At 54.2% G+C, this 55,521-nt stretch overlaps 2 protein-coding genes and 1 long non-coding RNA gene across 11 annotated transcripts; 1 reads left to right on the top strand and 2 right to left on the bottom strand.

Moving 5' to 3' along the window:
• Positions 1 to 4,175: 4,175 nt before the first annotated feature.
• Positions 4,176 to 27,461, bottom strand: UCKL1 (uridine-cytidine kinase 1 like 1). 6 transcript variants are annotated; one of them, XM_041396220.1, is made up of 15 exons: positions 26,442 to 27,461; positions 18,577 to 18,770; positions 17,949 to 18,055; positions 17,386 to 17,556; positions 17,072 to 17,143; positions 15,404 to 15,593; positions 14,546 to 14,607; positions 13,259 to 13,275; positions 7,063 to 7,161; positions 6,630 to 6,723; positions 6,284 to 6,346; positions 5,846 to 5,968; positions 5,421 to 5,528; positions 5,097 to 5,253; positions 4,176 to 4,547 (listed from the first exon to the last, which is right to left on the bottom strand). In XM_041396220.1, exons 1-15 carry the CDS (start codon positions 26,651 to 26,653, stop codon positions 4,471 to 4,473), a joined length of 1,746 nt encoding a protein of 581 aa, XP_041252154.1. In that variant the 5' UTR covers positions 26,654 to 27,461; the 3' UTR covers positions 4,176 to 4,470. The 6 variants fall into 6 exon arrangements, with proteins under 6 accessions (XP_041252154.1, XP_041252153.1, XP_041252158.1 ...); XM_041396219.1 differs by lacking the exon at positions 13,259 to 13,275 and adding an exon at positions 9,495 to 9,514; XM_041396224.1 differs by lacking the exon at positions 26,442 to 27,461 and adding an exon at positions 22,680 to 23,018 and having other exon boundaries at positions 18,577 to 18,767.
• On the top strand, positions 23,173 to 24,443 carry LOC121331624. The gene is made up of 2 exons (XR_005952042.1): positions 23,173 to 23,301; positions 24,105 to 24,443. It is a non-coding gene; the product is annotated as an uncharacterized LOC121331624 (long non-coding RNA).
• A 131-nt stretch (positions 27,462 to 27,592) lies between the features above and the next one.
• ZNF512B (zinc finger protein 512B) lies at positions 27,593 to 53,672 on the bottom strand. Of its 4 annotated transcripts, XM_041396215.1 has the most exons (16): positions 53,300 to 53,672; positions 52,222 to 52,301; positions 51,335 to 51,463; positions 50,810 to 50,982; positions 50,392 to 50,645; positions 49,548 to 49,619; positions 47,830 to 47,964; positions 46,384 to 46,508; positions 43,888 to 43,980; positions 42,989 to 43,087; positions 42,028 to 42,315; positions 41,265 to 41,456; positions 34,953 to 35,054; positions 33,904 to 33,966; positions 31,825 to 31,923; positions 27,593 to 31,450 (listed from the first exon to the last, which is right to left on the bottom strand). In XM_041396215.1, the coding sequence occupies exons 1-16, from the start codon at positions 53,418 to 53,420 to the stop codon at positions 31,157 to 31,159; spliced, it is 2,319 nt and encodes a 772-aa protein (XP_041252149.1). In that variant the 5' UTR covers positions 53,421 to 53,672; the 3' UTR covers positions 27,593 to 31,156. The 4 variants fall into 4 exon arrangements, with proteins under 4 accessions (XP_041252149.1, XP_041252150.1, XP_041252151.1 ...); XM_041396216.1 differs by lacking the exon at positions 42,989 to 43,087 and having other exon boundaries at positions 53,300 to 53,420; XM_041396217.1 differs by lacking the exon at positions 53,300 to 53,672 and having other exon boundaries at positions 50,392 to 50,602; positions 52,222 to 52,302.
• Between the last annotated feature and the right edge of the window lie 1,849 nt (positions 53,673 to 55,521).

Below are 55,521 nucleotides of genomic sequence, written 5' to 3'. Positions count from 1 at the left end.
TCAGTTTGGATCCATTCTCACTTGGTATTGTCACCTCATGCCCTTGTTCAAAGGCACTGAGGTCAAATAAAGCCTTTTAAATATCTTTGATGTTTCTGAATGCCTCTGTGAGTTTGGCCAAGGATCACTTTAAGCAGCAGATGGCTTAGATGAGTTTGATTTAAGGTGCTGCTGAACAAGTTTCCAGTGGCACCAGATAAACACTTTCATGTCTGGCCTGTCGGATATATCGGCTGATCGCTGTGCACAGCACTGCTCATTCAACAGCTTCAAAATACCCCATTTTTTACCACTGTTTCGATATCGACTTCTGAAAACCGCCTCTGCTAACGGAGCAGGCTGTTTGATGCCAGCCCTGACAAATCTCCTTGTTTATAATACATGGAAATTCAGCATTTTTTTAACAATTGGTCAAGATTGTGCTCTGCAGAACGATGGGCTGGACACGCCAGGTCTTGAAGGTCTGCAGAGCTGTGACACACTGCTCACCCAGACCCAGGTGCAGGAGGTGACCTTCATGGCACAGCCCACTCCTGCAATGAATTGCCAAGTTCTCAGATGAGTGCTGGGGCCAGCACACAGGTTTCAGCCCACATGATCTGTGCCTTTCTGTACAAATAGGAATCAAGCATGTAACAAGCTCAAAAGGAAATTGAATTTGTCTTCTGACCCATTGTTCCCCTGGCTCCTTTCCAGCCCCGAGAAGCCCACAAGAGGGGCAGCCCCCAGCACTGGAGCTCTGCATGCTATTACCTCAGGCAAGGAGAGATTTCATCTATTTCAGAGAAAACCGAGCCCATCTGCTGCAGAAAGAGAAAACACAACCTGAAAGTCCTTGTCTCAGGTGTTCCTGCCTCGAAATGACTGTGGTTGCTCTTTGATGGTCAAGCAGACATTGTTCTCCTTTTTTCTGTTGGCTTTTTTTTCCTGTTGGCTTTTTTTTTTCTGCTGGCTTTTTTTTTTTTTAACCGCTCGGATCTATTTTTAGTGACGAGGGGATGGTGCTCAAGAGGCTCTGCTGTGGGTCACCTCATTGTGGGTTTGGGTCACTCGGGATGCCAGGCAGGAAGTGAAGCGCAGCTGCTCCTAGTGGTCCTGCCATGGGCAGTGGGACCCCGAAGATGGTGGGGGGCTGCAGGTGCTGCTGAGAGCAGGGGTCCCACATAGGGGCTTTGGGATTGTGAAGATGGCAGGCGGATGAAGACACTGCCAGAAGCGGGGCTCCTGCCATGGGAGGTAGAACCCAGTGATAGCAGGGTGCTGCAGCTGAGCCCACGGGCACCTCGTGATAGCAATAAACCAAATACTCTTTTTTTTTTTTTTGGGTCTGATTTAATGAGACACCTGGAAGTGTGGTTTGCAATGAGAAAAAAGAGTTTTTTTCCTTTTTCAGTCCTTTTCTCCAGTGTCTCCGTGTTATGGAGGAGACATTAGGGAATGTCGCCATGTGCCACACGCTCCTGGCTGGGCTGTCCAACAGCAGGTGGGAGATGGAGCAGTGCATGTCCTAGTCAGGGTCTACACAGCACTGGGCTCAGCCATGCTCAAAACCCACCACTTTTTCAACTTTTTCAGCTTGAAAACGTGGCGTGACCCTGGCGGGGCGGTTTGCACTGGTGCAGAGACCTGCTGCATCCGCCACGCTGCTGTGATGAAGCCTCATGGCCGGAATTGCCCAGAAAGCCTTAGACTGATATTTTGGCAAGAAAAGAGTGGTTTTTGCTGTGTTTCACCACCCCAGCCCGTGGCCAGCATGGCCTCAGAACCTGCGGCTGGGGGGGCAGTGAGGCACAGGCAGAGGGGAGGGAGGGAGCCGCCTGCCGCCCACGCAGTGTTTCCGACGTGGCATTTGCTACCAGCAGCTTGTTACAAACAAAACAAATTCTGTCTTGCAACCCTGAAACTAAATTAGGTCTGATAGTGCTGATAATGGCGGCGTGAGGGAGAGGAACGTGGCGGGCTGACAGGGAGCGCGAGGGATCCAAGATGGCGCCGGGGTGTGAGGGCAATGGCGGCAGCGGGGGCGGAAGTCACCAGAAACGGCGTTTGAGGATGAATCAGCCATGGCTGCCTCAAGCAGGCGCAGTGCGGGAGGACAGAGAATGGCTCCATATATTCCAGTGGTAGCAGCAGCCCACGGGGTGGGAAGGGAGGTGATGGCTCCATGTTTGCCAGAGGCAGGAGCAGTTGCCCAGTGGGAGCTGCTGGCATGGGCACAGGGCTGGTTTACTGAAGCAAAATAATCACAGAAGCATAGAATATGCTGAATTGATCCATGGAATATTCTGAAGGGACCCATTAGGATCATGGAATCCTACTCCTGGCCATGCACAGGACACAAAGCCACACCACGTGCCCAAGAGCCTTATCCAAACCCTTCTCAAACTCAGACTCAGTTGTGCAGATCTGAGTAAAAATGTGGCTCTATATGGGGGAAAATGTAGATCTGAGGTAAAAGAGGGATCTGCTAAGGAAAAATGGTGACTCCACCACTGCTCTGTTCCAATGTCCGGGCATCCTTTCAGTGAATGCATTCTAAACCTCCCCAACACAATTTTTTTCTCTTGCCCTGTTGCATGTTACCTGAAGGCAGACACCAACAATGCTGGGGGAGAGGAGGTGCTTTGCCCCCCAGAGTAAGTGACATGTAGACATCCCATCCCTGGAAGCATTCAAGGCCAGGTTGGATGGGGCTGGGAGCAACCTGGTCTAGTGAAGGTGTCCCTGTCCATACCATGGACCTGGTGACCCACTGCTGCTGACCTGCTGCTCCAGCCTAAACCCCCCCATGCCTGCCTGTCCCCCCGTTTTGTGCTCATGAGCTCTCCTTCCACCCACACAGGGAACTATTTTTAGCAGACACTAATCAAGTGTCAGTGTTGGCTCTGAGAGTGGCTTTCAGCGGAGGGCTCCTTCTTTCACCAAGTGCTGGCAGGAACTCGGGTGTGTTTTCTTTTAAATCTGATTGAGAATTTGCACAGTGTGCCGCAGAACAGGGGCGGTTATTTTGGGCTCGTCACACCCAAGCCCACACTGAGTGATCACCAGGTGACTCTCCATTTTGGTGAGGGCTTGGCAGAGCAGCCCCCTCCCAATCCCATGCTGCCAGCAGCACCTGCTTGCCTTGCCTCACCCCTCAGGAGCTGGCTCCAGGCCAGGGATTCCCAGAGACGAGGTAGCTTTGCTCCTCTTGGGATGCTTATCTCCTGCACAAAGGTGTTGGGTTGGAACTTTGAATCCTGCAGGTAAGGAAAATGCTCCGTGTTCAGCCCTGGAGGTCACAGCCTCCTCTGGCTGAACGCCCCTCATGTGGGGCCAGCTCCCCTTCCACTGAGGTGACCCAACTGTGTGACAGGTCACATCCTGCTCGCTGTGCCTGGGTCAGGTACGGGACCTGCTGCTCTCCATGTCTCGAGCAGCTCTGATTCAGTAAGAGCTGCGGTTGGGGCGAGCTCTGTTTCACTTTGGCTGCTGAACTCACAACAGGCACTTGGTGCTTCTTCATGATCCCAGCTGAACCTCACAGAATCGCCTGAGTTAGAAGAGACCCACAAGGATCATTGAGTCCTGGATCTCCTGATCTCCTGGATCTCCTGGCCCTGCACAGGACACCCCAATAATCCCATCATGTGCCTGAGACTGCTGTCCAAATGCTCCATGAGCTCTGTCAGCCCTGGGACTATGATCACTGCCCTAGGGAGCTTGTTTTAGTGCCTAACCACCCTCTGGGGAGGAAGAACCTTTTCCTAATATCCAACCTAAAACATCCCATGACACAGCTCCAGATGTTCCCTCAGGTCCTGTCCCTGGTCATACACAGAGATCAGTGACTGCCCTCCACCTCCCTCAGGAGGAAACTGCAGACCCTGACAGTTTCTCCCCTCAGTCTCCTCCAGGCTGAACAAACCAAGTGACCTCAGCTGCTCCTCATATGGCTTTCCCTCCAGAACCTTCTTCATCCTTGTGTAGCTCCTTTGGACAGACTATAATAGCTTTGGTTTCCCTTCAGGCAGGAGGAACCGCCTTTACTCTGGCACCATGTCTTCATCTGGATTGAAGGTGTGGCATTCTTTATCTCCCACCACTGCCCACGGCATCTCCCATCCCAGGACTGTAGTCTTGAAGGGTCACAAATCCTTCTAGGCACCCATGGGAAGTGACAAAGAATGGCTCAGTTCAAGAAAACCAGAGAAAAAATTTATTATTGTTCTTTATAAAATATCTCCAATAAGTTATATAGGCAAATATTTAAATTAAAATAAATTAACTCCACTCTATGCTGGGACACGTGACTGCCCAAAAAGTCAAACTAGGATTTACGTTTCTCTGAAAAAATATGCCCTAGATCTCCGATGTAATATTTGAAAAAAATATCTATGCTTGGTGAGAGCAAGGAGAAATCTGCACTGGACAGAGGGGTTAAGGTGCGGTGCTGAAGCTGCCTGGTGCCAGTGGCACCTCCACATCCAGCTAAGTGCTAAGAGCATCCTCATCATCGCTCCAGTCAGGAGGAGCATCCGTCCCGAAGTACCGATCACCAAAATTCCCTGTGGGGAGACAGAGAGTCAGAGTGCAGCACTGTGGGAGCCTAGAGACCCATCCTACTGCCTGTCCTCATCAGAGCAGGCAAGGGGACCAGAGCAGGTTTATCTGACAGCTTGAACAGCAGGAAAACTTGAGTGGCAGCAAAACTGGAGCAGCCTGTAGGCTGGTTTACCACCCGGTGGAAGGTGTTTCCTGGCACAGTAGAGGTGAGGACAGAACACTGCGAGCTTATTTTGGGTGAACTTGTAGAAGGTGGAGAGAAGGAGGTGGGCACAAGGTTGCTCTAGTTGTCCCAGCCTGACTTCTCTGCCTGGGGCTGGAGGAGGCTCATGGCAGAGAATAGCTCCTGCTGCTGACAAGGCGATGGCTGCCCCGCAGCCCCCAGAACCAGCACGGTGATCCTGACACCCGGGGAAGCAGGACCCACGAGGGGCAGTGGGGCTCTGGGTAACGTAAGGCCAGACCTAAAGTGCTGCTGACAACCATGTCCTCTCCCCACCAGAAGCACTAAAAATCCCCTCGCCACAAGTCCTTCCTAGCAGGACACTCACCGATGCCGGGGATTATCCGAAAGAGGTCATTCACCTTCTTGTCCACAGCCGTGGTGATGATCTTCACCCGGGGGAACGCATAGGCCACCGAGTGGACACCCATCTCTGCCATGAGCAGGGAGAGCAGGAAGATCTTATCCTCTGGGACATCATGATCCTACAGGAAATGCACAGGGATAGCTCAGGGTGAGTTACCCTGTGCTGTGCATCCTGACACCCTCCTTCCCGCAGAGGAGCCAGTTCCAGGCACATCCCCTCAGCACGGCTGTGGCTGGTGCTTTGCAGGTTGCTCCAGAGCAATCCCCCTGCCTGACCCGTCCGTACCAGCAGCACCCTCACTGCCATCATGGCCGCAGCGCCCGTGGAGACCGTGCAGTCCATCAGGATGACGTGGTCCTCGCTGATGTCCTTCGGCAGCCGCAGGTAGTGGAGCTGGGTGGAGGAAACAGAAAGCAGCTTAGAGGCTGCAGGAAAATGGAGCGACCTGAGCCCTTCTCTTTGAGGAGTGAAGGATCCCTCCTGCCCCTCTGTCCCTGGACCCTGGCTGTCAGCTCAGAGGAGCCAGCACAAACCAGCCCCTGTGGGCACAAGCCTGCTGGCAAAACCCACTTGAGCAGCTTTCAAAGCACTCAACCCCTGCCAAGACAAACTGCTGGGTCGCTGAAGGGCTGTCAGGAAACACCCGAGCCACGGCCCCACCCTGCACACGGGTTAACACCAGGAGATGCCCTCAGCAGCCCAGGCTTTACCTCTGGCTCGCCCGTGTTGCAGTTGGTCTGGATGAGGATGGTGCCGATGCGGACGTCCTTGCACACCGCGCGCAGCGCCGGCTCCATGGTCTCTCCCGCTCGCAGGATGGACACCCCGGTGATCTGCAGCACATGGCCAGGGTGGGTGCACGGGGTAGGAGCTGCCACCAGCCCACACTGGGTCTCAGCAGCGGGGGACTCTAGTGGGCAACCTAAAAGCACATCCCTTCCAAGAGGGCTGCGCCCCTCCCAGTCCACCCTCAGTGAGAGGGCATGAGTGGCACAGTGACACAGCTGATGGCACCCTTGGTCACCAACCTGCCTTTCCTGGTGGTACAGAGTGTCAATACTCATGATAGCAGGCACCGAACCCAGCCTGATGGCAGCCAGGGCTTCCAGTGCACCCCCACGAGGCAGGTCTCAATGGCTTCCACTTACTTGCTTCCCGCTGTATGTCCTCCCTTCGTAGTCATGTCCCTGAGGGGTCTGGACTGTGCAACTCTACAAAAAACATGTGAGAAGAGTTACCAGGGGCTCTGATGTGGCTCTCATGGGAGCCCTGGAGTCAGCAAGCAAGGGGCTGGACCCTTGGACACCAAGACTCGACAAAGAATTGTCACCCAGGGCCACAGCACTGCTCCATGGCCTTGGGGAGTCCTGGCACTTTTTAATTCAATGGTCCATGGGGAAAGTTGGAGGAGCAGCACCAGGACAGTCCTGGCTCCCCAGCAGTTGAGGGTTAGGAATCAGAGAGGAAATCCAGCACCTACAGCCTTGAACCCACCTGGAATGGGAGCAGGGAGAGCGCGTGCTCAATCAGCAACCGCATCAACCTCTTGGAGTAGAAAATGAACTCGTCTCTGCTGGTCTCCTTGTTTCTAGAGGGGAGGGAAAGGCAACGTCAGCTCTGGATCAAAATGTGTGCCAGGAGATGCTGCCAGAGGTCTGGCAGTCCCTGCCCCTTCCTAGTTCTTGTTTGCACCATCTGAGCCTGAAACTGTGCTGTTTCAAGGTAAAAAGCAGAAAAACTGTTGGCAAGACCACTGAGCAGTAACTGCACAGCTCCTCTATGCAGGGGCCACCACCATCTGCCCCACCTTGTGTCTCCAAGCCATACTGACAGGCAAAAGTGAGATTGGGAAGCCCAAAGACAGGCCAGCCCATCCCATCAGCAGCTGAGCCCCATCCCACCCCAGGAGCCACAGCAGAGGCTTTACCTGATGATGGTGTGCATGCCCCTCACCTGAGGGGTGCTCTTCAGCACACTGAGGGTCTGAGGAAGGGGGTGGCACTGGTGGGCAGAGGCCAGGGCAGCCCTGAAAACCAAACACATGGTCAGAAGGTCTGGGGAAGGCTGCCTGAAGGCTGGAGCACAGCACACGGCCTGAGCCATCCTCCCAGATGCCATCTCACACTGCAAACACACACAGAGGCCATCCAGCTGAGCTGAGTGAGCAGCCAGCCCTGCCTGGTCCCTGCCATGGCAAAGGGACCTGCACCCACAAACCAGGGCCACTGGAGTTAGGGTGACCTTGCAGCCCAAGGACCTGCCCTTCCTGCTGGACAGCTCACTCAGTATCACAGAATGGTTTGGGTTGGAAAGGGCTTTAAAGACCATCTTGTTCCAGCCCTGGGCCATGGGCAGGGACACCTTCCACTAGACCAGGTTAATCCAAGCCTCATCCAACCTGGCCTTAAACACTTCCAGGAATGGGGCAGTCACAGCTTCTCTGCAGGTGGCTGGCCCATTTTGGTTTCCACTGCTTGGGAAGAAAGTAGTAAATAAAATCAAAACCTTCTCTTATTCCAGAATCTTATCTATTGATGGATCTTGGACTCACGGGGTGAGGAGGGGCTGCTGTGGCTGTCTCTGACCTACAAGTGCCAGATGTCACGAGGAATTGGACAGGCAGCCAGGCTGGCACATATCTGGAATGTGACTACTTCAGAGACCACTTGGCCCATTCCAAATTGGGAACAGCTTCAAGACTTTATGGTTGGACAGGACTGGCTCTGTGTGACTCATTCCACATAACGAATAGGGCTGGGAGCTATTCTGGGATCAAGGGAACACCATTCACGGGGAAGCACACAATGCAGCCCCATTAGTCACTTCTCCCTGGGAGAGTGGCAGTAATGAGAAGAAGGTCACATTTGGCTTCCACAAGGCTGGGCAGGATGGACAAGCAGCTCTGTCTGGGAGGAGGGCTGGGGTTGGAAAGCCACACGTCAGATCACACACGTGCCAGCGGCTGCATCCGGCAAAAAACACAGAGATGTCAGGGAGGCAGGGAAGAGAGCAAATGAAAGCACTGCACGATTAAGATTTCAAATCAAGCAGAAACCTGGATTAATGGCACACAGAGGCAGGCAAGCAGAGAGGAAGACAGAGAAGATGGATAGGCATGGAGGAGGGCAGAGCTTGAGGCCTCCATCCACACAGCCATCTCCTGGTCTTGGCCAACCAACACCAAATGAGACATTCCCAAGGCCTGTGGGTACTTAAGGGCTCCTTCTTGCTTTACCAGCTCCACTCCACTGTAGCAGCCAAGAGCCCCATGCAGGGAACACTCCAGGACAGCTAGCAGCCATGCAGAGAGCATGGATGGGTTGTGGTTCCCCTGTGGGCTTGCCTGCTGTGTGCAGACCCCATTGCTGGTTGGGACAAGCAGCCCTCAAGGCCCTGGCCCTGCTGTCAGTGAAGCGAGCTCACTCCGTTAGTTGCTGTCCCATGGGTTAGAAGTCCTTGGAGATGCTCCCTGCTGGCAGCACCCACAGCTCTGCCCCCACAGCCCTCCCTTCCCTGTCCTGCCAGAGCTGGCCTGGGGACAGATCCTGGGGGCACAGCCCTGCCTAAACCCCTCTCAGCCCCTGGGATGCCAATACATGTGGTGGCGAGGGCCTTGGCAGACGCTGGTGCTGGCATGGGGGCTGCCAGCTCATCTGCTTTATGGGGCAGAGACAGGCCCCCAACACAGAGCCACACACCCTCACATGGCCCTGGCTGAGTTTGCCCAGGTGACAAATTGCTGTTGCCTAAACCAGAGGAGCTGTTTGGGTCATCTCCCATCATCACAGCTCACCAAGGAGCACAGGACTGAGCTTGCCACTGGCACTTTTCCCCTCCATCACTGCCAGGTCCGTATCACAGCATCCCACCATGCCAGTGGAATGGGCAGCCATTCTCCAGTCACGGTGTCACCTGACTCCTGCTCCCTGCCACAGGTACCAAGGGTTTTCCAACCTCCACGGGCAGTGGGAACACCTCCCCAGCATCCCAAGCTGCCAAAAGACCCCCAAGAAATGCTGTCAGCATTCTGTCACCAAGTTTTCCACACCTTCCTTTGACACCCATGCAGTGTGGGGACAGGAGGTCTGGATACCACCCTGCTTGGAAGCCGCTCAGTGTTGTGAAGGTCTCCCCATGGTACTTTCTGGGGAAACAGGTCCCATTTTTGGGATAAAGCTTCTCTTTCAAGTGCCCCCACCTCTGTCTGGCCCACACAGCCCCAGCAAAGCAGGACCCCACGAGCTGTCTGCCCCAAGACCCCCTGCCCGGGTTAGTGAGGCAGCTCACCCTGCACAGCCCTCGCCCACTCCCCGCCGTTAGTCACAACCAAAACACTGCCATAAGCATTTGTCTCCTCACATATCCCAGCGCAGCTTCCTCTGGTCACCCGGTGGGAGGGATGTTCAGGGGAGACAAGACAGGAGACACGAGAGTTTAAGAGAAGAGGGACAAACGTGACATGAAACAGAGGAGAAAGCACTGTCGTTAGTCAGAGGGGGGAAAAAATCCCCTAATTGATCAACGGCTCTTGGACCTGCCTGGTGCCTGGGCCATCACCGTGCAGACACAACACTCCTCCCTTGGTGAGCAAGGCATGGCACCACTGCTCTCCACAGCACTGCCTCCACTCCTGGCTCCAAGAGGAGTCTCCTCTCACTGTCCTGGAGCCACAGCAGGGACACTGTCCCACCTGTGTCCCAGGTAGTTCCACACTGCAATGGTGGCTCTTGGAGTTTGGAGGGATGTAGAACCATAGAACACTAGAATGATTTGGAGGAGAAGGAACCTTAAAGATCAGCTCTTTCCACCTTCCCTACCACAGGCAGAGACACCTTCCACTAGACCAGGTTGCTCCAAGCCCCATCCAACCTGGTTCTCCACACTTCCAGGGCTCATGCCAAGTCTCACTGAGGGCTCCAATGCAAGCTCAGAGCAAGCACAGGCACTCAAGGCCAACAACCTTTGTCCAACGTAAAAGTCCTTCATCCAACCTGCCCTGCTCCCAGGCAAAATGGTTGTGGGCTGCCAGGGGTGTTCCCCTCCTGCATGATGATGATCTCCAAGCCTTGGAGAACACTGAAAGCCAAGACACTGGAAATGTGGAGAGAAACCTGGCTCTGAACCTACAGGGATGACTTTCCTTCCCCTGGGCTCACCATGACTGGAGAGAGCCTGCAGGCTGAGGGAAGAGCTCAGTCCTTCCAGCAGCCATCCACTGTGTCACCCCCTGCCCATCCTGGGAGGGAAGGAGGGACTGTGATGCCTCCTGTCCCCCCCTGCCAACACAGGACTGTGACAGAACATCCAGACGGGCAGCCATGAGCACGTCAAGAAAACGTCTTATTTTGGAAACTTATTTTTTCCCCCTGAGAACAAAGGCTTTAAAGGGAAAATAAAATGGAAAGAAGAAGAAAGAGAGAGAGAGAGAGAAAGGGGTGACCATCTCCCAGGAAGGCTTCAGGGAGCATCCTTGGCTCTTTGTGGAACATGCTATCGAGCAGGAAGCAGACAAGAGACATCCAGCTACAAAGGAGATGATGCAGTCAAGGCATTTCAAACACGTACACGGCTGCCTTTCAGGGCTGACATTTCAAACAAGGGCTGTTAAACTGCGCCACGGGTTGATATTTAAAGACACAATTGGCAAAGGGCACGCCAAGCTGATCGGGACCCTGGGGGTGGGGAATATTGATTGGTGAGGGGAATGGGCTGGAAAGAGCCGGCTCCAGGAGCGTGGCAGGAGGGAAGGAGAACAGGCTGGGCTGGGAGCAGTGTGCCTCAGCATGGGCTGGCTGCTCCAGCTCCTGCTGCCAGGTTCCAGGAGGAATACCCACCTGGGAGTGCTGTATGGAACCACATCTCCAGCATGAGCACAGTCAAACAGGGGGGAAGCTGGATAAGAAATGTCCTAAGAATGCTAAGGTCCAAGCTGTGCTCTGAGAGATTAACTGGGAAGGCAAGCATGCTCCTCAGGAGCCAGTGGTTTCAGAATGAAAACAAGCCTTGCATGTCCAAGGAAGGCACCACAGGCTTTAAACCCCCCAGAATTCACCCATGTAAGTGGGGAGAGGCACTCCCTGCCTGTCCCAGCCAGTCACTTGGCCAGGAGATGCAGCCCGGGGCACAAGGACCACAGACACACCTGGGACTGGGGCCAGATCGGAGCATTCAGGTTTTATCCTACCAGCACAAAGCCCACCCTGTGTCCCCAGCACTACCAAACAGCAGTGACTCCAGAACAACTGTGACATTTAGATGAAGCCATTCCAGACAAGAGGATGGGGAACTGTTTGTGAAGAAAAGCCTGTATCTGCCAGGCACATCTCACTCGGTGTGACTCCATCCACCCCACTCCCCTTGCAGAGAGACAGCGGGGCTGGGGGAGACCACAGCAGCAGTAAAGCACTGGGGCTCCAGCAGCAGCAACAGATTTGGGTTTTTGCAGGAATTTTTTTCCAGATTTTCTGTCAAAGGCATAAATGGAAGCTTTAAACAGAAGATAAAACCACCTGTGGGTGTGGTGATCATGGAGGTGTTTTCAGAGGTCACAGTTACCTTTCCGAACTTGCTATCATAAAACTTCTAACACTTTATGGATATATTAAAGACCCAATTTTTAACTACAGAAGATCACCTGTACTGAGCAACTCTTTAATTAAGGAGGAGAAAGATAGATAGATACTTATACACGCATAAAATTTCCTATCTCTATATACACATATATATTTGCACACGTATTAGCCTCCTCTCTAGTGTTATTCCTGCCATTATGAGAGCCACACATTTCTCTTCATACTAAAGAGCACTTTGCCACCTGGACCTCCAGACACAGAGGGAAGCTTACGTGTCTGTATGGAAATATCAGGCCCCAGGGTTTTAAACAAGCAAAGGGAAATAAAATAAAACATCCACTTGTCTAGTCTAGGGAGTGACTGACTGAGGCAGAGATAAGTAAAGCAGAGCCTTTTCCCTGCTCATCTCAGTTATTTTAAAAGCTCATTGTATGTCAAATGTAAATCTTAAGGTTACTTGAGTTGAGTGTCTCCAAGCAATGATGGAGATCTAAATGGAAACCCATCTTCAGTAATGCATTCCCTCTGCTCCCTGAAAGAATACCTGAAAGCCTAGGTGGCTTCTTAATGGAAGCAGAAGAGCTGAAATCCCATCTGGGGCCCCATGCTGAAGAGGTTAAGTAATTCAATATATATGTTATAGCATCCACCTGCAGATACTGAGAATTTAGAAATCCTGCTGGACTTAGGCAGCAGGATTTTCTTAGTCCTCCAGAAAAGGTTCTGCATCCTCCAGAAGCTGAGGGAAAGTTGGTACCTCTGGCCATGTGAAGGTGCTATGCTCCTGTGGGTGCCTCCAGGCAGATCCCTGCGTGCAGTGAGGGGCCCAGGGCTCCCACCACCCTCAAGATCAAATTGGTTTGGGCTGGGAGGGACCTCAAAGACCATCTTATTCCAACCCCTTGCCACAGGCAGGGACACCTTCTACTATGCCAGGCTGCTCCAAGCCCCATCCAACCTGGCCTTGGACACTTCCAGGGATGGGATAGCCACAGCACCACTGGGCAACCTGTGCCAGGGCCTCACCACCCTCACAGGGAAGAATTTATTCCTATTACCCAATCTAAATTTCTCCTCCTTTAGTTTAAAACTGTTCCCCCTCATCCTATCACTATCTACCCATTTAAAAAGTCACTCTCCACCCTTTTTGCAAGATGCTTTGACTAATCTAATAATTGATGTTTAACAATCTTTAATCATCAGGGATGGAGAGCAGCTCTGAAAATCGTTCATTTTAGAGGACGAAGAGAAATAAAAGAGAACCTCAGGATGCAAAGCCTCCCCTCCTGCAGAGACCGGGGATCCCCAGGCACAAACCTGGCCCTGTCCCAGCCTCAGGGGTCTGCACTCAGGCTGGCAGGACCTCCCTGGGGAGCAGCCCTGTCCCTGCCATCCCAAAGCCAAGGCAAGGTGGCCTTTTGCCGCCGTGCAGGTGACAGGGCCGCGCTCCAGGCGAGCTGCCGGTGCCGCCGTGGGTCGGGGTGAGGCCAAGCAGTGCCTGGCATTGGAAATGCCTCGGCTGCACAGACAGGACAGAGTGAGGGCTCTTACCTGACACTGAGTTCACGCTGCGGCAGCAACACAAAGACACAACGCAACCGGTATTAAGCATTGTCAACACCAGGGTCGTTTCAAGACAGAAAAAAAGGAAAAATAGGAGTATTTTCCTGAATTCACATGCAGCCTTTTGCCCTTCTTCCCCTCCCCAGGTCAGGAAAGCCCTCCCCAAGCCAACCCCTTGCCTGGCTCACAGTGGCACCCTGGGGGTGCTGGGTTTGCTGTGGTATTCCCTGGCTGGATCCCAGGAGCTGAGGGAAACAGCCATTCCCCTTTCCTGGGCTCTGCCTCAGCCTGGCACTAGCAGAGATGCTGGATCCTTCCTCCTGTGACCGAGGGTTTAGAAACCACCTTCCCAACCAGAGTTTAGTGCTGGGAATTCAGGCAGCCAGGTACTCCAGGAGGAAGAAACTGCCAAGACACCTTTGAAGAGCAATCCCTCCTGAGCATTCCATCCTGAGCGGGATGCCAAGGCGTGCCAGCTCCCATCCCAGGGCTGAGCAGCTCCTGCCACCTGGGAGCTCCAAAAAAAGACTTGAAAGAATCAAGCCCTTTGTTTTCCAGTGCATCTATATCCAGGTCACACTCCCTGCACTTCCCAGGACATCACTCTGAGCATTTCCACGACTGAAACATCACCAAAGCTACAACCGTGGGGTTGGAGGACACTGTGCTGCTCAGGGACAGCAACACAAAATGCCATCAGTTCATTGTAGGGTCCCAAACCATTGGTCAGAACTGGCCCAGGACCAACAGGAGAAGACTTAAAGCCAGCAGTGGGGAAGTGATGGAGCATGGGCCTGGATTTGGGCTCAAACGTGACAAGACTTTGAGTTTTCAAACCCAGGAGCTGCACGCAGCACAGAAGAGAAGTGGGCTCCTGACTGGAAAGACTGCAGCAGTGTCTGCATGGGAGGGAAGAGGAAAAGACCAGGAGCAGTGGAGAGTTTTGGACAATGCTGGCCCTGGGAGGGCTGCAGACAGGGGGACACATCCCTCAGGTCATGGGAGGGTGGCTGGTTTGTCCCCTCATGACTTGCTGTCCCAGGGAGGGAAGGAAGCTGCAGCTGGACCACAGCTGGCAGAGGAGCCAGGACCCAGCAGGGAGAAGGCAGTTTCCTTCACTGGACTGAGGGAGAGGGCTGGGAGGAGTTCACAGGAACTCCCACACCTGGAGCACAGGAGAAGCCAGGCCATTCCCACCTGGGCACCCAGAGCACAGCTCCCTGCCAAGCAAGGCTGTGAATCCCCCTCAGCACCCACGGACCGGGCAGCTCTCACCTCTTCCAGCTGGCTGTGGACGTGCTGAACAATCAGGTCAATGGCCACAGTGTTTCCACTCCCTGGAGAGACCAAAAGCAAAAGAATCACAGAATCAGGATTGTAAAGGTTGGAAAAGCCCTCTAAGATCATTGAGTCCAACCATTAAATCAGCACTGCCAAGCTCACCACTAAACCACATCCGTTAGCGTTACACCTGGGGTTAGGGCTCAGAAAACCACAAAGCCCAAAGTTCCAGGGACTCTGCAGCTACAAAAGGCATGCCAAGGGGAACACAGGACTGTTACATTTATATTTTCTTAAAAATCCCTTTCCCCAGGATTTTTCTCCTGAGAAGCTGAGAAGCCTCAGAAAAAAAGGAAAACCATTTTATTTCATTTGCCTCTCCTGTGTTTTGCTGCTTTGGAATGTGTTTGGAGATTGTTTATCCAACAGGTTGCTGTAAATTGTTTTAACTTATTGGCCAACCAATGCCAAAGTGTATCAGGACTCTGGAAAGTATTATGAAATAAAACATTATTATCTTTTTAGCCTTCTGTAAGTATCCTTTCTGTATTCTTTAGTATAGTATAGTTTAGCATTCTATAATATAATATCATATCATAATAAATTAACTTTCTGAGAACATGAAATCAGATTCATCATTCCTTCCTGCCAAGAGGGCACCCCGCAAATACAATACAGGACTGCCACACCACGGCTCCCCCCATCCATCTGCTTGGCACCAGCCTTACCCCCACGAGGGTTCCACTGCTCTGCCTAGGGTTATTCCTAGGGTTAAGGTTCAGAACCACAGAGCCCAGAGCTGAGGGCAGAGGGGAGGGTCTCTGAGCGGTGTGGACTGCCCTGGGCAGGTACCTCGGGGCACCACGATGTCTGCCAGCCTCATGGTGGGCTGGATGTACTGGTCGAAGGCGGGCTTGACAAACTTGTTGTACTGCTTGATGACCCCCTCGATGTCCCGGCCTCGCTCGCTGATGTCCCTGCGCAGGCGGCGCACCAAGCGGATGTCCGAGTCCGTGTCCACGAATATCTTCAGATCCAAGAGCTGAAAGGAGAGGGGAGGGGACAAATCCCACCTGGTCAGGTGTGGGACTCAACCCACCTTCCCCTGCTGCCCCAAGCGGGGCTGAGCCCAGCCCAGCACCCGTTTAACAGGCCTGGCTCTGCTCTGCTCCAGCCTCAGCAGAGCTTTTCCCTGGAACCTGCCTGGTGCTGCTGTCAGCCCCCTGCTGCCACCTTATTCCCACATCCCCTGAGACCTGTCCTGCTCCAAACTCTGCCCCTACTGCTAACCAGCTCCAACATTTTGTCTGGATGTCATTTAAGAGCGAGGAGGAGATGAGGAGTTACTGTCCGTGACACACACCAAGCACTGGCTTCCTAATCAAAGAATCCTTGGACAGTTTGAACTGGAAGGGACTTTAAAGATCATCTCATTCCAAGCCTCTCCCACCGGCAGGGAATTAATGCTGGAAAGGAGCCCAGCACAGCAGGGCAGCTCATGACTGTCCTTAACTGCAAGAGGCAGGAGTGGGGACGCTGAGTGGAGTCTCCTGGGGGATTCACCCAGCTGCCCACTGGAGGTCATCCTTGCTCCAGGAAAGTGCAACCCAAGCTCTCACTTGGCAGGGGAGGAAACTTTTCAGACAGAGCTTGGCTAAGTCTGTGTATGGCTCACTGCCTGCTGCAGCATTTGTCAGGGCTGCAAAGATGCTCTGAGGGATGGAGACAGGCTGAGAGAGCTGTACAGCCTGGAGAAGAGAAGGCTCTGGAGAGACCCTAGAGCCCTTCCTGTGTCCAAAGAAGCTCCAAGAGAACTGGAGAGGGACTTTGGACAAGGGCTGGGCGTGACAGAACAAGGGGAAGTGGCTTCACAATGCCAGAGGGAAGGGTTAGATGGGATATTGAGAGGAATTTTGTCCCTGTGAAGGTGCTGAGGCCCTGGCACAGGGTGCTCAGAGAAGCTGTGGCTACCCCATCCCTGGAAGTGTCCAAGGCCAGGTTGGATGGGGCTTGGAGTGGAAAGTGGCTCTGCCCATGGCAGGGGGTGGAACAAGATGAGCTTTAAAGTCCCTTCTAATCCAAAGCATTCTGTGATCCTATGATATATCCAAATAATCCCCAAGAGAGTCTGAAGTGCTGGATGACTCCAGCTAGGAACACCAGACTTTGTGCAGCAGAAGTTCAGCAGACTTTGCCTCTGGCTGTGCAAACTGCAGCATGCAGTGTGGAGGTGGGCTATTTCTAGTTGTGTTTATGCACCAGCACTGCCAGGAACCAGGTTACTGCTCAGCTCCTGTTTCCTGGGCACGAATGGCTGAGATTGAGGTATTTGTTGAAATACTTGACCTTTGCCAGGGGCTTTTCCCTGGCTGCTGAGTCAAAGCCTATTTCTCCTACTCGGGGAAGTGCTGCAGCATCTGGTGTAACCTGGAAGAAAAAGTAACCTCCCTGCTGCAGGACCTCAGGAGAGAACATCCTCCCACCATCTCTCCCTGGAACTGCTTCAAAACCTTTCCTCACCTTCAGGAGCTCCTTGTCTGCAAATGCCATGATGCCTTCAAAGATAATCACATTGGCGCCATACAGGGTTTTCTGTGGAGTCAAAATGGATGTGGTTAGGCACAGAACATCTGTTCAGAGGTGCCCTGTCCCAGGGAATCTCTCTGGGCTGTGACTGTGACAGCTCACCCAAAAAACACACCCTGAGCCAGGCACAGAGCAGAGGGTGACAGCACCAATCTGCAAGGGCCAGGGGCTGGAGGGGTGCAGTTGGCTCCCCCTCTGTCCTGCCCTGGCCATCCCCCAGCTTGTCCCACACCCTCAGGGTGCCATACCCATTCCTTCTTCCGGCTGTGGGTGGTGAAGTCGTAGATGGGGATCTTGACACTCTTGCCTTGCTTCAGCTTCTTCAGCGTGGCGATGATGAGGTCGAAGTCAAAGGCGTCGGGGTGGTCAAAGTTGAAGTCATTGCTGGCTGCCTGCTCCTGCTGCTGCTTGGTCAGCACCTGCCACAGAGCAGAGCTTAGGGCACGTGGCTGGGCAGTTCCCTCCCCACTGCTGAGCCCAGTCACTCTTCCCTGCCCCACAAGAGCCACTGGAAGGGAAAACCACATGGCTGTCCCTAAATCTATAACGTTTCCTTACCAGGAGTTACCACATAATCCCAGATTGGTATGGGTTGGAAGGGACCTTAAAACTCATCTCATTCCAACGCCCTGCCATAGGCAGGGACACCTTCCACTAGACCAGGTTGCTTGAGGCCCTGTCCAACCTGGCCTTGAATGTTTCCAGGGATGGGGAAACCACAGCTTCTCTGGGCAACAGCAAATTGAGGAGCCTGGCCAGGCCAACAGGGTATTTGTTGAAACACTTGTTGAAACACAGCTACAAGCCTCACCTTGTAGAAGGAGTCCATGGACAGCAGAACCACCCACGGAACATCAAGAGCTTCAATGATCATGGTGGCCACCGTGGTCTTCCCAGAGGCACTGCCTCCTCCCAGGCCTGCCAGGGAAAAGGTGATGAAGCCACCAAGCCCAGGCACAGCCCTTCCCACCACAGGCTGGAGCCCAGGTCCTGCGCTGTTGCACTAAGCTGGAGTGGCCTCCAAAGAGGGAAGTCACAGGCACTCCAAGAGATTATCCTGGAAAATGTCAAATGGCATGTACTGGAACTGCCAGCAACATGCCCAGCAAAAGCTGGGAAACCCATTGTTAGATGGTTATGTAACATGGGAAGTGCTGGCACAGGAACCAGTCCAGACTGAATCCCTAGGAACCTGTGACAGCCCAGGCAACAGGAGCTGAGGGAACAAGAAGCAGAGTGTGTCTCCTACAACCCATCACCCCCTGCACACTCTCAGGTTCAGCCCACCCAGCCAATGCAGAGCTAACCACAGGGACTCCCCCTGCTCCTGTCCAGGCTGGAGCCAACCTCAAACTTCCAAGGAGGCGGTGGGGCAGAACTCCCACCAAGATCTCCGGGAGAGCCACGGGGCAGGTGGCCGGGACGCAGAGGTGACCCACCTATGACAAAGGCCTCCTTGGACTGTGTCCCGTGCTCGTTGTACCAGGGGGGCCGGCCTGCTGTGTAGATGGTCCTTTTGCTGGTCCGCAGCAGCGGGGGCTCAGACTTGCACTGGCTGGTGGTCCGCTTGCGGGGGGGCTTGCTGGAGCCCACGGCGGGATACAGCCGGTCCAGGGACTCAGCACTGCTGCTGCTGCAGAGAGGAAGGGCACAGTGACCCCGGGGGGAAGGACACACGTGCCTGTGTGGGAGAGGAGTCTTTGGGGGTCCCGTGTTGTACAGGTGAAGGGTGGGACAGCCAAGCACAGCCCCGCTGCAGCACTACCAGCAGCCACATCTCCGTGACCCACAGCCACAGACAGCAGCGAGGAATTCACACACAGAAGCAACGTGAACCTTGAAGAGGTGCTGTGCAAACATCCATCCCTAAAGTCCTGCTGTCTGAGGAATGTCTGTGTGAAATAAATCCCCCAGTGAGCTCTCAGAGCACTGAGGAGTATTCCAGGGGCAACAGCCCACCCTGGCGTGCCAAGGGACCCTTCTTGGGGATAGCAGTCAAACACATGGGTTACAGCACAACCATCCTTGTCCCCCCCATCCCCAGTCCCTTCCCTCTCCCCACTTTGAGTGCTCCACTCACACCCAAGACCTGTTCTCCCAACCTTCTGTCCTGAAGCCCCCTGGGACAAGCCTGCAAGCTGGGCAGAGCCATCAGCTTTGCCTTGGGAACTGAGTGCTCTGAGCTCACCCAAAGCCCTGGAGCTGCTGAACACGCTCCCTTATCTTCCCTGCTGGAGAGGGAGAGGAACAAGGCACCCTCCAGAGCCCTTTCCAGCTTGGCAGGAGGAGAGCTGTGGCTGGGAGGTGATAAGTGGCTTCTGGCCAGGAGATAAGCTGCAGCACTGCCTGGCCAGCTAAGGGACAGGGAGGATTATTTATACCAGTGCCTGCTCCTCCCTGCTCCTGTTCTGCTGCCCCAGAGGGATGTCTGGGAGAAAGTGCAAAGGGCTTTCCTGGCTCATGCTGTGCCTCACCCCAGCCATGACCGGGCTGGAAGGGAAATCAAGAGATCTGGGCACCACTGGCTCCAAGCTGTCACTGTTTGGTACAGCCCAGCTGAGCCAGCAGGGCTTTGCTGCTGCTCTGTTATGGCTTGCTCTTGAGAGGGCTTAAACTGCGGGGCTTTACAGATTTTGGGTTGATTTTAAGCTGTTTCAGTATGAAGATTAATTCCCTTCCCTCCCCCAGCCCTTTTTAGAACAATTTTAGATAAAGATCAAAATTTCAGAAGGGCCATATGTGTGTGAAATGACAAGGCAACCCCCACCCCTGCATGGCAAACAAACCCCCTGGGCATGGTGGGATCCCCCTGGCAAAGGATGCCCACAGCACACCATCCCTACCTCCAGCACATCCCTGTGGAGCAGGCAAGGAGACAGGGATTGGCCTGGCTTTGCTGAACTCCTGCTAACAAAAGCCAGGCTGCAGCTCCTGCCCCTGTGACAGGACCTGTCCCACCCACGTCCACCCTAAGCTGTGCACTCATGGAACTCTCCCCAAGAGCTCAGGACACCAACACCTCATCCCATCAGCACACAGAGCCAGTTCCAAGCACTGCCAGGCTCAGGCTCAGCCAGGAGCCCAAAACACACCAACTACAACTTTTTAAAAGCAACCTCAGGAGATGACACCCATCAGGAAACCTTCTGGGGTGTATTCCTGTGAAAAAATGGCTCCTTGCACGAGGAGAAGCAAACCCAGGCGGGATGTTTGGGTCTCCTCTGCCACGGGTGATGCTGCAGCAGCCGCTACCCAGCGGTGCTGCTCCCAGAGCGGGGCTGACAGCAGCCGCGGGTGCTGGGGCACAAACAACGTCACTTTCGGCTGGATTAAAGCAGAGGTGACACAAACACAGTTGTTTACCACAGGAGAAAGCGAGTCCTTTCATCCATATCCCAGCCCCTCTCCTGGGGCTCGCTCCAGAGCCGTGCTGCTCAGGCTGCTTCTCCCCTGGGATTGCACGTCAGTCTCCACAAGACAGGAGAGCCCGAGGGACTGCTCTGCTCCTTGGTGTCACACAGCAGCAAGCTCTGCTGTGCCAGCCTGCAGATCCTGACCCAGGCCACCATTCCCAAAGTGACTCCCAGTTGGATGAAGCTCTTTTTTTCGGAGCTGGAGCAAGGCTGAGCTCTGCTCCCACCAGCATCAACATCAGCCAGCTCCAGGGAGGAAGAGGCTTGGACTCCAAGAGCTCCACCAGTGCCCAGAATTACAGCCACAGCCCCACCTTGCTTTCCCATCATCTCTCCACTCCACTCTCCAGGGTGCCTGCAGCACACCCAGGGTGCTGGCACAGAGGGGACACTGCTGCAGGATGCAGGGACATGTCCCTGGGAGAGGAGTGGAGCCATCCTCCCCCTGCACACCCAGGGCTGCTCTGGGATGCAGCACTTGAATCCTATCCCAAGAGTTGGTGCTCTGCCTTATCTCATCCAAATAATACTGAACTTTCACCAAAATTCTACACATTTCTATCAGTATCATCTAAAGCTGTACTTCTATGCCTCGTCTATGTCTGTATCTTCTACAGGCAGATGATATTCTACACCTCTCAAATCCACAATTCCCATGATTTATTTGGGACAAGTATGGCTGTGGGACTGTAGGGCTATCCTGGAGTTCTCCAAAGGTCATGTCTTTTCTCCTAATGTTACACTGCAAGATTTGTAGCTGTTTTCCATGGCTGCCTTTGCCAGGAAGGGGCTCTTCTTGCTCCAAAGGGTTAGCTGATCTCAGCCATCTCCACTGGCCATTTCTCCCTACTCCTGTTCAGAAATTCCCTGCAGCAGTGCTGAAGCCCCTGCAATGCCCTGTACCACAGGGTGAAGCCCCCAGAGAATGGGACTCTGTTTAGAGCTGGAGCCAATGCCACTGCTCTGCCCAGACGAGGGTCCTTGTCCACGTGGACCCTCCCTAGCAGAGCAAACCCCTGGGGTGCCAAAACCATGCAAATAGGAAAGGAAACATCACCTGGGCTTGGCAACCCCTCTCCTGCCAAGCTTTCCTGGAGGGCTTGGCTGCCACCAGCTCTCTCCAGGCTGTCACCAGCTTTTGGGGATGCTTTTGCCTTCCCTATGGCTGCTGCATCCTTGCTGGAGTGTTGTAGGAGAATGAATTACAGGCAACCTTGCACCTGGATAAGCCACAGATGTGCTAATTACCAAAACCAGCCTTGGCCCTAATGGGTCCCAGCCATGACCAGTAAGGATGAGTGGTTAGGTGGCTGGGGGAGGTCTGACCAAACAGGAGAGAGAATTGCTGCTGTGAGGCTGTGAGGGGTCTGCTGTGAGCTCAGTCTGAGCCTGCAAGGGAAGCCCACAGTGGGAGCCTGCTGTAGTCAGAGTCTGTGAGTAGCTGAAGTCTGTTGGCTGAGCTGTGAGGAAGAATAAACCAGGACCTTGGCACATGCTGAAGAGCGTGTGTCTCGGCTCATTTCTATCTCTAATGTGAGGTCTGCTGTGACAGAGTGTCCCAGAGGAAGCCTGGGGGGGTCCTGCTCCTGGGAAGGGCTCTCCAGCCCTGCTGTTTTGCCAGCACAAATGAAGGAAGCATTTTGCTCCTGCTTAGTCCAAGCACAGATTTACTGAGGTGCAAGGTGCTCTCCTTCCCCACTGCGCTCCCATCGCCATCCCTGTGCCCTGTGCTCAGGCTCTCTGCATCCCACTGCCTTCAGAGACCCCTGACCACCCTGGATCCATGCTGGGCTGGCAGAGCAAAGGCAGCAGGTCCCAAAATCACCCACAGCAAAAAGGAAAGATGGCACAGCCCCAAACCTGAACTTGGCAGCAGACAGGAGAGCATGTCCTGGGCTCTGCGCCCCGTAAACAACCCACTGACTGAGCTCCCAGCCCTGTGGACCCCCCAGCAGCCCCCCACAGCCTGCTGAGGTGCCTGGCTGGCTGCAGCCACGTCCTGTGGGAAGCTGATATTTTCAGACAGGAATTGGGGCTGAGGGACTGGGACAGGAGCCACCAAGAGTTCACTCCAGCAAACAGACAGACAAAAAACGGCAAATTCCACCCAAAACCAAAGCAAGACTCACCCGCCATCTGGCCCAAGGGCCCAGCAGCCGGAGATGCGGACGCTGGAGAAGGCTGGGGGGCTGCTCATGTCCCCCTGCCGCCGGTCCAGGGGTGACCCTGGACTGAGGGTGTCACCCCCGTCCCTGTCCACACTTCTGCTCCTGTCCCACAACCTCTGGCACTACCAGGGTGAGGGAGGGGCCATGCCAGCGGGGCTCCCAGGGTGATTCCTGGGGCACAGAGCCATGTGGGGAGTGTCCCCCTGGAATGGGCACTGAAGGGTCCCAAGAGAACGGGGTGAGGCAGAGCCCCAGCAGAGCCGGGGGCTGGAAGATGGCAGCAGGAGAAGGGAGCAGAGCAGGGGGAGTGTCTGCGCCCGGGAGCTGCGAGGCGGTCAGCAGCATAAGAGGATAGCTTAACCTCCAGATTACGTTCATTACCTGATATTAATAGCACTGGCTTGATTAAAGAAAAAGAGGGGGGCTGGGGATGAGGTGACACCTCCCCTCACCGCCCCCAGCACAGGCAATAAACACCAGCCCCAGTGCCTCTGCTGCTGGGACTGGGGGTGTTCGGCTGTCCTGGACTGTGGGCTCAGCAGGGAGGGCACCTGGAGAGTGACACCCACATCCCCCGGCATTGGTGAGTTCCCAGGGACTTCTCCACACCACTGGGGAGGGGGCTGCAGTGGGCAGGAGGTGATGACCCCGGGCAGGGGGTACCCAGCCATCAGCCCTCATGCAGCTGGTGGAGCAGCTGGGGCTCGGGGCCAGGGGCTGCTCCCCTGTAGGGCTTTTTGGTCCAGGACTCCCACCCCTCTCCCTTGGCTACCATCAGTGGGTGGTCTGGCTGAGGGTCCCCCCTGGTCACTTAGCTTCCCCAAGAGCTGCCCCTCAGCCCTGGAGTAAACAAGTGGGTGAAACTCAACACCCCGGGGCTGCCGGTGGCTAAGAATAACATCCCGCTGGCCGTGCCCGGCCATCCGCTCCCTCAGCACCCCTGCCAGCTGCCCCTGCCCCCCCGGGCCAGCCAGCTCCAGGGAGGGCAGGGAGCCTGGGCAAACTGCAGGAAGCCCAGGGAGCCAGGCAGCTGCTGAAGGGCAGGACACGTGCCAAGGGTGGGAGATGCTGGGCATCATGGCAGGGGGGTCCAGGCCAGCCCTGGAGCAGAGACTGGGGCAGAGCAGCCCTCAGCCCACAGCCTCTGGCTGCCAAGGAAGGGAGGAGGTGGCACAGGAGGGCAGCCAGGCTCTGCCAGGGGCACCGAGCACCTGGACAAAGTCCCGTGGCCACCAAGTGAGACGCCAGCATGGTGAGACAGGAGCTTGGCCCCTGCACACCCACTGCTGAGGGGTTCTGGGGAGGGAGCTCCCTCCTGCTTAGAACTGACACCTGGAGATGGGGCCAGAAATGGAAAAAGACCCTTTCCTCCTCCTCCTCCTCGAGCCATCAAGGTTATTCCAGAGGCAGGTGAAACACACTGCCTCCCAGACTTGTCAGGAAACCCCTCCTGCTCCTGCTCCTGCTCACCAAGGGGACCTGCAGAGCATCATCTCAAAAGAAGGAAGCCTGATGGGAACCAGAAATGAGGGGCTGGTCCTGAGACAGGGGACAGGGACAGGAGGGTTTTGGGGTAACCTGTCCCCAACATGAGCTGCAGTTGCTGCCCCAACGTCAGGGAAGCAAGCAATGATCAAAGAACTTTTCCATCCCTGGTCTCTCCCTGGACTCCCCTCTCGCTGTAAAAGCTCTCTCAGAAGTTTAAAAATAAAATTCTCTTCCGGAGCCATTTCTGTTCCTTCTCATTAAAGAAGCAAAAAAGCAAAGGGATGCGGGACACGGGTGAGGAGCCCTGGCCCAGGGATATTGTTCCTTATCGCCTGCTCCTGCTGCCACTTTTCCTGCCTTTGTTAAACGTCCAGGCAACAGGAGCAACTCTCCCAGCATCCCACCCACCATTCCCACTGGGCTCCCAGGTGGGACACCCTGGCTCCAAAGGCCAGCTGTGACTGAGCCTTCCCGCTGGCACAAATCTCTGCCTCCCAAGCCCCTTCCCAGCTTCTGAGCTCCTGCACAAGTTAAAATTTCTGGGTTTTGGACTTTTTTCTTCCAGTGATTTTTAAGCAAATCCCTCCTCTAATGGCAGACTTAAACATAGCAAAAGAGGAAAGCAGGCACAAAGGCCTGGGGTTCCCTTTTCCTTCTGGTGCTGGCAGCTGCTGGGTGGGTTTCCCCTGGGATTTAAGGATGGAAGCTGGACTGCATGTGGATTTTCCTTGTTTGGTCACAAGTGGTGTCACTGGATTGGTGTAAGAGCTGCAGATACACCAAGCCCCCAATGGAAAATGCCTGTTCCCAGGAGAGGGTCCTGCTCCCAGATCCCATCCTGGGAGCAGCACCCACAGGAGCGTGGAGGTCAAATCTGTTTCCTCCATCGCTGAGCTGGGCTGGATCCGTGTGTGCCAGCTCTTGGCTGGGCCTTCCCTGTCAAAGAAACCACCCCAAGGGATGAAGGAACACAGCCAAGGAATGGAGGAACATGTCCAAGGGATCAAAGAAGCTGCCCATGGGATGGAGGAGCCCACACAAGGGATGGAGGCACCTGGCTGCCATCCCTCTGTCACATGCCATGCCCATACCCATCCTGAAACCCATGGAACGACGTTCCCAGTTTACCCAGCCTTGTACCAAGCTCTGTCCTGGCTGGAGCCACCTGGAGCTGATGGTTCATCTCAGCAGCTCCACGCTCAGAGCTTCCAGCTCTGTTATGGTCTCTGCTCCCTCACCACAAAAGGACAAACAATTCCCTCTGCAAACCCAATTATCTGCTGCTATTTATACCAAGTGGGAGCCACAGTGGAGGGGCTCTGTTACACAACCCGGTTACTCATCCCTCTCTCAACCAGCACAAATCAGGGAGACTCCTTCCTCCCATCCTCATCCTCACCCTCGTCCTCCCCACTATCCACCACTGACTCACAGGAAGGGTACAGCAATGGGCTTAGCTGCTGGAACATGGAGGATGGAACAGGAGGGACGGGAACAGGAAAGATGGGAACAGGAGGGATGGGAACAGGAAAGATGGGAACAGGAGGGATACTTTGGCACTGACTCCAGGGTTGGTGGGGCGGTGCTGTGGGGTGTTGGTACCCTACAAGCAGGGATACAGGGATGCTCCATCCCTGTAAGCTTTGCCACATCCCCAGAGCACCAGTGATGCTCCAAATGCAATTCCCAGATATTTGATGTTTGGGAGCAGTCAGTCCCCTCAGGTTTGTTCTGAAAAAGGGGGTTGAAAATAAAGGGGAAACACGAGTGAGTGTGTGTGTGGGGGCTGAGGGCAATCACCCTGTATGAGTATGGGGGTTTTGGGTGGAAAAGTTTAGGTTGTCCCACTCTTCATCTTGATGGAGAGGATGCATATGCGAGCAAGCTTGGAAAATGGGAGGCTGTGGCTTATCTGCTGGGAAATTAAGGGCAAAACCCATAAAATAAGGTAAACAAGGGAAAAGGTAACAACATGAAAGGGAGCGGGGAAAAAAGGATGAAAATAAACAAGGGATAAAGCAGGGGTGGGAAGAAATGGTTGGTGGGGAAAGCGAAGGGCTTTCATGGAGCGATGGGCTCGGGGAGGCCCCACTCGCGGAAGTGGCACCGTGGGGAACGGGAGCGGCACCGCCACCCCCGGAGCCGGCGGCAAACCGGGAACGGCGGCTCCGGGGCGCCGAGGTGCCGCTCCCGTCCCGGAGCGATTATCCCGGGGAAAAGCAAGCGGGGTCTTACCTGTCGTGCGGCTCTCCCGGAGCCCCCTCGGGCACCGGGGCCGCGGCCATGGTGCTGCGGGGAGAGGCGGGAGCGGCGGGGGCGGCGCTGCCGCGGGGATCCCCGGGACTTGTAGTGCGGGCCGGGAGGGAGCGGGAGCCGGAGCGCGGGGTTCGGGGGGATCTGGGCACCGATGGGTGCCCTGATGGGGCACGGAGGGGTGCTGTGGTCATGGGTAAGGGCTGTGCGGGGAGATGGGTCTATGTGGGCACGGCTGGGTGCTGTAGGGCACTGCGGTGGGTTGCGGGGTGCGGGTGGGTGTTCGGAGGTACAGGTGGGTGTTCTGGACATGGGTGGGTGCTGCGGGGCTCACAGTGATGCTGTGGGTACCTGTGGGTGGCTCCGCAGTAGCATCCCTGCCCAAGACGCTGAGGGATGCAGCGCACAGCATCCCCCATCATCCTGCAGCTGGGGGGAAGCGCGGTTTGTGTGACCCGGGCTCCGACAATGTCGCTGGGCACTGCGGAGAGCTGGGAGGACCCCGGCCCCGTGGGGGTCCCGGGGAGCTGGCTGGGATCTGGTTTTACTCGGCACCATCCCGGCCGGGCTGAGGTTCGTGGTAGCACATGTTCGGGGGCTGGGGGCCAGCACCGCCCCGGGGTCCGCAGCCGTCCTTGGGGGGCGAGAGCGCCCGTGGGGAAAGGCTGCGCTCTCAGCCAGCAGCGAGATCAGTCTAAATCCGTCCCTGCCTTGGGTTCGGTGCCAAAAAAGCCATTAGGGAGCAGAAGAAGATTTATTCCCACGCTGGGAGAGCCGGGGGGTGGCCGCGGCTCCCGCAGAGCTCCCCAGGGAGGAGAAGTCCTGGGCTGGATGTGGCCCCTGGGGCCAGGACACGCTGGATGCTGCTGATGGGATGGGTGGATGGGAAACAGCTTTAGGGGGATTTCTACCATGGGAGTGGGGCTGTGGGCATTGGGGATCCCCCTGGCACCAGAAGTGCTGGCTGTGCCCTCACCTTCCCCATCCCGGTTTTGGGGGCACCCCATGGCACCTCCATCCTCAGCAGCTGGGGGGATCCTCTCAGCCACTGCCAGGAAGGACAAATCCAAACCCCCTGGATCCCACGTCCAACCTCCCACCGAACTGCCCAATAACGGTGCCGACAGTGCTAATAAAAAATCAATAACCATTTATTTGATACAGCTGTTTCATACATACAGTACAGGGAGCGCCTCGGCGCTGCTCGGAGCTGCTCGGACAGTACTCTCCAACTGAGGATTTGTCAATGATTAACAAAAGAACAGATCATCACAAATCGGGAGTTTATTATAAGATAGTTTACCGTTAAAACAATTTTATTTTTTGCAAATAAACACTTTTTAATATATATATTTATATATTTATATATATGGTTACAAGTGATAAATTGAAAATTTTTTTCCTTTTTTTGTTTTTTTTTTCTGTTTTAATTTTTTCCCCAAAATACACTTATGCACTAATAACTGGCATCGACGAGAAACATTCGGATATGCCGTGGGATGGGTGTCACGAGGAGAGAAAGAAAAGAACAAAATGCTCTCAAGGTTCCTGGGGGTGGGAGATGCTCCAGGCTTGGGCAGCTCCATCCACTGTGGCCAGAGCTGGTGTGACACAGCCAACCTCACCAGGGCAGGTGTTGGTGCCGAGGGTTCCCCACAATCCAAGCTTTCCATGAGGTCTTCCCACAGGCTTGCAGTCCATGCCTGCTCCCATGGAGATTTAACCCTTTCCCTGGGGACACGGGTGATGGGATGGTGGGCTTCCCCAACACTGGAGGTGCAGGACCACAGTGTCACAGTGCCCAGGATGAAAAAATCCTCAACTCCCAAGGTGATGGGATGGAAGAGGACAGGACAACTCGTCCTCCATCTGGTCCCACAGCCTCTGCCTGTCCCTCTGGATCAAAGTGGTTTCCCCTCTGGCACTGCCTCACTGGGAGCAGCTGAAGGAGCACAACCTGCTGGCCCCCAGCAGTGCCACTATGGTGTCACTCGGCCCTGCCTGCTCACCTGTTGTGGCACTGGCAGGTGCTGGTGATCCCAGCATTGCTCTGGAACCTTCCCTGAACAAGCAGGAGAGTAAAGGATGTCTCATGGAGAAGGTGTGTGGGGGGGAATATGTTCCTCCCCGAGTGATGACTAGAGGGGAAAACACCTTTTTTGGGGGGAAAAACCCTGAAGATTTCACTTTCTTATAGAAATTCCCTCCTGACCATAGTGCTGCCCTCACTGGAGCTGTGGATGCTCTGAGGGTGACAGGGACAGCCCCAGCACCAGGACCGCTGCTCCCACTGCCTGCCCTGAGACCCCAGATGGTCCCTGGGGTCCCCTCCAGGCTGGTGTCACTTTGCAAGGCCACTGCAGCTGTCCCTGCTCCTGTCCCTGCTCCTGCCAGACACTCATTATGGAAGCAGAGGTGGATTTTGATCTGGACCTCACAATGACCCCCTGAGCTGGCCCTTTCCCACGTCTACCCTGCCCTGAGCAGCTCCCAGGGCTCCCCCCCTGTGGAGCACAGTGCTGCCAGTTAATTTAATCAATGAGAAGCCAATTAATTGCATGTTAATGAGAACAGAGTCCCAGGACATGCCCAAGAGGAGACAGTGAGGATTGTGTGATGACCATCCAAGCCAGCAGCCCGGGCTACCCAGATCTCCCTTCCCTAGGTCAGGACATGGAGCTTTCCTGGGGGCTTCTCTCCATGGCAGGACATGATTTTGGGATCCAGAGGCTCCCTCTGCACCCTCACAGATTTCAGTACCAGGCCCACAGCTCTGCCTGCATTTCCTTTCCTGCTGCTGCCTGTGAGCTGTTCCAAGCTGTCCTAGAGCTCCCAAAGCTCTCCCTGTTCCCCAGGGAAGCAGGATCTACCCCAGTGACACCATCCAAACACAATCTGATGAAGTGCAAGCAGCGACCAGGCTGAGCTGCAGTGACTAATTAAGCTTTCTCACTAATTGCCTGGAGGCCCAGCAGCCAGCAACGCTCAGGCAGTTCCCCCAGCCGCAGGCACGTGCCCAGCTCGCTGGACAATGCAGAGGGTGGATCCAGGTGCCAGAGCCATGGACAGAGCAAGAGCCCAGGCTCCCTGAGAAGCCACCCTGGCTTCAGCCACCACTGTCCCCCCTCCCTGGCTGGAATAACCTGCCAGTGGAGGATGTCAATTGTGACTGAGATGCTGCTCGCAGCAAGGAAAGATACCGAGCCTCTGGTGGGCAACAAGGAGCAGTGAAGGAAAGCAAGGACTGAGGTTTGAATTGATTAAAGCAAAAGCAGAAGCTCCCCCTCTGATGCCTCTTTCCTGGCTCTGCATAGGGGAAAAATCGATTTAAAGTTTTCTGTTGTGCTACTGAGAGGAAACGTGCCCATTTCCCAAGGACCGAGGTAGCCTGGTTTTGTCTGGAGACGGGCACATCCCGGTCCAGGGATGGCTCCCCCGGGCAGGGGCAAGGTGTGATGACAGTGTCAGCACAGGAGCAAAGAAGAGCTCCAGGGAAGAGCACAGGCAGGGACGGCACCGCAGGGACCTGCCACCCTGAGGAGGGTGGTCAGGGGCTCAGATGCATCTTTGGAAGCAGAGACGACTCCTATGGTGGGTCCCAGCCCAAAAGGACAAGGGGAATGTGAGGTGCCTGGGCAGCAACTGAGCTCATCCTACAGCAGGACCCATGATTGTCTCTGTTACACACCTCCTGTGGCCACAGCTGGGGAACTGAGACTCCATTCCTCCCTGCTGGGTGATCGGCACCGTCGGGATGGAGCACAGTGGGACCCTGAATCACCCTTGGATGCACCCAGGCCGGGGGGCAGCTCGTTGTCTGCCCTGTCCCCCTGACCCTGGCACTGCCATCATGTCTCTGCCATCACAGCACTCCAGGCTCGGCAAACACAACCCAAGCACGGAGGCACGGCTCCCTCACCGCACCCCCTCCACGGCTGCATGCCGCTCTCCACGGTGCCCACAGCATTCCCACAACTTTCCATTAAACCCTCCAGCCTGCCCAGCCGCAGAGCACCCCCTCTCCCGCTCACATCTCCCACACCGCCAGCGTGTGTCCCGCTCCCTGCTCTGCCCGTGCCTCACAGCACACAAACCCTGCCGAGCCCTCAGAGCCGCTCCCTGCCCGGCACCTTCCCCTCCACCCGCGGCTGCAGGGAAAGCGCCGCCAGCTCCCGCCCACCGCAGCATCCTCTGCCGGACCCCCCGCCCGCCCGGGTCAAACATCTTTGGAACATCACCCCGGAGCTGGGAGCCGCCGGGCAGCGGGGCAGCTCCCCCCGGAGCGGCACGGAGCCGCTGGGGAGGGTCCATGGACCCCGCTGCTATTGCACTTCTCTTTCGCTCAAGCGTCACCAGGTGGGCGCAGGGCAGGGGAGCCACGGGCCGGGGGAGGCAGCGGGGCCCCACCGAGGGGTATGTACATGGGCAGGGGGTGGAGAACGTTCCAGCTTCCTTGATCCTGTTTGTTTTCCAGTGTGAAACAAGGTCCGTGATTTGTTTAAAGTGGTTAACTGGTATTTTCTGTCTCTTTTTTTTTTTCTTTTTTTTTTTTTTCCTTTCTTTTTGTAAAAAGTGGGTGAGAGGAGGGTGGGGCAAGAGGAGGTGGGATGGGGAGGAAGGGACATAAAACTGGGAGAGACCCCCACCCTGTTACCCTGGGCTGTAAACGAATCCTCGGAGACGAGTCTCTGAGCTGCTCATTTCTCGGGCATCTTGCTGGCTCCTCCCTTCCGCTGGCTCGGGGGCTTGAGGGCGAGTTCGTCCCCCTCGGGGCTGCCCCGGGAGCCTTCCCAGTGCTCGAGGCTTTTCTTGTGATTAGTCTTTGCTGCCACGCTCTCTCTGCCCTTCGGGGACATTTCCGGAGGCCTCTCCTTGGGTTTTCTCCCCCTTTTCTTCCCGTTTGTGCTTTTCTTTTTCTCCTCTTTGCTGGAAGAAAGCTGTTCCCTGTTTTTCTTTTTCCGGCTGGCCTCTGAGGAGGTTCGGAACCAGTTCTGTGTCCGTGGGGTGACACGGGGGTTAGTGACAGTCGTGGGGGCAGGCACTGGCACCGGTACCAGCACCAGCACACACACCCCGAGCCTGACCCACCCCTCACCCCATGGGCATCACCTGAAGTCAAACTGCTCGGTGCTGAGCTGCTGCAATGAGCCTGGGGATATCAGGGACACCAAGGGGGACAGGGAAGAACACCCCAGGCTGACTGGGAGCTGTTACTCAGCTCTGCTCTTAACAGACATGGATGGATGGATGGATGGATGGATGGATGGATGGATGGATGGATGGATGGATGGATGGAAAGGGACAGCCCAAAGGTGCATGTGTTGGAGCAGGGACCAGCCCAGCCCAGCTCCAGCTGCTTCCTTACCTCCGAGTGAGCCTTGATGATGTGGTACTTGACGCCACTCTCGGAGCTGAACTCCTTCTGGCACAGGAGGCATCGGTACTTGCCCACTGAGTGGTCCCCCTGCAAGACACAGCAGCTCCTGCAGAGCCCAAAGCACCCCAAGGGGTGGCCCTCCCCTGGCCCTGACCCTCCCATGACTTCAAAGTGACACAAAATAAACAGACACAGGTGGTTCAGACACTCATGTCTCTGCCAGTCTCTGTGCTGGGCCAGCCAGGAGCTCACAGCTCACATCCTCTTTCTGAGTTTCAGTCTATGCCACTTGTGCTGCTGCCTGTGTGTCCCCACCATCAGGTGATGGGGCCATCGCCCCGTTTCCTCGCTATCAGCAGATCTGTGATCCCCTGGGACTGAGCCACTATCAGATTTACGTCCAACACTCACCTGATTTTCCTGTTACATTGTCAAAGAGCCAGGGTGAGTGCTGGATTCCTGTCACCAGCGCCCTGGTGGGATGACAGATCTCCTGGCTCTGCTGCAGGTCATGGCATGTGGGAGATAATGTGCTCTCTATTGATGAGGGGGTTATGGATGGGCCCCTCTGGGCCATATATTTCCTTCCTGGGAATTTCTCCATAGCTGTAAATTTTGAGTTAGACAGGTCTTTCATTTCGGGAGAGGACAGGCCTGGCTTCAGGAACCCTTGTGCAAAATCATCCTGGAGCATCAATCCCCACTGAGGATGGGGTGCTACCTCTGCTCTTGCAGAGGTGTATTGCAACCAGTTCTGCAGCATTTTACAGTGGGAATCACAGACCAGTTCTGGAGGGGCTGTGATTTATTTATGCCACATTTGTTGGCACATGTATTCAAAGCAAATCCTCTCCCCTAAGGGGAAGAATCCTGCTGATGGCAGGGTGGAGGTCGCAGAGCAACTCCCCATTGCTGATTCCCAATACCTGGCCCCAGCTGGGCCAGATCCAGAGGGTGCAGCCCTGTGGTTCATGGAAATGTTCATGCAGATCCTGGCTGCTTCCTGTGCATGGAACCAACCAGAAACCAGCTCCATTTTCTCTCAGAGAAGGAGCTGTCCTAGTCTTCTGTGTTTGCTCTTTTATCCTGCATAAATCCAGCTTCTCCTGCCGGATCTCTGCAGCCCATTTTCTAAATTATCTCATTAATGGCTGCTGTTCCAGCTAGCACTGGAGGAGTGCAGGAGTTGGTGTTTTTAATAACCACAGGGTATGTACTGGAGCTGCCTCCTGGAAGCTCCATTCAATGAAAGCTGCAGCTGGAAATGTTTCAGGGTATAAAGCTTTAGCAGCTCTTACTTGGTTCCAATTTGAGGGACCTACACAGAGCTCCTGATCCCTCCCCTGGGGCAGCTGCAGGGCACTGGAGCTCAGGGCTGCTCCATCCATCCAGGAGGAGGGCACTGGTCTCTGCATGGACCAGCTGCCTCTTCCAGACTCAGCTCATCCCAGGAGGCACCACACCAGCATCCCTCCAGCTGGGCTTCCAGAGGGGCTGTAGGGCTGCCCAAATTGATGGAAGAAGACTCCTGATTCCCACCTGCCCCAGGAAACATTCAGTTTCCAGCACCCAGCTCCTTGGCTCTGAGCTGCCGTGGCTGATGCGTGATTGTGTGACATGCTGGCCATGCTGCTTAGCCAAGGGCTTGTGAATGATCTGGGGGCTGCAGGGACCAGCTGGGCAGGGGCTGCTGTAGGACAGGAGGACATGAGGCAGGAGGACTCAGACCCTCTGCTGTGGGTCTAAGTGTGTCTGGAGCTCCCCGTGACACTTTGTGTGTCAGAAGTCTGGGCTTGGGTGAGAAGCCTGTGTTGTGGGACCTTTTCTCTATAACTGGAATAGCAGCTACATCCCCTCCATCCCATCTACTCAGCTTGAGCCTCTCTGCCTCCATCTGCCTGGTGACAACTCACTAGGAGCTGCACTGCCAGCCAGACCTCCAGCAGCCACCATCCTTTAACCTGTGCCATTGTCCCTTGCCTTGTTCGTTCCAAACCAGCTGGGGAGGAAGAGAAAACCCAACACCAAAGCAGCCTCTGAGAAAAGGGTGTAAAAAGCAGAACCTACCTTGTTGCAATTGGCCAGGTGAGCTTTCAGCCCCGAGACACTGGAGTAAATGGCTTCACAGCACTGCAGGAAAAAACAAAGCAGGGTTAGACATGATCCCCCTCATCCCCTGCCTTCCTGAGCTGTGGCCAGGAGCCTGCTGAGCCAGCACGGCCACCGGTCCAGGCTGAGCAGTGTGAGGTTAATGCTCTGCGAGGCGCCCAGGGCTCTGGTCACACGTTTCCCATTAGTGCTAATGGGAGTCATGTGGCCACATCCCTCTGCAACGGGCTGAAAAACGTCTCCCCTAAATGTCTCCGTGGAAAACCTACATTTGTGAGCTGTCGGGAGGTCCTGCTGGGCTACAGGAGCTCTTGGAGCCACAGCAGAGACTTAATGGAGAGGAGAAATCACCCAGGCAGCAGCATGACCAGTTTCTGAGCAACGTCTTTTCCAAGTGCCTGTGTATGACATTAATTAGCCAGCCCAGCTCCCCTGGCCTTGTGGGAACTGCCTCCTTCAGAACTCCCATTAGCAAGGCTTTGTTTGGGACGATAAATCCAGGCTCAGCACCAGGGTGGGGTTCACCTCTCTGTCAGCTCGGGCCAGGGCTGTGTTTCACAGGGAGATGAGGCACACGCACCATGCCCTGAGGTCTGTGCTTGTCACAGGGCTTTAAAAAGTTTGGCTTAAATCTATCTTCACTTAGGAAAAGCAGGTTCTCTGCATCAAAAAGCTGTGCAGGATGTGCAGTCTTCACCCAGTCAGGATCTTGGAAGCTTCCCAAAGGCAGCTCCAGAGCTCAAATTGGGCAATGCTTCACCATCAGCCCAAGGGTGGCCCTGTCCCCAAGCCTGGTGACTTGAGCACACAAGGAGGATCACAAAAGTGGGACATACTTTAACCAGACACAGCAGCAAGCTCAGGGAAAGGAGGTGAAGTGAGTGTCTGAGCATCACTATGATCAGGAGCCCAATAAGAACCATTTTTGGTGATTTCTGCCCCAAAACCTCCCCCTTCCTCCTGCAGATGGAGACCAGCCAGCCCACAGAAGAACAGACAATCCTTACGTTGTTAGGACAGTTGATGCGGCCCTTCTCCTTCACTTCATTCTTCCAGTTTTCCAGCAGCCTGGGATTGAGCTTTGGAAGCCCTGGCCGGGTGTAGTTGAGCTGTGAACAATAGCAGTTGATTAGCAGAGCTGCACACCCCAGCCCAGTCCACGGTCCTGCCTCTTCACATGGGTCTTGCCCTGCTCCGAAGTGAATAGGAGCTGAAAACTACTTGGGAGGCTTCCTGAGGTGCCATTCTCCCCCTGGGCAGGGAGGTGGCTCTGCCCACTGCCCTGCCACCAGCGAGGAGTCCCTGGCAAACAGGAGAGGAGAGGCTCCTGCTCCCGGGTCCATGCCCACAGGGCCAGGACTGGACCTTGCCTTTTTGGTACATGGTGTTGGCACAGCCCTTCTGCCATGTTTTATAACCAGGGGAATAAACAACCCTGCACACTGGGCAGAGGGGCCAGGAGCCTCCATGGCTGCCTTCCATGGATGAATGGGCACAACCCGTCAAACAATGAAAGGCTCTTGTGTCTCTGCCTCTCCTTCTGGCAGGGCTGCTCCTTCCAAGTGCTTTTAATTAGCGCTTTATTAGCGACTTTGAGGGTTAGCATAGCAGGCTGGCCTTCCCAACTCCAGTTCTGCCTATTCAGCACAAGCCAAGGCAGCTGTGGCAGCTCCAGGCACCTCCGGGCCTCCCAGCCACTGTGCCTGGCCCTACCTGCAGGGCTGGTCCCAGCCTGACACTGAGCCACTGTGCCAAGGTCAGCAGGGGACACCGGGCTGCACAGCCACACCAGCACAACTCCCAGCCCAGCCTGGTGAGCTCTGCTAGAGCCAGTGGATGTTCTGGTTCTGAGCCCCAAACCTTCCAAGTGGGAGCAATGCTGGGTGAGCCCACAGATGGCACGGTGCAGGTGTGGGTACCTGAACACCTGCCACTCCCCATGGGCTCCTCTGAGCACGGGATGCAACTGCATCCCTGCATCCATGCTGCATGGAGAGGACGAACAGCCACAAGGTGCTTGCAGAGGTGCAAACCCAGGCCAAACATTCCCTGAGGACCTGGAGCTGGTGGTTTGGAGGCAGAAGGAAGCTGGCTGGATTTCTTTTCCAGCTGTGACTTTTCCTGAACATGCTGATAAAGCTGCAGATCTGCATTTGGCCAGTTTGCCCCAGCTGTTCCCAAACCTCCCTGCAAAGGGAAGCTCGGGATGTTGAAGGCTCAGATGCCAGCCCCTCCTTTCTGCCCAAACTGAAGTGATCCACGTGCCCCTGCAGCTTTCCCCTTGGCACGTGGCAGGGCATGGCTGGGTCAGGGAGCACTGGGCTCCATGTGAGGGGCAGGGGCACAGGGCCTTGTGAAACAGCTCTGTGAACACTGCTAAGGACGGATGTGGATGTGGAAAACTCCCCCGAGCCCCAGTGCTGCAATTCTGTCGTGCTTCGCGGCTGGGGGAGATGCCAGCAGAGCTCTTTGAAGCTCTGGGATGGTGCATCTACCAAGAGCTTGGTCCCCAGCCCAGGGAAGGCAATGCCACCTCCAGGGTAGAACACAGGAGTCCCTTTTTGCCATTGATACTGAGAGCCAGGATGCCAAACAGCCTCCATAATTAAAACCCAATCAATCCCATGAATGAGCACACATTAATGGTAACCGCACACAGCCCCAGCAACAACCTCTCCCTCTGCGTGTCCCCGGGGAGGAGGCGAGGGGGGATGTTCAGAGATGTGGACTCTGCTGCTCTGCTTTCCCACTCCAGAGAAAAATCCCTCCCTGCTCTCCTCCGACAGTCCTGCACAATAACATGCAAATCCCATGTCTTCCCAGGGCGCTGCGGTTCTGGGAATGTCAAAGTCATCTTTATGTCTCTATTAACAGGGAGCCCCAGGCATGGAATATTTTATATTTTTTTTCTTTTCCATTTATTTTCCTCAAACAGCCTGTAAGTGAAAATTTTCATGGCCAAATCATTAAACGACTACAACTGGTTTTGGCTACAGCCCATCTCTTCTGAACAGTCGAAGGATGCTGGGCTGGGAAGGTTTGTTTCCTTTGACTGACGGTTTTATTTAATTAACTTTCATATTTCAATCCTCTCTGCTCCCTAGACAGCTCTCCCCTTCCCCAAAATATATCACAGTAAATGAGAACCATGCAGGATGGTCTCAGGCTTGTCTCAGCTGACAAGCGCCCCTGAAGCCTCACCAAGTCCCCAGCACAAGGTACAGCTCTCCCTTCATCCTGTGGAAGGTATGGGTGATGCTGTGAAGGCAAAATGCACCCAGGGGTGCTGGGCAGCAGCCAGGTCCCATTGGAGGGTCTGCTGAGCAAGGGGAGGAAGGATGGACTTGGCCCCACAGCTGGAGCTGGGATCCGGTTTGGCCCACAGTGCCATGAGTCTGCAGGGCTCAGCCTGGCTCCTGCCTGCATGCAGGGCCATTGTTTTGGGGGACAAACTCAAGCCAGCCTCTTCTGCTCTGGAATTTATCCTGGTTCCAGTACAAAACCTCAAGCCTGGAGATGACTTTTCCCCTTTAGCTTTATGACTGGCCTACAGCTGCCCCTTGCTCCAGATCCCTGGCACCCCACGGCACCAGACTCCACAGGGATGCGCAGACTCCATGGCTGTACCTATTGACACTGAGACCCCGAGCTGTGGGGAAGCAAATGGAGTGTCCATGTATCCCACAGTGGAGCTCTGCATTCCTCCCTGTGTGGTACAGCTCCTGCCTGGGCTGCAGGAGCCCACCACAACCTCCAGCACCTTGAAGCAAGGAACCCCACCTCAAGCTCTACCAAGAAAGTGTCACACTCTGAAACAGTGGAACATCCACAGCATTTTCTCTTCTGCCTCTTAGATGCCTCTTCCCTCTGCTCAAGGAGGTTGTTTCTCATCCCCCATTACATCCCAGAGCCCACTACCATGAGCTGGGAACCTGCAGCCTCAAGGCTGCTCATGGGCAGGCGACAGCCCCAGCAAAGGCCAAAGGAGGGTCGGCATCATCCTCATGGAGCTTCTGCAGAGGAGATTTTTCCCAGAAAAGCAGCAGGGGTGTGCCCTTCCCCATCTGACATCCCCAGCAAGCGGCTGTTGTGAAACACCCCATCTGTTTCAGCTTATCTGGAGGCAAATAAAGATCGGAGCGAGAAAATAAGACTCCAGTGTATATTTAGAAATGCTGGATTTGGTTAGCAGAGACCGAAGGCAGCGCAGGGCCTGGGATCGAGCAGCAATCGTTTATTCTGATGCCATTGCTTTGGTGTGAAGGAATCCATCCTCCCGGGAAAGGCGAACGCATCCCACCACAGGCCACCAGCGGGATCCAAACCCAGCATCCCTCTCCCCAGCTGGGACCGGCTGCCACGTGGCCACAGAGCAGGGGCTGCAGCGGGGCTGCTCCTGCCGAGAGGCTGAGAACCCCTGAGCTTGTGCCTGCCCCTGGGAAAAGGTTTTGCTGCTTGGAAAAGGGATGGAGAGGGGTGGCTTTCTTCATCAGCTTTCTTGAAATCTACATTGACTGCTGGGACCATGGTGGGGAACTGGAGAGTTCAGGGATGGAGCTTGTTCTGTGTTGCAGCAAGTTTGGGTGTATCCAACTACCTATGGCTACAGACCTGAGCTGGGAAGCATCTGTCCCTCTGGAATCCTGGAAATCCCTAGGGCTTGCTGAAAAGGTGACGGAGCAGCTGCCATCTGCTGCTGATCCCTGACATCCCATTTCTCTCCATGTCCAGTACAGGGTCTGCATGCCCAGCAGTGTACTCCCAGTGGCTGGGCATGACTCAGGGGGAAGTAGAGGTGGTGGTGTGGTGGCTTTTCTGGGAATTCCATCAGTTCCCACCAGTCCCAGTGCCCTGGTCAAGGTGAACTGGTGTTTTATCTTCCTGCTGCTCCAGTGGCTCTGGGCTGGCAGTTCCCTCAGGGAGGGCCGCCACACGTGCTCGGTGGGGTGGTGGCACGGGGACATGGGGACGCTGCTGGCTGCTCTGAGCCTCCCATGTGGCACAAGGCTGTCCCATGTGGCACAGGCAGTTCTGTTTTGGGGCTGTAATGACGTCAAATTGGGCACTTGCTGGGAGGTTTCTTTCTACACCCTGAACTGAACCAACTTATAAAGCCAAAGCAGTCCTGAGCAATGCAAACCGTGGCTGAGCAGAGCAGCTCAGAGCGTGCTGAAGTCAGCAAGCTCCCACCAGCCTGCCTGGGCAGAACCTGCCTCCCACCTCCTCCCAGCAACGCTCATCAAGAAAAAATGTCATAGACTGAACAGATTATAAAGTGTTGTCAAGGGAACGTGACAGTCTCTGCAAGACGTACCCACAGGCACACGCACGGATTCACCCACTACACTGACTTCCTCCGAAATCCATGTGGGATTTCATGCAGGGCCTGAGGTCTCTTGATCCTCCAACTCAAGAGCCTTGTTTTGCCATCTGGGAGCTGATCCAATTCCCCCCTTTCCCATCTTTAATGCAAAACTGCTTCTGCCAGCCTCACAGCAATTCTTCGCTTTTTAGCACTGAGATGGGGCTTGGTTAAACTTGAACAATCAGACTCTGAACACAAGAAATGTCTCATTAAAAAAGCCCACCAGCACTTCATGGAGCAATTACGACAGGACTGGGACCTTTATAATGCCTTTGTCAGCCTGAGCGTGTGCCCCTGGTCCAGGCCTGGGGTCCTGGCTGCTCCCTCAATTCAAAAAGAAAATACCCAAAATCATGAGTAAAGGGAACAATTCCAAGTGGAAAGAGAAGAATGCAAGAGCTGAGACAGGACAGGGGAAGAGTGCAGCACACCTCTTCTCCAACAGTATCTGAAATGAAACAGCTACTTTGGGTTGTTTTTTTAAAGTTATTAATGCATTGCAGCTGAAGTCATCTGGAAACCAACAATGGCTACATCAAGCACTGGGGAAATAAAACGTTTGCAAGCAGCTCTGGCCCTGAAATGCTCAGCTCTGCCTCAAGGTGGATGGCAGTGCTGCAGCTGGATCCCCTTCTGTGCCAATGCCTCACTGGGATGCCAACGGGGGTAAAGAAGCTGCTGGTTTGTTTCTGTGCTGGTTTTCCAGCTGTCCACCACATGCAGACCAGAGCCAGGCTTAGCTTCTCTGGGTCTCTGCAGGACCACGGTGGCACTTCTGCTGAGCACACACAGGTGCCAGGACAGCGTGGGACAGCCTGTGGGAGCAGGAAGGCATTTTGGTGCAAGCTCTGCTCTCCTGCCACCCCTTTTCCTGGGGTGCCCATCACTTCTCCAAGCTGGCTCTGAGACTTGGGCTGTTCTCATGGCTTGGGGTAGGTGCTGTGGGCTGGAACTATTCACACTCTCCTGATGCCCTCTGATCCTCACTTTTATCCTTGCCATGAGCCCAATATCTTGCCAGAGTGAATTTCAGAGCACTGGGCAATGCTCTGAAAGATGCTCAATTCTTCAGAGCAGGGAACAGGCCTAGCATCCACCTGCAGAGTCACTTGCTCAGGAAACACGCTGCACCTCATGCAAAGACTCTGCATTGAGTCCTGGCAAACAAAAAGAACAAGTATTCCCTCTCTTTTTTCCCCTTTACACTGAAATGGTTTATGATTTACTGCTTCATTCCTTTCACAGTCCAGAAGGAGCATACCTGGAGGGAATTTCAGCTTTAGTACACCCCCAGGAATAATCACGTCCTCCCACAGGCAGAAGGGAGGTTTGGTTTAATGTGTACTTACTCCAATGACTACAAAACACTCAAGCCTTTGGGGCCCTGTGCAAACCCCACAGCACTGCTGCTGGAGCTTGAGGGGCTCAGTCCTGTCTCCACTCACTGCCTTTCTCTGCTCCCAGCAGCACAGCTCTGGGATGCTGCAGGCCTTTAGCCTCCAGGAAAGCATCTCCCAGAAGTTAAGGAAGAGACAGGAAGGGAGGGAATTCTGCCTGGGGCATCTTTGCTCTCTGACAGCACAAGGGAGATGGTTTTAGATCTGATCTGCTCCCTTCATGTGCTCCTCTTGGCTGCCAGCCTCTACTTCCCTGCTCAGCATGGACCAGAAATGACCTCCCACCCCAACACTCTCGGGGCCAGACCTTGATCTCTTCCCAGTGTTTTACCTCTTCCTCCAAAGGGCACAGCTGCCTGCTGCTGGGAGCCTCCAGACCACAGCGGCTCAGCCTGCGCTGGGTGGGCTCTTCAGCAATAAATCTGCCATCACAGCTAATTAATTTAAGGCACAGCAAGTGAGACATGTGAGCCCTAAACAGCTGGGGCCAGGCTGGAATCCTGGAATCTCTGTGTACAGCTAGTGCAGAACCAAAATGAGAACTAAAGGCTGCTCACCCGCTTTGTTTCAGGCACCAGGTCATCCTTCATCCTCCTTTTGGTCCAATCCCTGGCCAGCTCATCCTCTGCTATCTCCTGGAGGTGGAAGACAGCTACTTGGGCCGACGTCCGGCGGATGCGGCCGCTCGGGGTCCTCTCAAAATCTTCTACAGGAGCAGGCTCCGGCTTCACCTCTGGCTCCTCCGGAGGCTGCAAGAGAGACAGAGTCAGGGAGGGCATGACTAGAGAACAAGTGAGCTCTCCAGCCTCGGGAAGGGGATGCTGGGATTTGGGCTGTGTGTTTCCAGGTTTGCTTTGTGCCTCTGCGCTGGAGAATGGGAGCAAGGGGAGCACCCACCTCCCTCAGCCCAGCAGCAGCCACAGACTGCGTCCCTCCGTGCTCCCACGTGTATAAATGTCTCTAGTTACTAGATTTAGGGAGTGATTAGTGTCGGATGCACTGTCAGTAGGGATCAACAGAACAGAAAGGGATGCTCCCCAGGGATAGATCCTGCCACCCCAGCACTGGCAAGCAGCGGGCGTTTGTGAGGGAGCGGCCTGAGGTCTGTTTTTTTTTTTTTCCTGCACAGCATAGATGCAGGGTGGGCTGGAGCAAAGCCCTCTGGGCACTGGGGAAAGGGAATGCTGCTGACCACTCCCATAAAACAGCATTTTTGGAGGGGTGGAGGGTGTACCCTGTTCCCCCCAACACTGCATGGTACAGCACACACACATGGTGATTTGAGGGAGAAAACAACACCGGCCCGACGTCTGCACCTGCCTTGCCCGGCCCGGCCCTGCCCGGCTCTGTCCTGCCCAGGGGCTCCGCAGCTCTGCAGTCCCCCCCGGGGGGGGATGGCCCCGCTCCTCGGGCTGCGGAGGCGTCCGGGGGGCTCACCGAGGCCGTGTGTTCTGACCGCACGTGATAGTCGTGGCCAGCCTTGGATTTGTACTTCTTGCCACAGTGTGGGCAGCTGAACACGGGCTTGTCAGCCTCGGCAAGCTGCTTGCCACACCGCTTCTGGTGGTACTGGTAGCCCATCAGGCTGGAGAAGTTGGCCACACAACCCTATGGAGATGGGGAGAAGGGGAGGGTTAAGGAGGGCTGGGGCTTTACGTGGCGGCGATGAAAATGTTGAGGAGGAACATTCCCGAGGAGCCCACTCTGAAGAGCAGCTCTGCCAACCCCTCCTGTCCAAGTGTTGGGGAATTTGACAGTTCCCAAAGAGCCAGGCACAGGCACAACAGACAATGCCCTGGAAGGATGGGAGGAGCTGTCCCTGCCACGGCATTCCCTGCCCCAACACACAGACAGAGCTCTCTGGACAGACACACAGCAGGCAGTGGGAGGGGAAGGCACTGGGGAGGCGCTGCCTGCAGGGAGAGCAAAGCACCCGCGGGACAAACCTCTGCCCCACGCCTCCCTTACCTGTTCGTGACTTGTCTGCAACCCGCTCGGCTCTGGTTTTGGTGTGGTTTGGTTTGGTTCTACGCTGTGCCCAGAACAGGCTGTGCTCCTTCCTGAGCTCAGGAGGCAGAACCTGTCCTGTGCCCACCCTCCTGCAGGGCTGTCCTGCTGCTGGAGTGCACAGAGCCACTGGGTACAGGGATTGGGATGGCTGAGCTAAGGTGGAAATGCTGAGCACATGCCAAGGGATGCCTGGAGAGTACATGTCCCCTTCTGCATGGGACTCACTCCTTCCACTTTTTCACAGAACGAGAAACAAGAATTGTTCTCGTACCTCATTGGGGCATTTCAGTTTTCCCATCTGCTTTAGCACTTTCCTCAGCCTTTCCCGCTCTTCCTGTTCACCAAGTCCAGCGGTTTCCACAGGAACAGGCTGGAAACAAGGAAGTAACAGAAGCGACAGAGTCAACCATTTACTCATGTCCTCTGTGCCAGGAGTGGATGGTAAAGCCCTGCCTTGCAGGGAGCTGCCCTGGGCTGGAGGGAACCTCTCATTAGCAGAGCTGGATCTCCCACTGCTTCGTTGGTATGTGCTGGATCTGCTCAGGCCTTTCTTGTGATTACACCCAAAGGGCCAGCTGAGAAATCCAGGAGCAGTTCCTGCACAGAGGATTCACCAGCAAGACTGAAGAGCAGGAGATTAAGGCACAGGTAAAAGACAAGTCACAACTGGTAAGCATGGGACACGTAGAAATGTAGTTATGCCTTGCCCCAGTATCTCAGAGATGTACAAAATTTATTCATGATAAATTTTGTGGCTGCTTCTCCCATGCACATTGGAGAGCTGAAGACCAGATTTTGAGATTTGTGCAAGGCAGAACCCATCAGTCCCAGATTTGCAGGCACAATTTTGGAGGCAGAGCTTTGCCACTCAAAATCCACCTCACCATACTCACCAGATCTTCCCCATGTCGGGATCTGAAACCCTCTTTTATTTTTTCAGTCCTCTGCTCTACTTATCAGGATCAACATGAGCCTAACTCACTGCCTGAGGAGGAAATGCTTTCCTTGGCAGCAAGGGGAAAGGCCACCGTCCAGGCTGAGCAGTGTGTGAAATGCTCCAAAGGTGGATCCCTCCTTTACAAAGACCATGGAGAGAGGACTTTTGATGGATGGCTTCCTCACCTGCATGGAGAAAGGAGGCACAAGACGAGCCCAGCCCAGCTCCCTTACCTTGCTGACGTGTTCAGCCATGGTGTGGTAATTCAGCCCAGCTTTGGACTTGAACTGCTTTTTGCAGTGCTGACACTTCAAGGCATCCTGCAGCTGAAGGAATTAAAGGCAAGTCACCAGACAGGCTACATCTTTCCAAGGGCTGCTGCTGGTCAATAATCCCATGGGTGTCTGTTTCTGCAGCACTACCCAGTGGTGGGACCCAGCAGGCAACACTGCACCCCTGTTTCCCATCCCAGGCCCTGCCTGCAGCTCAGAGTTTTCTCTCTGTTATCCTGGATATTATTATCAAACCCACATGCCTCAATTTTTGGAAAACATTCCATTTTGGATTTAGATTTAAAGCCTCACTGGCTGAAAACATCTGGATCTGGTGTCTTACTCTTCCTGTTAAAGGGTTAGAGAGAGAAGAAGCTTTGATCTACCAATGCCAGTGGACTGTGCTCTGCAGTCCTGTTAAGTAAGACAGATGCTGGCATGCAGTGCAATTTCTGGGTGCCTGGGCTGTGTGAAATTAAGGGCACAATCACAGAAGGATATTTTCTATCTCTCATTGCCCTGCTGTTTGACCCAACTCGGCCTCCTGAGTGTGTGGGGAGATGCATTAACTGCACACCCTGAGGTACAAGGGGCACTTGCACAGTGGGTGAACAGATCTTGACTTTTGTTGGGGCAGGAGCCAGAATTTACTGATTCCGGAGGTTCATGCTCTGGGCACCAAGAGACAGAGTATCTCCACAGGGAGCCTGTGCCTGGCCAGCCGTGGTCATTCCTGCTTCTCCTGCCAGATGATTGAAGGGAGAGTGCTGAAGGTGAAGCAAGACTGAACTAAAAGATGAAGAGGCAATGAAGATGCATCTGCAAATCTCTTCTCATTATGGAACTCTGGGAAAATGAAGAATAGACTCACTGTAGTCAATTGGGAGTGACTCATGGTACCTGCACTCCCATCAGTTAATCTTGTCCCAGACCCAAGCACTTCATCCTAACAAGGTGGATGCTAACAGCTCCTTCACTCATTAGATGCCACTAGCAGCTAACTTGGGATTTACTGCTCTGGTCAACACTTTAAAACATAGCATGTCCACATTCCAACAAGCCCTCCCACCTGGGATACCAGCAGATATAACTGTCCTTGCCTCCTTCAGGCCCAAGCATGTTGCAACCCTCTCCATCCTTTACTTCCTTTCCAAAACAAAAGGAAACAAGTCACTAAGCAGACTGCTTAGTGCAGACTGCTCCTTTTTTTTAATAAGAGGTTTGGGAGCCTGCACATCCTTTTCCCATTGTCCAGCTAAGGAATACAGCAGTCATTAAAAAGAGGGGGTGCCTCAACCCCAGGCTGGCTCTGATAGGGATCCCACGTGGCTGTAGCAGCAGGGTCTCACTAAGGCTGTGCCACAGGTTCATCTCAGATATGGAATGCTGAGAGCTGGACCTCTGGTCACACACCTGGAGCTTAGGGACTGTCCTGCCTGGGCTTCCATGAAGCATCCCAGCTCCCAGAGCAGCACAGCCAGCTCTGGCAAGGACTCTACCTCTCAGGAAGTGTGACAGAACATCCACTCCAAGGGCTGGAGCCCAAAATCTTGAGCTGAATATAGGGCTGGCATATTGCCAGCAGGGAAGACACCGCTGACTGCTCCAGCAGAGCCCTGCTCAGCAGGTCATCTGGCTGTGCAGCCTGCACACAGCCAGCCTGGCTTGGGAGATGCTCCAAAGTGGAGGAAATATGACCAGTGATGGCTAGGATCCTCACTCCACCGAGGCCAGGAGGATATCGAAGGCGACAGGATTCTGCCCAGCGTTGCTGTAGGATGGTGTTTGGGAGGGAGAGCAGCCTCCCACTGCTGTATAAACAGCAAGGCAATGGCTGGGGAAGCATTTGCAGCAAATGAATGTGGAATCAAAGCCCAGCCACATATTTTCAAAGCAGGAGGCATCGATCCCACGTTGGCTTTCTGTGGCGACGGCTCCAGGTGACGGATGAAGATGTAATCCTGCGCTCTGATGGATGGTGGTGTGGCACAGAGACAATTTTTCATTGCACCATTACTGAACTCCTGCATCCTGACAGCCTGCCTGAGCACATCCAGGCTTGGAGTCTCCCTGAGACACGCTCTCATGCAATCAGTTTATCTGGTCTGATACAAGGCACAGCACACAGTGACACCCCACAGCCAGGGCTCCAGAGGAGGCCAGATTAGAGACAACCCCAACAAACTCTCCAGCCTTAAAACTATTTGTTTAGCCACTAGAAATACCTGACTCTGTTGAGACACTGGGGCAAAGGGATTCAGAATTGCTGAGAATTAGTGTCCAAATCCCTCTGGGTCAATGCAAGCCAGCCAGCAAGCTGAAGATGACCAGCAAGTGTTCTATCAAATACAGTTGAGAAACGTTTTAGGAGCAACACTGCACATTTATGAGAGGCACACATACACATGCATTCCCCCCCAAAATCCACATGTTTGACTGAATAAAGCAAGGCCTTACTTTCTGGCAGACATCCATGTGTTTCTTGAGTCCCACAATAGTTTTCCTGGTTATAACACTGCAGGTTGGACAGGAAACTTCCCCCTTCTCGCTGATCTCCCGCTGCCACTGGTCCTCGGGGTTTGCTGGTGAGGGAGAGAAGAGAGCTGTTACATCCAACCTGCCTTGGCTGCTTGACTTGATAAGTTAAAAAGCAGTGAAGTGGGAAAGATCCTGATATTAAAAAAAGAGATACACTCTCCCAGGCAAAGCCAAAACTGGACATGAACCATGCAGCTCTCCCTGTCCCACTCTCCTGCAGCTGCCCAAGTAAACTGGGTCACTGGGTCAATTTTATATGGAGTTACCAGACCTGGTAACTGGGGAAAGACCCAGGTCTTTCCAACCACTCTGGTATCCTGCACTCTGGGAGTTATAAAAAGATGATGATGATACCCCCAGCCACCTGATCCTGCCCTGCTTGGAATAACTTCCCCCTGCCAAATGAAACAATTAGCGGGAGTGAAACAAAGGTGAGCGTCTCAGCTCCATCCGGACGTGTGCCTGGAAAGCTTCTCTGGCAATCCTCTTCCCGACAGACACAGAGGAAGCTGGGGGACTGCTGGCTTCCAAGCATCTGTTTATTTGACTGGCTGTGACTGGCCTTTAAAAAGCCCAAAATAAGAGATATGTGGGGCCAAAAGCAGCTCCCAGGCCCAGAGTTCACGCCGTGTTCTCAGCAGAGCAGCGCTGGCCTTCCAGCAAGGGAAGCCTGGGCTGAATAAAATCCGCCAAGTCTGTTTATTTGGATGCTCTTGCATGGCTGTGAGATCAGAGAGTCGTTTATTTGAATTTGAAAGCAGTGCAAGGCACTGCAGCTGTGTTTATCTTGCACATCCTGCGTTCCTCCTGCTGTCAGAGCTCTCAGGGAAAGCAAGCAACCTGTGCTGGGTGTAGGCTGCACCCCGAGGCTCAGGGAAGGCGTAATTATGCCCAGAGTTATGCACTGGTATCATTCATGGGAATGATGTTAGAAAAATGCCATCATCACATGGGTCACATGCTGACTCAAAGTGAAGCCAGGTGGAACTTGGCTCTCAACTCCCAGCACTTTCATCACATTGACCTGGCAGTGAACTGAAGGTAAGGTGCCCCTCAGGATGTCAGTTGTGGCGGCACCAACATTTTAGCAGCAGTGGCTGTTTCCACATCTGTGTTATATTCAAAAGGGCAGGAGCTGTGTGCTCCTACCTCTGACTTTGTGCTGCTTCTCCTGACAAACCTGCCAGAAAATTCACCCAGCAAACAACCCCACTGGGCCAAGAGGGGTGGGGGGACCATGAGCTGCAGGTGAAGGTGGGGATGGAGACATGAAGGTAGGGACCATTCAGGCTTGGGGTAGTGCACAGAAAAGGAGCTGCACTGCACACAGAGCTGCTGCCTGTGCTTTGCCCCCACCAGCCTCACCTGCTGGTGGATGCACAGATGTTTCCTTCTTCACACCAACTCCTGGAGGTTTCTTTTTCAGCTCCTCCATGTTGGCATTTCCCTCCAGCTTCTTGGCTCGATGAGCTTTTGCTTTGTCCTCTGCTTTGACAAGACCTGTAAAGAAAGAGGATTTTTATTCACTACTTGCTTTAATGCCTTCAGAGCACTTCACATTTAACAGGTAAAAAGTCTCTCCCTCTAAACCAGGGACACTGAGCTGGCTGCATGTCTGCCAAGGCTGTACATGTAGGCTCAGGTCCATAATTATGACAAGCAATATTCTAACAGCTTGTGGTGTTTTACAAACAGCATAATTTTCCCCAACACAAGTTTATGAGCTATGGAAACTCCATTGCAAAGTGAGGTAGGATGCCTCCAGCCAGGAAGACAGGCTGGGGAGAAGGGAATAGGGTGTTTTGCAAGAAACTGGAAGAGGGAATTGGAACAGCCAAGTTCAGTGTGTAAAAGAGATGTTCCTGCTGATGTTCCTGCACTGGAAAGGCTGTTTAACTCCCCTGGATCCCCAAATCCACATGCAGCTCAGCCCTGTGCCTGCATTTCCACAGAAGGTGCCGGAGGCAATGAGGTGAGTACCAGGGTCAGATCCACATCCCCCTAAAGCTGGGGGCTGTGATTCTTGTAAACCCAGGGTTTGAATGGAGACAGCACTCCGTGACGTGCTGGGGCACCCCCGTCTTTGGGCAGTGACTGCCACATGGAGCTTGGGCAGCATAGGCAAACACCTGCCCCATCTTCACCTTCCATCTGAGGCACTGGGTCATGGGGACACCTTGTTCTCCAGGAACCCACAGCAGATGGTTCAGTCTCCAGCAGCGCCTCTGTGGGGAGGATAAGGGAAACAAGCCCAGACTTCCCAGGAGCCAGAGGAAAGGAAATCACAGAGACCAAATCCAGCCTGCTTGTCAGTGTTCAATCCCTTCAAAGCCATTAGTGCCTCTCCCCCGAGTGCCTCATACTGGAAGGTGCTGCCTCCTGCAGTGCCTGGAAATCTGCTTCCTATTTCTCTGGCTGAACATATCTCATAGTCAGCCTGAATCCAGTTGCTCTCATTCCAGGGATGCTCCAGGATTTCCCCCTCCTTCCCAGCCCATTTGGGTGTATTTATGGAGCATGACCAAAGTCCCACTTGCTCTTGCTTTGTCAGGCTGCAGCAGCCAATTCCTGGGCCTCCTCTCAGCAAACATCCCGGCAACATGTCTCCTCTCCCTTGGATTCATTCTCCTGAATGTGGGCGACCAGCCCAGGAGATGGAGGCTGAGGGATGGGTGCGTCACGAGCCTTTCTACGCAGCAGAGTTCCCTCCCGGCTGCTGGGAATGCTGCGGCACCCAGCATGGTGGGATGCTGAGGAGATGATGTTTCTCATATCTCGCTGGTGTCAGCAGCTCGTTACTCTTGTGTTACAGATGAGCATACCCGGATCCTTTCCTCTCTTCCCTCATTTCCCAGCGCCAGGCTCCGGAGCAGAGCAGACAGGGTTGTTATCAGTCCCAGCTCCGCTGCTGCTTTTCACTCCCTTTATGACTCTCTCGTGGTAAAAGATGCCAGCTTCTCCAGTGTGAGATCCTCGGGCTCTGTCTGGCTCCACCACAGGGAGGGATCTTGGGGAAGGGACTTCCCTGCAATGCCCCGGGGAGAAGGTACAACCTACAGCTGCCCAGAGCTGTCCTGTATTACCTTTCAGTCCGAATGTCCCCGAGATGGACGGCTGCTCCCCCGTAAACTTCTTAGGAGTTTTCTGTTTCCTTCCTAACTCAAAAGAGAGAAACAGAGAGAGAGATTTGGTCAAATAACTGTACTGCCAGGGGGATTCACCAGTCCTGGGGCATGGGGTGGGCACACACTCCATGTTAGGAGTGGGTCAAAGGCTGTCAAATGAAGCACCCACTCACTAAACACCAACAGACTGCTGCTTCCCACTCCACAAAGCCAGGATAAATCTGTTATTCAAGATTAATTCAATGAGTGAAAGTGGTGGCTGTATCTAGTGCAAAAGCTGAGCAGTTCCCACATGTGGCTGTGGTGGTTTGCGTTGGTGTTGCAAGCAGTGGAAACCATGATGGGGACAACCACTGCCCTACATCAACTCAGCAGTAGCCATGGACAGATAGAGACCCTTAATTCTGTCCCAATCCTTCAGGAAGATGAGTTTGCCAGAACCACCCTGGTTTAACCTCACACACTGAGAGAGGACAGAGAGGCTGACACAGCAGCTTGCTGTGCTGCCAGGAATTCAACCCATTTCCAAACCTATCATAGGATTGTTAAGGCTGGAAAGATCTCTAAGATCACTGAATCCAACCATCACACAGGTCCTTTAGAAATATTTCCACCACAGCTACAAGGTTTTAACTCCCAGTGAAGCTGCAAGAAACTGGAGAGCAGGGCAAGTTATCAAGGTCTGGAAACAAGGCTTGGCCATCCCTTGGATTCAGAGACACTCTCAGCAGCGTTGGCTGCAGCAGATCCCCCTCCCATGGGACACCTTCTAAACCAGCGTAGCCCTGGGCTCTAATCTTACTGTGCTTCATCCTCTCGGGGTCTTCCTCCTGCAGCGAGGCCTGGCTGCCCCGCTGCTGCCCGACGTCCTTGCCACTGGAGGATTTGGCCGTGGGGGTGGCAGCTGCCATCGCCTCAGCCGCCGCAATCTGGAACTCCTTGCTCTCCCGGCTCTCCGCCAGGCACTCGCCATTCTCCGCGTGCTCCTGGGCCACGGCTTTTTCCGTCTTTGCCTGTTTGGGATGGATGGTGGGGCAAGCTGAACTCTCAGCAGGTCTAGGGCAAAGCACAGAGGGCTTGTTTAAAGAGGGCTTGTTAGACAAGTGTCCTGACACCTCTCCCCCCTCGCCAGCCCAGGTTGCAGGAATGGAGGCAGGCACGTTCCCCTTCTCCCAGCCATCCCTGTGCCACTGCCATGCAGCCCAGCCACAGCCTGGTACCTTTTCTTTCCACTGCTCTTCCCAATGGCCTTGGGCACTTTGTTTTCTGCTTTGCTGGTTGGCACTGGCCGGTCCAAGTGATTCCAGAGCCGATGCTTCTCCAGCTGGGTTTTGGAGGTGAAGGCAGCTTCGCAGTATGAGCATGAGTATGTCAGCTTCTCTGAGATCGCACCCTGAGTGGGGCAGGGAGAGGCAGGTGATCACAGATGTTAGATCACAAGAGAGAGGCTTTTTCTGACACAGGCATGAACATAAATCATGTGTGATACCCTTCTGCCCTTCCAAATGGTTACCCAAAGTCCATGATCCCCCTGGGCCAGACCTCACACTGAGCTGCAGAGATCTCAGTCCTTCTCTTACACGCACCTCACAAAAACTGCTCCTGGCCCACCTCTGCCCTCCCCATTTCCTCATTTTAACCTCATGTTTTCCCTGGTGTTTAAGGCCTGAGAGCAGCTTTACCCTGCAGATGGCAATGGAAGAGCCAGCCACTGGAAAGGACAGACAGTTCTCCAGTCTCCTTACCCCTTGGCAGCGCTGATAGTGGTACTTCAAGCCATAAATGCTGGGGAACTCCAGCCAGCAGCCTGAATTGGGACATTTCACCCTAGAGTGGGCTTTGAATTCGTCCTTCCACTGGTTCATCAGGGGGAGCTGGGAACAGGAGAAACAAGAGATAGCTGAATGAAGAGCACCCTGTTCCTGTGTGTGCTGATGCACCCCAAGGGAGGGCACATGGGACCTCTGATATTCCCAACCATCCTTTCCATCACACAGTCATGAAGTGGACCCCAGGGGTGTGTTTCAGTGTAGCAGTGCTCACTCCAGTGAGAGCTGCTGGGACAGATGCTGCATCATAGGCTAATGATACCTGCTGAGGCATTACCTTGCTGTGCTTCCCAGAGCACACACACACTTCCTACCAGGCTGGGGAATAAATCAGGCCCGAAGTCACCCAGCTGATTTAATCACCCCATATTTCATCTAGTCCGTAAATCACCCCATGCCCCTGCTCTCATGACAAACTGCTCCATGTGTTGTCCATGGTACCAGGCAGGAATTAAACTGCACAACTCTGCAGGGAATAAATCACCCCCTTGCCATTGCTGCCGGCTCATTAGCCAAGCCTGACACGGCTGTGACAGGATCCAGTCATCTGGACATGGCCCTGGGAAAGTGAGGCTGAAAAGGGGTACAGTTCCTTAACCAGGGTTTTGGAAGATAATGGATGCCTGCATGTAGGGGTTGAGGGACCAAGATCTTGCTGAGCCCAAGACAAGGCTGCTCTGAAGACTAAACCACAGGGAAGGAAGGTTTAACGGTGGAATGGGCTGGCTGGAGTGCACAGCACAGGGCACGTCAGACAGAGTGAAGCAGGGAGGGCCCAGGGACTGGAGTGTGTGAGGTCTTACAGGGATGTCTTTCAGCGCCTGGTTCTCAGCCTTGGGTCTTCCTTTCTTCCTGCCTTCGGTTTTGTCACTGGTTGCATTTCCTGCAAACAGACACAGCACACATCACCAGCCATGCCGGAGGAGCCGCTGTCCCAGTAATTCTGCTGCCCAGTTCCAGCTTCCTGCTGCCTGCCTTGTGCCCTCAGCTCTAGGCTGGCCATTCTCTGTCCTAGCAAGGATGGAGATGCCCCTCTGGAAGGCAATGGCAGCTCCCTTGCAAATGAAGTGCTGATAAGATGTGACACAGGGAAAAATGGTCTCCTGAACAGAGGCGTGTTCATATTGCGGACAGCTGGAGTTCATTCCCTTTAGCAATAAGTTATCCTCCTCTGTTTGCAATTATGGCTTTAATCCCCTCAAGGTAACAGTGGCATCTGGGAAACATTTAGGGCACACGCATTTCCCCACAAAGCCACTGATTTTGGAAGCCCCATCTGAGCTACATCGCCGGGGTCCAACCCTCTCCAGGGGTGCAGGCACCCCTCGGCATCCAGAGCTGCCCTTACCAAGGTAAAGGCAGTGGGACCCTCTCTCATAGAGGGGATCTGCCCAGCATAAAGAGACAGGAGGAAAAATCTCCTTGGGCCTGGAGATTCCTGGATAGAGAAATCAGCCATCCATCAGCGTGACAGCCCTTAGTGTGAGAGTCCCCTGGGGCTTGTATGCTAGCAAGCCTCCATCCCGGGGGCCGCGACACGGGAGGCAGCAGATGGCCTGAACTCATTTAAGCCTTTCCATCCTTTGATGTAACACTTAGCTACCAACACGATAAATAGGCGGCGTGACACCCATCTCGTTAAGCCAGACACACGCCTCTCCAAAGGGAGAGACCATCTCCATCCCTCCCTCCTGCTCCCAGCAACCAGCTCTCAGAGATGGGGCTTTTCGTCCACCACAGCCCTCACTGGTGAGTCAAAGTGAGGAGCAGACACATCGAGACCCAGGCCACTTGTTTTGGCAGCCACTCCCCAACTCCTGCCTCTGGGCTCATCCTCTCTGCCCTGTCCACCTCCACTGAAAGGACAAATCAGTTCCTTACCCAGCTTGGGCAGCTCTGACGGTGGGTTTATCCTCGTCTCTGTCCTGCTTTCTTTGCTGGCAGTGGGTTTGTTAGAGCCTGTAGTTTTCCTTCCACCTTTACAGGTATAAGAATCCGCCATCTCTGAAAGAAGCAGGGGAGGCGTTAAAATTCACTCCTCGGAGCTGGGAGCAACACATGGTGAAAGCAAGGAGAGCTGCTGGGGAGGGAGGGAGGGAAATGAGAAAACCATCACGCAGCTTCAAGATTTCCACAAAGAGAAGAAACGGGACGTGCTTCCGAGTATTTGTTCTACAGTTGAGGAACGCCACAGACATGGCTGGAAAGCTGCTTTCATTACAGCCTGGCTTCCCCTTCACATACAATGGCAAAGACTTTATTAAAAATTATGGGCTGACTTTGCCCAGAGAAGTAGTGAATAAATGGCTTTTCCTCTTCGTTTATTTCTCCGCTTTCATTTAAGACACCAAAAGCAAAAAAAAAAAAAAATAGTGAGTTTTAATGAACAGATGTAATGATAAATTTCCAATTTTCCTTATTAATGGGAAACTGTTATAAACTGAGAATTGTTAATGTTATCTGAATTTTCCGTATTAATAATTCAATTTGGCTTCTCTATAAATAATGAACGTCAGGAATTATCGCACAAGGCCCACTCTCACTCCTGATGGAAGTGGGCAGTAGGACACCCCTCCATTCAGCAGTGCCAAAAGGAAGCCCACGGCATGGCTGGCTCTGCCTCCAGCTTCAAGTTCCTTCTTCCCCTCCTGAGAGCACAAGGAAAGGCACATCTGAGGATGGGGGCTGCTCTCAGAGATGGATATGGATATCCATATATGGATTTGGGGAAAAGAAGTCCTCCATGCCTCCACAATGAGAACATCAGGCCCTTGGGAAGAGATTCCTTGGACCACCATGACCTTGAGACCTTGGCTGGGACGGGATGCTGATGTTCACCCATGCGTTTTTTAAAACACGGATTTGACTCATAACCTGCAATTCCTCCCACATGTTTAGCATCATTTAACTCGAAGGAGCTGATTTCCAAAAGCATCCACACTCATCCTGTCTGTCCTCATGCCTGGAGGATGGAGGATGTGGCCAGACTGCCAACCATGCCACCAGCATGTGGGACACGAATGTCCAGCAGTTCTTTCTGAGGTGTCCCCAGGGACTTTCCGTGTAGGATCAGGGACTTTCCATGTGGGATGCAGCCCACATGCTCCAAGAGCTGGCAAAAGCTTCCAGCATGTGCTTGGCTGGTGACACATATGTGGTTGTTTGCATGGGCACAAAGGTTAATCAGATCAAGTGAGAAATTCCAGCTTGGCAACTGGTTCTGTGGCATTTGGTGCTGAACATGGGGATCGCTGATTCGACTAATTTGAGCTCTTTTGGTGGGAGAGCTGGGTAGGAGTTTGTAGCCTGCCTGACAGCAGCTCCTTTCTGGAGCAGGCACAGAGAGGGGTCCCTGTGGTTCCTTCCCAAATCACTACTCCACTCCCACCAGTGTGGGCACTGCTACTGTCCCCAGTCCTCCAGGGACAAATGTTCCAGTCCCCTTCCTTCCCATGCTGTGACCTGGCACCTCTGAGCAACCCTCACTCAAGCTGCTCAAAGGAAAAAGGGGAAAAAAAGTCTCATGAAAAAGTGAAGTGAAAGCTGAAGACAAGATTTCTGTGCTTACAATGGGGTGAACACCGAGGGGAAACCCACACAACTGACACCTCTGTGCAGCCAGGGCTAGTGCCAAAACACAACAGGGGATGGAGCACAGAATCTCCTTGCCTGCCTTGCTGCCCAGCTCGAGGTGACACACAAAGACTGACAGCCAGGACAGACCCTGTTGACATCTCTGGTGCTCTCCTCTTGCATCTCATGACACTGCACACCACTGAGCATCACCACAGCTCTCCCTTTCCAAAACATCCCAAGTGCCCAGCTCAGCCCTGCTCCAGCAGCTGGACACCTCTCATCCCCTGAGCACATCTGTCCCCTCAAAGGAATCCTCTCTGCCCAGCTTAAGCGGTTCTGAACCTTCTGTTTTTCCACACCAAATACTCCTTTGCATTTTTCCCATTATTTTTTAACCAAATGAAAAATAAAAATCTCATAAACCTGTCAGCAAGAGCCAAAATCTGCTGCCCGGCCACTGAAACAACCCCAGGGATCACAGAGGAATTGTCCTGGAGATACAGAGCAAAAATCATTGTGGTCCTTTT

This window comes from Onychostruthus taczanowskii, unplaced genomic scaffold, assembly GCF_017590055.1.
Source record: "Onychostruthus taczanowskii isolate IOZ18803 unplaced genomic scaffold, ASM1759005v1 scaffold126, whole genome shotgun sequence".
NCBI classification, from domain to species: domain Eukaryota; kingdom Metazoa; phylum Chordata; class Aves; order Passeriformes; family Passeridae; genus Onychostruthus; species Onychostruthus taczanowskii.
The sequence above is the reverse complement of the archived record's forward strand: the minus strand, read 5'-3'. Positions and strand labels throughout refer to the sequence as shown.

Bases quoted from the DNA above. Each gene is read 5' to 3' on its own strand.
- UCKL1 (XM_041396219.1), bottom strand. From the start codon at position 26,653: ATGACCACAGCACCCCTCCGTGCCCCATCAGGGCACCCATCGGTGCCC. The intron at 17,557-17,948 runs GTGAGGCTTGTA...GCTCTGTGGCAG, and splicing joins CCATGGACTCCTTCTACAAG to GTGCTGACCAAGCAGCAGCA. The intron at 7,162-9,494 runs GTGAGGAGACAA...TTTGGTTTTCAG, and splicing joins AGGAAGCTGCGCTGGGATAT to GGCTGCCCTGGCCTCTGCCC.
- ZNF512B (XM_041396215.1), bottom strand. From the start codon at position 53,420: ATGGCGGATTCTTATACCTGTAAAGGTGGAAGGAAAACTACAGGCTCT. The intron at 46,509-47,829 runs GTGAGGCTGGTG...CTCCCTCACCAG, and splicing joins ATCTGTGCATCCACCAGCAG to CAAACCCCGAGGACCAGTGG. The intron at 42,316-42,988 runs GTACGAGAACAA...CCATCTCCATAG, and splicing joins AACTGAAATGCCCCAATGAG to GGTTGTGTGGCCAACTTCTC.